Below are 64386 nucleotides of genomic sequence, written 5' to 3'. Positions count from 1 at the left end.
GAGTGCAACAGCAAAGCACACACTTCTCTGCAAGACTTAATGAATCAGGGGAGAAATGTCAACTCTTGTGACGCCCCGTGGCAAAGCGTTGACCTCTTATTTCAAAAGAGAGCTCGGAGTATTTTGCCATTGATTTTACCCTTGTAGAGGGGTTTGTTCCTGATTAGGGCTGTGTCACCTTTTGTCCCAGAGAAGCATTTTGGCACATAACATTGGGTATGTTCATCTTTTCACTGATCCCTGAAACCTTTTGGTATAATGTCGTATTTTTGGTGAAAATCATCTTTTTGTTTTAATCACAGGAAAAAGACAGAGCCTCCCCCTGCACCTCCCTCCCTCCAGAAGCCATCTCCCATGAATCTGTATTTATTGATTATGTTTTCTCTCTTGTTCTGGACACACACACACACACAAATTGCTGATGTGGAGCTTTCCGGTGCCGTGGAGATGTTTGAATATATTATGTGTACACTCAGATGGGCCATGCATATTTGATGACTATACAAAGGTAAGGCTCGGGGAGTGTTACGATGGCTCTCCTGCACTTTCAGCTTGTACAACATTGTTTCTGTAATACTATTCATATTAGCACATGGATTTTACTTGGAAAAACAACACAGTGAGCATATTTATATTGCACTGACTGGAAAACAGGATGCAGTCAGTATCAGTCCTCTTTCATCTTTCAAGTTTCCTTTAATATCTCCCTCTAATATTGGGGGTATAAGAATTGTTGAATTAGCGATGCAGATATTCAGTGAACATGCAGCTCCCGCATTTTCCACCCCCCTTCGAGTTCTGTGTTTGCTTCAGCCGAAAACACCCATGCAAGCCTCTCCCTGTTTTACATGTGACTTTGCAGATATGATGTTTGCCCTTGAAAGAAACCTTGGCTTGCATTGCAGTCACGATGATGGCGAAGAGAGCAGCACTCCGGCTACGCTGCTGCCCCCCTGTGGAAAATATGCAGACGTGTATGTGATCGCAGCAGATTTCTGCAGGGTGAGCTGGAAGTAGTTTGGTCATATGGACAGAGGGAATTCCCCAAAATGACTTTAAATAGCAGTCTGAGTCGTACATTTATTTGTTTTAGTGTGGTGCCATAACAGTTCCTCTTTTAACTGTACTCTGAATGGTTGGAAACAGTTGTTTTATAACAGAAATGGTGTAAAAACAGTGATTGAAAAAAAAAATAGACACAGCTCTAAAGTGCGTGAGTTGTGACTCATCAGAGAATGGACATGGGCCTTCTGAGGGTGTCCTGTGGTGTCTGGAAACAGAATGTTGTTAGTGGGGGGCCTTTGGGTGTTATGGGTTGAGGGGAGGGGCCTCTGTAGATCATCCCACAGATATTTGATCAGTTTGGGGTGAATTTAGAGGCCAAGTCAACACCTTGTGATGTTCTTCATGTTTTTTTAGTTGTTCCTAAACCGTTTTTGTGTGTGTGTCTGTGTCAGGCTGCATCCTGCTGGGGATGGCTGCTGTCATCAAGGAGTGTCATTGCTATGGGGTGGGGGTGACTGGTCTGGTCATATGGCCATAGGATTCCATTGTTATGTGTCCAGTTGTACGTGTCTTGGAACTCTGGGCTGAAAGCTTAAGGATTAAGATGGAGCAATTACATACTTGTCCTTTGACTGACTCGTGACAAGACTCTGGAGACACTCTGATGTGGAACTGGTGGTTGGAAGTGACAGGTTACCATATTTTGATCTGCATATCATGAACAAATAATGCCGCCAAAGTTGTGAAGAACGTGTATTTTACTTAAAGTCATATTTGTTGTAAAATACCGAATCTGAGTCGAGTCTAAATCAAACTGCAGCAATCTCATTCCAGCAAAGTGACATGTGATGTTCACACCCAAATACTCCGGACGCTCCAAATCTGTCGGCAGCTTGAAAGAAAAGAAGAAGTTATCCTTTTCTTATGCGTAATAAGTGCTGCTTTTATTAGTGTTGTCCACCTTTAAAAGGTTTCCCCTGGAGGAATATATTAAAGTGTCACCGCTAATGAGATTGGATCAAATGTGCTCTGCCGGTGTGGAGCAGGGCCTTCTACCCATTCTCCTTTGAAAGAAAAAGAAGACGACAGCGTTTCCTGTATTGACAACTCCTGAACAGTGTATTGACCAAAGAAAGCTGATAGTGTGACACTGAGCAGCAACAACCTCTAATGTGTGGATGTGGTTGGGATTTGTTTATCGGCTTGCTGTGTTTGCTTGCCGTTGTTGTGTAGTTGTTCAGTTTCATCCAAGGATGTCCTGCACTGTTATCTCACACAGCTTCAGTGATAAGCTGATCTCACACCGCCTGCACTAGTTAGTTCTAAAGTGGTAGCCCGCTTCACTTTTAAGCAGTCTTTTATTTATTGTACTGAAATGTTAATTGTTGCTTTTGTATATAGTGTTACATATGCTGCTATGTCTGTATGTTTCTTTAATTTTTATTTTATTTTATTTATTTGAGAAGGAAGGATTAGAAGTGAGAGAGAGATGCTCTGAGGATGTCTTGCTTTACATGGGCACTAACAGAAAGCAGGGAGGGATGCTGTTAATCATTTGTCACTCAGCCCTCGATGCAGTTCCTTTGTTCCCAGAAATTGAGTTTGTTGGATTTGCTGACGATTGTTGCTCCTGTAATTATTCCGGTAACCAGAAAAGGAGCTAAAACATCTTCAAAACAACAAGCTGAATTATCCTTCCTGTTGTGCTGTATCCACATGACACAGTCACAAGCTCTGTGCGTGACATGTTAGGTGTCACACCTACCCTTTCTATCACCGCCAGTCAGTGTTGAACACAGTTACGTTAAAGAAAGTGAAAATAGATTTTAAAATGTATTACCACTCTAACTCTAACATTACACTTCACCACAGCTCGATAAATCATTTTCTCATTTTCCGGATACCTTCTGCACCATGTCAGCTCATCAGTTGCCAAACAGTGTCGGTTAATCAGACACAATGGTTGCACTGAAGTGTCTCATCTTTCCTGTTTTCATGCATCAACATGGTTCCGTTCCTTCCCCATCCTTCCACGAGTGCTGTCAAACCAATTCCTCAGATGTTAGAGCTTTTTTCATTTCAACTTTGTCATACAGTTTACAGATTGGAGGACAGAATAAAAGAAGGAATAAGCTAGGAAAGCGCAATAGACGCTGTAATCAGCAAATTAAATAAGTACACTGACTTCAGTGTACACTGAGTGAAATAAAGGAAAATGGATTTGTCAATTATGACAGTAAGATGAGGACCATGTGAGTACAGTTGACAAAGCAAGCTGAAGAAAACAGTACAGAGCAGAATAGTGAAAGAATAAATCAGGTAATGATGCACTTGTCCTCACGTATAGAGGTCATCCCAGGTTCTGGGTGACCTCAGGAGAAGTGTGTTCCTCAGGGTTGTGCCTTCGTGGGTTTACGGGGGTTCATGGTTGTCATTTGCTAAAATGCCAAAAGGTAGCTATCTAAGGGCCCCATTCTCTTTTCTCCTTTTCTTTTTTTTTTTTTATCATGGGGCTGCAGATAATTGCTTGGTTTGCCCCCTGACAGTGACCCTGCTCACATAACAGTGCTTTCACTGTAATACGATCTTTCTGTCTTTGTGACTTAGAACTGTTTCAGTGACTAATGTAAGATGCAAGGTGCTCTATGGATAAGCCTTTCTGTTAATGTATTATTGCTGCTGTATGCTTATGAAACACCACCCCATACATGTAACCACGAGGAAGGGACATAAAAACAGTCTCAATACTTTATAGTAAATCTTTATATTAAAATGCATCTTTGAAATTTTGAAAAAACAGGTATATCCAGTTTATTCAGACATAGACAAACGTTGTGGAATAAAAACAACTGAGAATTTACAGGCAACAGAGTTCATGTCAGTTTGCAGGAAAATAAACCATTATAATTTGGTTGAATAATAGTGTCCTGCTGGCTTACAGTCATTGAATTTATCTGCAGAGACAGCAGACAGTCCTGCAGTGCAATGCTGCTTATTAAAGCTTAGACACTGCACTGCTGAGACCAAGAGGATCCCCCCAGATGTATGCACACACACACACTGAGTTGGAGGAGGGGGATGAGCAGGAAGCAGAGCGGGAGATAAAGTAAGTGCATTTCTGTCTCTGTGCACGTCCTAATGCGTCACACACTCAGACACGCGCTCTCCTTCGCTCATGCCCCAGGTCACCCCCCCTTTACCCCATCCCTGCTCAACCCCCGCACACACCCAACTATTGATCTATTTGAACTGGTCCACTCCCTATCTTCACCACGGCACTCAATCTTTTCCCTTTCTTTCCTAACTTTCTCTTCCCTAATCCCTCCCAGGCCTCCTCCACCCATCTCCAGACCACAAATGATGCCATCAGTTCTTATGCAACCACAGCCTAGATTGTGAAGGGAAATAGCCCTGCAATGCAGCAGTCATAAAAAAGCAGCAGCCTTTATGGGGGCTGCATCTGAGACAAAACGCTGCAACTTCCACCTCGGCTGTGTGGTTACGCTGCTCTGCACTTGTGCACATTTTAATAAAACCACCGTAATATGTTTTTCTCTCCGTGTCTGGTTGGGTTCATGCCACAGGACGAGAAGAAGAATGGGTTGCTCTTGAAGGTCATATTAATGTGACCTACTGGCAGGTCTGTTTGCACACATCCAGCAGGCATGCTGCAGACTGTACTTGTATAACACTAACTAAAATATAGTCAAGCCTTACATTTTAGATTTCACTTAAATAATATCTTTCTGTATATCTGGAAGAGACAGACTACAACCACATCTGCTGGTGTTCATTTAACACGCAGCTAAATACTCTCAATATATTATACACGTGCGTATTTCCGTAGTTTTCTACGTTGTTGCCAGGCTTCCTGGCGTAGCTGAGCAGTGGCCTGCAGCGACGGTAAAGTTTGGAAAAATAAACCAAGAACACTTCCGTGTAGTGGTTAAGAAAATAAAAGTTTCCAAACTGTCTCAAAATTCAGTACACAATTACCAACCGGTTTTGGACCTACACAATTATGCCTGATCATATATATTAACTATAGTACAGTCCTACACTAAGTCTTCATTTCATGAAGTCATGGTATTAAGCATCAACTGAGAGATCTGTGGTTTGTAGTACTGTTGATTTGTATTATGTTGTACCAAAACATTCATTCATTCATCTTCTGTAACCGCTTGTCCTGTGAAGGGTGTCGGGGTCTGCTGGAGCCTATCCCAGCTGTCAACGGGCTAGAGGCGGGGTACACCCTGGATAGGTCGCCAGTCTATCGCAGGGATAACACAGAAAGACAGACAACCATTCACACTCACATTCACACCTACGGCCAGTTTAGAATCACTAATTAACCTAACTAGCATGTCTTTAGACGGTGGGAGAAAGCCTGAGTACCCGGAGAGAACCCACACAGACACAGGGAGAACATGCAAACTCCACACAGAAAGGCCCAGTCGGCCCATGGATTCGAACCCGGGAGTGCTAACCACCTCGCCACAGTGTCACCCCGTACACAGACATGTTTCTGTTTCCGTTATTTTGACAACCTCATTTTAGTCTAGGCTAAATAACAAAAACATTTCTGTGTTTTTTTTTAATCCAGTTTAACCACACCACAAGCTAGATCCTCCAAAATGTTCATACAGATGAATGACTTCCTTTCTAGTGCTATTTCATCATAACCTGCACATTAGAACAGTCATGGAGGAGAATTTATTGCAGAACATTAGAATGCACTCATTAGTGTACCTAATGTTTTGGCAAATGAGTAGGTACTTCTGTGTATTCTGTGCCATAATAAACATATATTGTGATAGAAGTGGTGATAATAATAAAACTAGTGTGGTAGGAGTGGTTATTGTCTGTGTCATGTCTGCACACTGGGACTAGGAGAAAGTATTTCACACATCAGCATATTTTTATTAATCAACTGTGGAAATAAACACGACTTTTACTCTGAATCTTGACATTTACTTTCTGATGAAGTCATGGTTGCGGCTTTTATTGTGAAGGTCCAAACAATGCATATCCGGTCTTGTCCATACCGTTCTCGCGTAGTCCGCCCCCTCGTGTTTGTATCCAGATGTCTTGTAACGTTCGCTGGAAACCATTGAAAACATATAGCTGAGGGGAAATTAACGATTGTAACCATCGCTTGTTTCGGCATGAGATGAAACCAGCGTCTCTGGATTATTGAAGGTAAGTGTTATTACGTAGAATCCCGTCTGAGCATGGTAACGGCCAAACACTGATAACTTCAGTGAACTTACCCTGGGTTTTCATCACTAGCTAACATTAGCCAACTTTGAACGTTAGGCCACTGCGAAGCGTTCATTCAGTATTTGAGGGGGTTTTCGGCTACGTGTCCCAAACATTAACCGTAAATCACCTCACTGACATTAAGATGACGGTGATGACATCGCACTAACAAAAACTAGCGTCTTGCTTACTTGTCAACGAGCTAGCTAATGCTAGCGTAACTTTGTAGCTAAAGACCTGAGACTGACTTTTTATCTTGGGGACTTAACGAGACCTAACGAGACAAAAGTAACTTGTCCTGTTGACGTGCTTATCATAAACTGCTTCAACGTAACTTCACGTTCAAGTGAGCGAATTGTTCCCAGGGACGTAAATCTTTAGTTTAGCTAACAAACTTTTCTAAAAGCGACTGAATGAAAAGGTGCGTACTGGCATATTAAATCCATTGAGGTAACGTTGAAATAGAAAGATAGTCACACTCTCGGAAAACCAATGATTATGTTAGGTTATCACTGGTTGATACCGTTGTGTTGATTGTGAAGATGTGCCTCAAACGCATCACTACTTTCTGTTAGCCCAGGTAATAGATCCATTGATCTTATGGGAGCTAGTAGCTTCGGATGAGGACATTAGATGGCAGTACGGTATTAAGACGGTGGGAGCAATCACTTGCCAGTTCATTAGGTACACTAATAAAAACAAATGTATTGTTATGTAGCAGTCCGACACTTAATCTTAGCTTCATCGACGTTATGGTATTCAACATTTGTTTCAAATAACTGAGAGGGCTGTTGATTCAACTGTGTCTTGAATTGTGTTTTTTTTTTACCAACATTTATTTCTGTTATTTTGTCAAAACTATTTTAGCCAGTGCAGGAGGCTAAATAACAGACTGTTTAACACACACTGTTTCAACAAAAACTCAACATTATCATATGGGATTTAGTGCAGGACTGTTGCATTTGTTGCCACTAGTGTACCTAATTAATTGGCAAGTGTGTATATCTTTGATGTTTGATAGTTAGATGATTAAATCTTGTTTGTAAATGTCAGAAACAAATTGTGTCAAATTAAAAAGAGACAGAAACGATCCACTGCTTTGTTTGCTCTTGCACCCTAAGAGTTTGAAACAACCCTTTGGTGTGTAGTGATGTGGCATTACCTCTGTCCTTTGTGAACCAGGATGTCACTGCCGCTTGGTTCCTGATCGTTTTTGCTGAACGTTTGTAGAGCTGATGCCGTTCCCACAGTTCAAATACAGAGCTTTTTATTTGTGTGATACAGTGCAGCACGTTTGGCAGGAATATTATTCACTTGACCGAGCTGTCATTAATCCGGATTAAGACTGCAACTAATTATTAGTTCCATTTTCTTATCTGTTAATCTGCTCATTATTTCCTTGTTTTCAGGAAACATGCAAATTCCAAAAGCCTTAATTTCTCTGACCATTGCTGTAAAATCCAAACATGTATTGACATTTACTAGCATATTAGGTGACTACAATGTGGAACAGTTAGTACTTGATATTTTTTATTGGAGATCTACTAAATAGTTAATCAACTAATTTATTATTACAAATTGTAAAGTAATGAAGATTATTTACAGATAAATGCTCTTGCGAACATATGGTATCGTTAGAAGAGGACAGTGGGGCTCATGTGAAAGTCACATTGAAATTAGCATATTCAGGGCACTTCTTTTCCTCCCAGGAAACCTATTGCCTAGGGCCTTCCATCAAGGTTGTTTAACACCACTGGAGGAATTTCCCTCCAGACATACAAACAGGGTCTTCTTTGTGGCTTCTCTATTTAAGTTGAAGAGTTTGTTGTGTAAAATGCATGTCATTCTACTCTGTGTGTTGTTGCAGTTTGTTTATTTAATTTAATTTTATATATATTTCCTAAATAAATTTACCCTGATAAAATGCTGATTGCTGAAAGTTACCTTGATCTTTTTAGGTAAACTGAAGAAAGCAGAATCCTCTAGGTCCATGAACTTCTTAAATAAACAGAGGGCCCCTGGCCCCTGGTGAACCGATGAACATGCCTGAATCAGATGAAGCTGCGTCGTAGTTATAGCTTAGTTTATCACACATTTACGATCATGCAAAACCAAAGTGCCTCTGACCAGTAAGATACAGGCATTCAGATGTTGTAGAGATAAGACCAGAGTCCAACAGTGACTCATCAAGCACTCACTAATTGTACTATTCCCATAAGCTATTGTGGTAAGCTATTATGGGAATAGTATTTTTGGAATGATTAACAAAACCTAAGAGGTGGCTGCACACTCAACAAGTCAGCAGTCATATATTACAGTGGGCATGAGCTCAGTGCTTTATTCATACATATATAAATAGTTAATGGTGTGTTTCCACTGTAGCACCAAAGGCTTGTGAAGTTTAAGCAAATTTGTCCTTTTGCAAATTTAAAGTGTGCCATCTCGAATCCGCCCTACAAATGAACATCAGAGTTTGGACTTCTTCGTCTAGGTTTTCTTACTAAAAATCTCTTGTTGGTTACAAATGATTAAATCATAAGCAAATAGAGCCCGACCGATAAAGGATTTTGAAGCCCGATACCGATACAAATATTTGTTGGTTTTAAAATCCGATATTCCGATATGTCGGCCGATATTTTTTTTTCAGAAACGCGCAACAAAGCATTAACAGATTTCCCTAACATTAGTTATTTGTAGTTATTTATGAGTTTTAACTAAAATAATATGATAATGCATCCCTTTACCTGCACTTTTTAAATTCTTTCCATCAAGCTACATCAAACCATTTTCAATCAGTTGCTGCCTGCCTTCTAAAACCTACTATTTAGCGATCTAAATCCATTATGTGACTCGTTAATGCTGCGGCTGAACGACAGTCTGCAACGCACACTTGGCGTCATTGGATTTCACACACGTGTAGAAGAAAAGCTAACTTTTATGCACAAGCTACGTTTGATACTTTTTCTCTATGTCTAAATGTTCACTCCTCGCAAGTCTAACTTACATTTTACAATGCAGGGACTGTAACTAGAGATATGCTAGTTATAAATACAGTAATCATTACAGTACTTTATTTAGGCAGAATAAGTTCGTTGTGGTTTCCAAGCTCATTAATGTTAACGTTAGCGGTCTTCCACTGATAGTGGCATTAGCTAGCTTTGTGGTTAGCTCGTCTATGATGAGCCATAATTTAGCAATGGATAACGTCATACTGCAAATTGTAAAACATACATTTTCAATATAACAGGCCAAGGAGAGATGATACGTCTCATTGCTATAACTGTCACGCTATTAAAGAAATACTGCAGTCACATTGTCAAAAGTTAAAAGGACAGTCAGTCAACTACACTGTAACAACGTAACGTAATTAGCTAATTCCGCTTCACTCTAGGCTTATTTAACAGCAGCAAAACTGGACATGATAGTCACGAATTTTGTCATGCTTATTTGAGTTAAGAGAACTGATGGGGATGTTCTTTTAATTGTTATTCAAGCAATGTATGTCTCGTGACCAACTCACCATGAACACACTTCACCGATGATCTTACTCGCGGATAACTGGTTCTCTCTGCCGACTCTGGCTGGAGTGTTGCCAACAGGGACGGTGTAGAGTGCCCTCTGGTGGACAAACTAAACTATACAACGCCAACACTCATGTCATGGTTGAAGTGTGTTTCGTTTTTATTTTATTTTTGAAATATTCATTTATCGGCCATTATAAATGCCGATACCGATAGTTTTGAAAATGCCTAATATCGGCCGATAATATTGGCCGGCCGATATATCGGTCGGGCTCTATAAGCAACAATAGCAGCGTTGTCCTCAAAGCCTAGCAATGCTGCAGAACAGGATTGCAGACTTGGCCATTTAGCAATCGTTGGCACTACATGTCCCAATGATTCTCCAGTGAAAAACCTGGTAGGTCATTTTGTTTTCCCCATAAAGAAGCCACAGTTAATCAAAGGTTGTACTCATTATGGCAAGTGACAGTTGTTTTGGCAACGATAATCTAAGATTAGGGGGTTGCTAAACAGGTACGCTGACTTTCGTGTTTGCCATGTTTGAATGATCTTATTATTCCATTTATCTTTGTTGATGTTCTAGTCAAGCAGTCAGGTATTACTATGTAAGGGCACCTCGTGTTCAGGCTGAATACTAAACCAGCAGGGCAAATTGCTTGCGTGCAATGCATCCTGGTAAATGTAGGCAGTGCAATTATAGTTTTTCCAGCAGGGCAACTCAGACCCCTCTTTCTCTGTCATTAGGAGAAAGAAATCTCTCAGTGAACGCTACACTCAGGAATTTGTTTCTCCTGACTGTGATTACTATCAACACTGATTGGATATCCAGAAAAAAATACCCCTACTTTGTAGGAAAGCAAACGCTCCCTCTAAGCAGGGGTATTTTAGGGGCGTGAATCACAAAAGCTACACCATTCAAAGCTTCACAGAAGCACTATTATACTATAAAGGTTATTTGTGTGGAGAGTGAGTTTCATCAGAAGTAGGGCTGAACTCCTCTTCTGCCTTTACTGTGTGTGCCAAAGCAACCAAAGGCACTCATCCCTTTCTGTGGTCTAGACTTTCATGGGAAAAGTCATTCTCACAAAGCCATACAAGAAACCCAGATTAAAAAAGGAATTTTAATCTGAAGCACGCAACTGATAATTCTCCAAATTGTTTTCTGATTACCTACACCTTTATTGCAGATATATTGTTAGTCAGAGATTATATGGAAGCAGTGTGTATTTGATTATGTGGCAGCCCTCCCCTTTGCTGCAAGTCTGGAACGATGGCGCATGGTCTGTCTTCAGTCCGCTCAGCCAATCGTGGGCTTTCATCCAAACCAGCCCAACCCTAGTCTCACACAGCCCCTCCCCCATCTCTATGCCTGTGTCACCCTAGCTCCCTCTCCTCTTTTCTCCTACCGCTATTTGCAGTCTTGTGCTTGCCCTCTGTCTATTGTTTAATGTAGCCGGGATTTAATTGAAAAATAAAAAGGATTTGGAAAAGATAAGAGCGGAATACTTGCCAGGAATTCACAGAGGTGTGGGATGGAAAAGCATCAAGGCTCTTTGTGCATAAACCCTCATGTGAGTCAGACGGCCTTTCTTCTCTTTCATCACTGTCCCGTTTTTAGTCATTATTTTCCGATCCTTCCTTTATTTCTCACTTTATGTCATTACCTCCCTCTGTTTCTGTATTTCTGGCATCTCAGTATGCCTCTGTTGCTGTGTCATCTCTGCTTTTGCTTTTGTGCATGTGTTCCCGCCCCCATACCATAATGCCCGCTGCTGATGCTGTCTTGTGATGCTTGAGTAAAAGTCACAGTTGAGTTAATGAAATCCAGAGTAAGTCACAGGATTTACCCCCAGGCTTAAAGTTGATTTGACCACATCACATAGTTATGACAGAGAAGTTGAGTGACTGCTGGGGTGCTTCACTTAATTTGAAACGCCTAGCTGTCTTCTTCTTCTTCCTAAATAGTTAGGCTTTAGTTAGGCCCTAACTAAAGCCACAAATCGCATTCCTCTTTGCAGTCGCACTTTTTGAAATTTATTGTCTTCATCAGTTGAGGGAAAAAAGCAGTTGTAAATCACCAAACTGTCCATCCTATTATTATTTAGTTTCCCTTTATTTTATTCCTGTTAAATAATCAAGTTTGAGAGCAGCATGCTGGTAACACACTGACCAATAGAACCAGAATGTCTGGCTGTGCCACTGTTTGTTCACTGGCAGGGCTGGGTACATTCTCTGCATGCATGGCTGTAAAAAGGTGTTAAAATATCTCATGTCTCATCATCATCTCTGACGCCAGAAAAGAAAGTGACATCATACGCTGGGTGGAATTTCCTAGGTTTAGTAGCTTTTGTTAGCACGGATACCCAATTGAACTTTTGTTTAAGGATCTTTCCGCGCGACTGGGACTGCAAGCTCTGCACCATCAGGGTAGGGCTTTTGTATGTTTGCATACCAGTCATATCATGATTCATTGTAACTGATCATCAACGGACTCAGCCGTTGAAAGTGGTCATAGGTGGGTGTCAACAGCATTTGATCAATTTTGTAGTTCGTTGTTTATAAAAGGTATTGGCTAGTTATTGTTTATTAGTTATTGAAGTTATTGATTGCTATAGCTAAAGATTTAACTGAAGATATGATACTTTTACACCAGATTTACACAAACTACTTTCAAATAATAGTAGTCCAGTCCCCTATACTACTGTACTCTTAAAGGCCTATGCATTTAGCCTATGCTGGTGTGTGCCATTTATACTAGTGTGCTCGTCAGTCTGGCTCCACTCAAACACTAGTCGGAACTGTGTCTGCTTTGCCAGTCGGGTTAATTTTTGTTTCTGCTTCCTGCTCCACTGTGACTGAAACTTTCGATGAAATTTTGCCGAAATTTCGTCGAAGACAAGTCCCACAAATGTTTGTATCTCCAAACTGCCCCGATGTGTTCCATCTTTACTGATGCAAAACAATCAGTTCAAAAATTGTGGAGATGGATAAGCAGATGGAAATACTAAAGCAGAAACACGCTACTACCAAGAGTGGACCATTTACACAGTTACATTTCTGGGGAGGTGTACGTCATCTACAGCATTAGGGTCTAAAGCCTAAACTCTTTGCCAGAGTTTGATTGGTAGTGAAAAGACACAGAGTGGTATCCATGGCTTAGAGAGAGCACCTTTACCAACTGACTAAAGTTTCAGTGAAGCTGTTACAGTCAGCTCATTTTCACCTGCAAAAGCAGCGGCCTGAGCAGACTATACATGACTATCTTGACAAAAAAGTTAAAGAAAAGTTAGTAAGTTGAACAAATCTGTTCAATTTAGAATCCATCAATCCGTATCTGATCTTATTTTGCTAGTACTTTTCATCTATTCTTCTAGAATTTCAATTCTTGTGCTTGTTAGGAACTGTTTCATCTCAGAATACATACTCTATACCCTACGAACAGAGCAATATTTGTAAGTGGATCTTAAAAAGAATAAGCACACGAAAAATGAATGATAGCAGGAAGAGACACTGTTAATTTTACTCAGGCCCTATTACAACCTTGCAATAAAATCCGTCCTGGGCAGTCCGATCGCAAGTGGCCAGCTTTTATTGCCTGTGTTTACACTGGTAGTAAAATGCGTCTCCAGCCAGCTTTCCAAATCCGATCCAAGTTTTGCGTTCTGCGTGTGAATAAACACTGGCGTCATTTGCAGCGTAGTACAGTATTTTATTTTAGTTTTAGCTGCTGTTTAGTGTGTATGTGTCGCGATTTAGCCCACATGTAATGTTAAATGTATTCATCTCTGCCCTGACGTTACGATCTGGTCAATCATTAACCACTTGCCAACACGTTAATTAATGACAGAATCTGATTGCTCATATTCAGTCGTTTCGTTTGTTAATTCTTGTTTAGATTTATTTATTATTTAGTTTGTCAGCAAGGACTGAATACTTTTTATATAATAGTATAGAATAAAATTTCTTTAGTAGTAACAATTACTAATGAACAGACATCACTTGCGGTGCTTTTTCCTTTTCTGGCATATATTTATAATAGTGGTTGAAGCAAAAATCAGCTGACGCAAGAGTACCCCTATTAAGTTCGAGGTCTTCAATATTACTCAATATTCTTTGTGTATTCACACTACCAAAGCAATGAGGTAAAATGTGACCCAGACCACCTCCAAGTGTGGTCAGAGTTGATCGGATCGCTCAAATGCAGCTTCATTGCGCCCTGGGTGTGTTCACACCTGTACTTTACACTGGTCACTTGTCAGCTTCCCCAGGACAGAGCGTGTTGAGCGAATATGAGCCGTTCCAAAATGTCAGACAGAGACACCAAACGTTGGTAAAGTATGTGGGAGAGTTCTTCTGAAGCTGTTAGAATACATGAAAAGTTCAAAGTGTTATGATATTATAATATTACAGGCATTGTGGAATGTGATAAGAAATGGCTCCGACAACAGAAACATTTGTGCCACAGTGGGAGCCCTGTCTTTGTGCTGCTGCTTTTTTGTCTTTATTTTTTTTGTTCTGATGTCAATGACCCCTTGTTCCCAGAAATCCAGAGGAGTAAAATGCAGCTCAGCCAGTGTTTAAACGTTACCTTGGAAGTTTCTAAATTCCCAACACTTAATCTGCTCTGGAATTTGAAGTCCCTGTGCTTTACCTCTTTAGTTAGCTCTGTTTGTTTTCTGGAAAGGACATCAGAAAAAAATGTACAGACCTTTTTTATTTAAGAGCTAAGCTGTGAATGCTTAATAGGCAGAAATTCAAATGCCATGATGCCTATATGGCAGCAGATGGCAGCAGATGGCAGCAAAAACAGAAAAAAGAGGATTCTCTGTTGGACTCATTGAACCACCATGACTGAAAAAAATCAGCACAGTTGAAGACAGTAGAAGGTTAAAAAAAAAAAAGACGGACAACCGATATTTTCACAATGGATGTTTTGGCATGTCAGTGTATAACTTGAGCTAGTCATGTATTTCAACAGTTGAAGTTATATAGTTATAGGTTTGTGTAGGTGTAGAACATTATCAGCTAAAATTAGTATAAGACACATGCATGCTGTGAATATATCCAGGCTATTGTAGGAGATTCACTTATGTGTGATTCACTCTGTTAAGCCCCTCTTCCCTTCCTTCTCTTACTTTTCTCATACTGTCCATCTGAGATTTTGGGGTTTAAACAGACTTCCTCAACCTGGCTATTGGGAAACCGCTGCAAAAAATACCCATGTGACGACAAAAGTCAAATACCTGAATTAGGACAATTGGACAACATACACTTTATGGTTTTGTTTTGTTTTTGTTTTGTTTTTTATGTAAGTTGGTTTGTTTGATCTGTTTGCTAACACTGGAAGTGTCACCTGCGGTTTTTCTTATTCTCCACTGCATCATTTACGCACCCGGCTTATTTGGTTACAGCTCTCTGGAACCGCCAAACCCTGGCTGGCTCATTTGTAGCGATGTTCAGCATCAAAGCACATACTACAAGAAATGAAAAGTAATGCTTCCTCCTTGTCGCTGACCAGTTTCCTCCCGTGACCAGGTGTGCGTGTGACCCTTGTTTTGCTTTGCAAAGCAGTTCCCTACAGCATGTTTTCCATTTTCGGAAAAATGTGTTGGCATGTCTTCTTTATGTAAAATATAGTATTTTTAGTGTAGTCTTGTTGTGTTTCATGCTTCAGCTACTGAGTATTTGGAAGGCCCAAGTGAGTATGACCTGTGGGTAGATTTGGATAATGACAATAATGGTAATATTCTGCTTTACAAAGTCGTTATGGGCTCTCACCTACTCTTGCCTTTGTTTTCTAGGAACTGTACTCCCAGAAAATGCAAAGAGGCAGAGAAAAGATGGAGAGGGAAAAGATGGATGAACAAAAGGTGGGACTTTGTATTTGGCTCCATAGAAAAATGAGTTTACTGAGAACATTTTTAGTCTTTAATTGTTAAAATCAAACACATATGGACTAGGGATGGCTCGATACAACTTTTTCATGTCCGATACCGATACCGATACTGCAACTTAGAGTATCTGCCGATACCGATATCAATCCGATACCTTCTTTTCTCCTCTGTTAAGTTGTTAATAATACATATAGTTTGTATAGATGTACTTTGCTCAGTATGGACATCTAAAAACACCATGGTCAAACTGTGCAACAAATATTCTGCTCCCCTAAGGGAAGAAATAAAATAGCCCACGATGTGCCTCACGCCATAAGCTCTTTATTTAAACTTCAAATCAGTGCAAACTGCAAACTTGAATGTTTCTTCTTTCACATGTAACCTCTGGGGTTGAACTGTATGTAAAACACCCATATCAAACTAGATATAGAATGGACTCAGTTCCAATGTTCCATTGAAGACTATAGGACAGGGGTGTCCACACTTCTTTGGCTTGCGAGCTACTTTTGACCAAGTCAAAGTGATCTACCTATCCTAAGTCATATTGATTGGTGCTACAGTGTTAAAAGCTCTATCCATCTTTGTTTTTTTATTTTTATCAAGAAAAATGGTGCACTTCACCTTTATAAAAATAGCGCTGTCTCTTTAAGAAAGACGGTAGTCTTGAGTTGTGGTTGAAGTGGTGCGTGGCTGTGGATGTGTGCCGCTGAACTGAGGGTATGTTGCAAATATAAAGTAAAAATAAAGATGAACGTTTGTCTTGCTGTTTGTTTTGGAGCTGCAACAGATAACTGTTAAGCCAGACTAACATCTAAAACATTATTTTTTTTTTTTTCCTCCCAATGGCACGCGATCTACCCGCACCGGTCGATCGCGATCACGTAATGGGCACCCCTGCTATAGGACACATAGCTGCTTTAAGTGACTGCTAACTTTAAATAACTGTCACCAACACTTGCGTCCAGTGCTGCTGCCACCCCTTGAGACACTCACGTTGCACAAGTTGCATTCGGCTGTTTTACCTTTCTCTTCCTTGTGTGCAAAGTAACTCCACACAGCTGACATGATAAGAGCGCTAGGCAAATTCACTGTCACGACGTTCTGTTTACACACGCTTGCAGCAGCTGCTCTCTGTTTACGCCACGTCGCGTTAAGTTAAGTTGAGCATTTGGGCTTAGGTATCGGATCGGACGGGCTATAGTTATTTTTTTTGATGTTCGATCCTGAAATTTTGACCAATATCGGACCGATACCGATCCTAAGTATCGGATCGAGCCATCCCTAATATGGACCTTTATTCTGTAGTTAAAGTGGTGACAGTAATTCAGACCTCAATGAAATAGCTGTTTCTTGTTGTAAGTCTTAACAAATCAGGCGCCAAGTGGACAGAAAGGCAGTTTTTGTGCTTTGCAGACTACATGAACTAATGCTCTCTGTGTGTGTCTTTGTGTGCATGTGGTGGTTACACCTTCATTCGTTGTAGTGTAAGAAGAAGTTGAGAGTTTGTGTAGCGACATGCAACAGAGCAGACTACTCCAAGCTGGCCCCGATCATGTTTGGGATTAAATCCCACCCTGACGAGTTTGAACTGGAAGTTGTGGTGCTTGGTTCACATCTCATTGATGACTACGGGTAAGACCAACTGACTCTCTTCTAAAATAGTGAAGTACTCTTTAAATTGGAGCACACCTGCTAACGCAACAACATTATGTATAAACTGTCACATGTTTAGATTTGAAATGAAATTGATATGAAATTGCTCACACTCATTAATGCTGCAGGAACACCTTTCGCATGATTGAGCAGGATGATTTTGACATCGGCTCTAAGCTCCACACTATTGTTAGAGGTGAGGACGAGGCAGCCATGGTGGAGAGTGTAGGGTTGGCACTGGTGAAACTCCCTGACGTCCTACAGAGACTGCACCCCGACATCCTGGTTGTACATGGTGACCGCTTTGATGCTCTGGCTCTGGCCACTGCTGCAGCACTGATGAATATTAGAATACTACACTTGGAGGGAGGAGAGGTCAGGAAGCTAATTTTATCATGATTTTTATTATGTTCTTTTGTTTCACTCTCTGTTTCTTTTATCTTCTTTTCTAATGCCATCTCTTGCTCCTTTTTCCAGGTTAGCGGTACAATCGATGACTCAATCCGCCACGCCATAAGTAAACTGGCACATTATCACGCCTGCTGCACGCGCATGGCAGAGCAGCACCTCATCGCCATGTGTGAGGACCACTCACGCATTCTCCTGGCTGGCTGCCCATCGTATGATAAGCTGCTGTCGACTCATCACAGAGATGACCACATGGATATCATCAAGAGCTGGCTGGGTATGCAGGGAAACGGTCATGGCACAGAAGTAGAGCGCCAAACAGTAGCGGTTTTAAGCACGGGCGAACCGGGCAGTCGCCCGGGGCGGCATTTTTTCATGACACAAGGGGGGCGGCACGAGCACTTGGAAAAAAATACATGGTTTTCTATTATCTGTCATATCTGTGTAGGGAATTGGCAAATTGTCGCCCCCTGCAGCTTCAGGCGCCCCTGCTTGCTGAGAAGGCGCCGTGCACAGAAGGTGTGTGAGAAAGGGAAAGAGGAGGGGGGCGCAGGGTGGTAAATGGTAAATGGCCTTGCTTTTATATAGCGCTTTTCTACCTATTGGTACTCAAAGCGCTTTACAGTCAGAGACACAGCCACCCATTCGCTCACACAAGCACTCACACATTCACACACCAGTGCCACACACTGGGAGCAACTGGGGGTTCAGTGTCTTGCTCAAGGACACTTCGGCATGTGGCACATTCCGGGGATCGAACCGCTAACCCTCTGGTTCGTGGACAACCCGCTCTACCTACTGAGCCACAGCCGCCCCACAAATTGAACAGACGGGGGGGGCACTTTATAAAAGGGCTAAAGTCAGTCACACTTTGACTTTCTTCCATATAACGCACATTTCATTAATAATATTATAAATACAGGCCTATAACTTCTGCGCGTTTTTGTATTTATGAATTGTGTGAAATGGCCAAATAAAAATAGGTAATACAAAACGATTATGTGGTCACCAAGGTGAATTGGTTTAGTCTTGACTTCTGGTTGTGAGTGACAGCACTGGGGGAGATGGAAATCTTTGATTGTCGAGTGTCAAATAAATGCAGAGAAGGACAGAAAAAGGTCAAAGCCATCAGGTGACCAGTTTAGGAAAAAAAGAAGAGATAAAAGTATGCTATGTTCTCTCTGTATGATTACAGTATCCATGTCATGAATGAAGGGCTAATGTTAATTGTTGGTATACGTTTGTTAGCCTTTTTGCTATGATGCTTGCAATGCTTATGTAACAGTAATTCGTCTTAACAAACACCAGATCTAATTTCACCGTAAGATTGTGCTTTGCAACAAAACTGTTCCAAGTTCACTCCAGGGCATAATTCAGTGTAGAACCGCCACTGGTGCCAAACAAAAGTTAAGTTTGTATGTTTGATTTTTTTTCCTGTTGCAGGTGACCATGTGCAGGATCATGACTATATTGTGGCGTTACAGCACCCAGTTACTACAGACATCCAGCACTCCATTAAGATCTATGGGCTGATGCTGGATGCTTTGATTTCCTTCAACAAGAAGACCCTCATCCTCTTCCCTAATATTGATGCAGGTTAGCTACACCTTTATACTTTATATTTTCGGGCAGGATTTTTATTTCTTGTTTCATATTTTGTCAGAGCAGACGTAGGAAAAATTAGATTAGTTGATTAATATGATGTCACTTGAACTTCCCCTTCTCATGTAAACAGGAAGTAAGGAGATGGTACGTGTCATGCGAAAGAAGGGCATTGAACAGCACCCCAACTTCCGGGCTGTAAAGCACATTCCTTTTGAGCAGTTCATCCAGCTTGTGTGCCATGCTGGCTGCATGATTGGAAACAGCAGCTGTGGCGTGCGAGAGGCCGGGGCCTTCGGAACGCCTGTCATTAACTTGGGAACCAGGCAGACGGGCAGAGAAACCGGTAGGTATGACGAAAGATGAGACAGATCACACATGCTGAAAAAAGGCACACCTCTGCAAAAGCTGTTTATGCGTTTGGTTCCACAGAGTTTCACACTGTTCAACAGATTGTTTGTTTGAACATTTGTAAATATTAGTAGACATACTATCATTTGGACTTAGCACTGGGAATTAACAGCAAAGAGCTTCAATTCATCATTCAGTCTGGAAGAACTGAAGAGATTGAAACGATCCCACGACAAGACCACACAAGTATTTTATTTAACTTCTACTTTGCATTTGGTACTTTATTTCAATCAAGTCATTTTTGATTCAGCTTTCAAAGCTCCTACTACAGCTCCAATCATAACTACTCAGATGGATCTGTGGAACCAAGCACTGTGTAACCAGCTGTGTATCAAGATCACATTGTTTTTCCTTCTACCTGCTTTGATGACACTTCTCTGCCTACCAGGTGAAAATGTTCTTCATGTCAGAGATGCCGACACTCAGAATAAGATCTACCACGCTCTGGAGCTGCAGTTTGGGAAGAGATACCCCTGGTAAAACTTTCATTACGATACAATTTTGAATAAATGGAGTTGGGAGTAGGAGTCTCATAAATATCTGTGAAACAACAGTGTTTTGCTGCTAGACAATTTAGAATTTTTTCAAAAGCATTGAATTTATTCTGAGGATTTATTTGTCCATATAGACACTAAATAGTTTATTAGCATTATGATGCAAAAAAAAAAGACTTGTGGCTGTTGAAGAAGAGTAATAATGTAATCACCAAAATATTTCTGTTTCTAACCAGTTCTAAGATTTATGGTGATGGCAACGCAGTGATTCGTATTCTCAAGTTTCTGCGTACCATTGACCTGGATGAACCCCTCCAGAAGACCTTCTGTTTCCCCCCTGTGAAAGACACTATATCCCAGGACATCGATCACATCCTGGAGACACAGAGTGCTCTGGCAATTGACTTGGGAGGCACCAACCTCAGAGTTGCTATTATCTGCATGAGGGTGGGCTGCATAGACTCTTTCACAACTTCATCTTAACATAAGCAGATGTTTTCTTTTAAGAGGCTTTCAATGATTCAAAGAAAAACTAACCATGCTAATTGTATTTTCTCCTCCACCACTCTGTTCCTCTCCCTCCATCATTCCCTATCTCTCTGTCCAGGGCAAGATTCTAAAGAAATACACACAGCCCAATCCACAGACTTTCGAGGCCAGGATGAATCTCATATTAAAAATGTGTAATGATGCCATTCGGGACGCTGTGGGCCTTAACTGTAGAATACTTGGCGTCGGTAGGGACACACTCTCCTTAATGAAAAACTGTGATCGTGCCAAAACATATATTTTATAATTTACGGAAATATTTAAAAATATTCTGCTTCTCAGGAGTGTCCACAGGTGGACGTGTAAACCCACAAGAAGGTATAGTCCTACACTCCACCAAGCTGATCCAGGAGTGGTCATCTGTGGACCTGAGGACGCCCATCTCAGACGCCCTACACTTACCCGTCTGGGTCGACAATGATGGAAACTGCGCTGCGTTGGCTGAGAGGAAATTTGGTCATGGGATAGGAGTGGAAAACTTTGTGACAGTCATTACAGGAACGGGTGAGACTTCAGGATGACACTTAAAGCAGATCTTTTTTTAATACTGTTTTATAAATGTTAAATGTATTATGAATTGAAACAACTTGTGATCCTAATTATTGCCTTATTGAAAAGTAATTGACTATTAAACTAAGTAATTTGGCACTGTGTGCAGGTATTGGAGGAGGGATTATCCATCACAATGAGCTGATCCATGGCAGCACGTTCTGTGCTGCCGAGTTGGGTCACATCATGGTTTCATTAGAAGGCCCGGAATGTTCATGTGGCAGCCATGGCTGCATAGAGGCCTATGCATCTGGCATGGCTTTGCAGAGGGAGGCCAAAAGGCTGCATGATGGTGAGTGATAGATTGTTTCTTTGTTTTTGTTTTGTTTTAATTTTTTTGCCGTGTGAAATTCTCAAGCAGACCCCCGTATGCCACTGTGAAAATATATGTGCATTTGAATATTCAGATGAGACTAATTGTAAAGCCTTCTGTGGGTGCACTTTAAAGTTTTGCTTCACTTGTTTGCAAAGCTTATCAGCCAATAAGAGAGATCTCTTTCACTGACGCACTCATTTCCATGTTCGGCTCCACTCAACATTCTGAATTGGCTGAACAGCTAACAACAGGGTCTGACTAGTGACAGCAGTACAGGACACAGACACAGACTGTCACAAATGATGGACGGTTGACCCGAAAAGGCTCACTTTGGCTTCTTCTTGTTTTCTCAATGAAAACTACACTGCCTGGCCAAAAAAGAAGCCGCCACTAAAATGACACACTCTAATATTTCATTGGACCGCCTTTAGCTTTGATTACCACACGCATTCTCTGTGGCATTGTTTGGATAAGCTTCTGCAATGTCACAAGATTTATTTCCATCCAGAGTTGCATTAATTTTTCACCAAGATCTTGTATTGATGATGGGAGAGTCTGACCACTGCACAAAGCCTTCTCCAGCACGTCCCAAAGATCCTCAATGGGGTTAAGGTCTGGACTCTGTGGTGGCCAATCCATGTGTGAAAATGATGTCTCATGCTCCCTGAACCACTCTTTTCTGACCTCATTCTTTGGGCACATAATGTTGCTGAACCTAGACCTGACCAACTGCAGCAACCCCAGGTCATAGCACTGCCCCCACAGGCTTGTACAGTAGGCACTAGGCATAACGGGTGCATCACTTCATCTGACTCTCTTCTTACCCTGATGCGTTCCCCACTGTCCTTCCAGTTTTTAATAATGCGTTGGACAGTTCTTAACCCAATTTCAGTAGTTTCTATAATCTCCTTAGATGTTTTCTCTGCTTGATGCATGCCAATGATTTGATCCTTCTCAAACAGACTAACATCTTTCCCACGACCACAGGATGTGTCTTTAGACGTGGTTGTTTAAGAAATGAGAAGCTACTCATTGCATCAGTTGGGGTTAAATAACTTGTTGCCAGCTGAAAGATAATCACCCATGCAGTAATTATCCAATAGGAGGCTTGTACCTATTTGCTTAGTTATATCCAGGTGGCGACTTTTTTTTTTTTTTGGTAAGGCAGTGTATTTTTTGAAAAGTATGATAGGAACTTTGGGAAGAACAATGGCAGTGAGTGTGGGCATGGTAACAAGTATATTGTGTGTATGTAGCTGCTTTATATTAAAAGCCAGTCTCAAAGGTCTGTTGACCATTTTCTGTGGCTGACATTCATAACTCTGACCTGTGTGATGGTGTCTTTTTCAGAGGACCTGCTGAAGGTTGAGGGGATGGATATTAACCTCTCAGAGCCGATCAGTGCTGCTCACCTCATCAGTGCAGCCAGAATGGGGAACTCCAAGGCTGAAGCTGTTCTAAACAAGGGTCAGAGCACAAAGAAAGCATGCACACAAACACAAACACATAAAAAACATCTATTTAGGTAATTCAAATTACACAAGTTTTGTTTTAATGTTAGAGGACAGCCTGGGTTTGACAAACTTCAGCCACATCAGGTTTTTGGATCAGAAAGTGACATGGATGTCGTTTGTCCTCAGACACACAACTTTGACTTAATAGTGTTTTTCATATATCCTGTGATATATCTTGCCTATATACCAGCATCCGAGCCAACAGTGACAAAAAATATTTTGAATGTATTCTTTACAATTATTTTGGGATTGATGCTTGACTCATCCTTCACTCAAAGGAGTATTCTAATCTTGCGTCCAATTAAAGAATTTCTCAAATTATATTGTTCCTAACTCCCCCCTGTGTCTTTCCTGCACGAACAGAGCTCGTGCCTAATGGTGGGCAGTGTCTGGCCAGGCTTTAGCCTCATCACAGTAGGATGGGCTTTTTGGAGTCTCCGAAGCCTCAGTTTTTACATGAAACATATAAATATGTGGAACCAGATACCACTAGTACTATTTTGCGCTTCAGTTGCAAAAAAAAAAAAAAAAAAGAGAGAGAGTTGATATTGCCTTTAACGCAAGACTAAAAAAAAAGTAAAAACTTAAAATAAAATAAAAAATCTAACTCCTCTGTGTCTTCTTCCCCTTTGCAGCATCCACAGCACTAGGGGTGGGCATCACCAACATCCTCCACATTGTCAACCCCTCACTAGTGGTTCTGTCTGGAGTCCTGGCCTCTTACTACCAGGCCCCAGTGCAGCACGTCATCTCTCAGAGAGCTCTCATCTCCACCCAAAGCGTCAAAGTTGTCACATCGGAATTAGAAGAACCTGCCTTACTTGGAGCTGCCAGCATGGTGTTAGACTATGCAACTAGAAGGATATATTAAATTGATAATTTAGTCAGAGTTGCTACTAACCAGGGGACTGCAAAAGTGGCAGTAATTCTCATACTTCACAAATGGATACGTAAGCATAACTAGAAGACATTTCTAAACCATTGTGTCAGTGTTACGCCTGGGTAATACATTATATTTAATGTATTTTTTCTGCTTGTTAGTGACTGTTGTCTAGATTGCAACCTGGATAAATGAGTGAAGTTTGTTCATTACACATACCCGAAATCCCACCTCTTATTTTGAACAATACCTACAGTATGAAGAATGTGTAATGAAGCCAGAATAGTCCATACAGGGCAGCAACCACCTTTACCTTTGCGTGTGTGGACAAGTCTGTCAATTATGAAAGCATGTTTCAGATGTGACCAAAATATTGCTGAAACTTGCTCCTGTACCTTTATTTATGAGTTAAGCTTATGTTCTAGCTAACTGACAGATTTTCTATACATCTTGAATGGAAATTGCCTGATCATTATGTTAATTTTCTGTGGTTTTTTTTTTTCTAAGTTAAACAATTTAAGGTTATCTTAAATCAGTGGGAATAGCAACAACTGCTTTAGTGTAAAGTCTGCTATAGTATATTTGAAGGGCTTGGATGGGAATCTTTTTTGTTTTTTTACATTTCTTAGCCATGGACCTTATGAAGATGATCACATTATTTGTATGTAATGACACATACTGCATTGTACATTATTTGCTATTTGATTTAAGATGTTCCAAATAAATTTTTTAGATTACAACAATTAGAGTTTAAGTCAAATGAGGAATGTAAAGATTTCATTATGTACTACTCACAGACATTCGAGTGAAGATGCTTTGAAATGCAGCATTCACATTGAAACAACTAGTGACTCAGTTTTCCAACACCTGCGAACAGCAGCTGCTATGACAACTAGAGATTGACGAGGTACAACCGAAATGCTACGGCAAGGAAGAGTCAGAACAATGGGTTGGGGGGGGGGGGGGTTTATCATCATCATCATCCCCATCCAAGATTGGGTACCAAGACCCAGTGACAAGTTCTTCCCAGATTAGCACAGGGGCGGCTAACCTGAGATTGAAGATCATGCGTAAGATGTACACTTGGAACCTCAGAGGCCGGTTACCAAGACTAAGTGAAGGACCTTCTGAAAGTCTACTTGAAGACGTGAATGCAGCATTACGAACATCACTGAGACCAACAAGCTGATATACGCCACAGCAACAGTGATCCTCAAGACACTTCGCTATAAGATGAACACAGGTAACAAGGAGCAGCATCCTCCATGGAGAAAGAGGTTAGAGGCCGAGATCAGTGCAACATGGAAAGAGGTTAGCCAGCTATCGGAACAGCAGAACGGTATGATGAGAAATTGGTTTCCTAAGTACAACAAACTCCACAGCTTTAGCTTTAGAGACAGCCAAGCAAAGACTCACAACCCTGCCTAACCAACTGAAGAGGTGTAGCACAGAAGTAGGATCCAGGTGAATAAACGGGATGTTTTCCACCCAATCATCAAAAAAAATTAGAAAATATATGAGAACAGACCCACCAAGACTGGAGACTTAACAATGCTGGAAAAACATGCCTAAGCAACATAACATCCTCTAACTCTGAGATTAATTGAAGTAGTCAATTAAAGTGTCATAGTTATCACCTGGACCTTTTCCAACAGCTTTGAAGGAGTTTCCACATAACATTGTACTTGTTGGCAGCATTTTCACAGCTCTGCGGTCCAACTCCTCCCTAACAATCTTCACTGGGCTTGGTTCAGATGATAGTCACGCTCCTTGGCAAAATAACCCCTGCAGAGACTGGTGAGTTGTGTCACTGGAATGTTGAAAAGCACTGAATCAGATAGGATGACATTGTCACTGCAGAATGTAGTTGTAGCATTGCTGGTTAAGATTTTATTTACTTTATCTCCAACAGTGTTGCTAGCTTTAAGACACTGTAGCGCAGAGCTTTGAGTGTTCAGTGAGAAATTGTTCCCATGTTTTAAAACCAATATAGGCCGATATCAGTGCAACATGGAAAGAGGTTAGCCAGCTATCGGAACAGCAGAACGGTATGATGAGAAATTGGTTTCCTAAGAAGTACAACAAACTCCATAGCTTTGGCTTTAGAGCAAGCAAAACAACATTCTCTAACTCTGAGATTAACTGAAGTAGTCGCCTCTTGCTTTGACAACAACTTTGCACCCTCTCACCATGCCTCATAGTTATCACCTGGACATTTTCCAACAGCTTTGAAGGAGTTTCCACATAACACTGTAGCCTACGTGTTGGCAGCGTTTTCACAGCTCTGCGGTCCAACTCCTCCCTAACGATCTTCACTGGGGCTTGGTTCAGATGATAGTCACGCTCCTTGGCAAAATAACCCCTGCAGAGACTGGTGAGTTGTGTCACGGGAATGTTGAAAAGCACTGAATCAGATAGGATGACATTGTCACTGCAGAATGTAGCATTGCTGGTTAAGATTTTATTTAGTTTATATCCAACAGTGTTGCTAGCTTTAAAACAGTGAGAAATCGTTCCCATGTTTTAAAACCAATATGATCCCAACTATACGACTTGAGTCAGGTGAGTGTTTGCATGTCACTTGAGCCCTTTGAGACAGTCAGAGCCGTTAATAATTAACCAGAGTGACATTCTACTTGGGCTGGACACTCCTGCTGCCAGGGTGGCAAAGAGAAAACCAAACCCCCAGCTAGTGTTGGACAGGAGGCCTGCAGGAGTCTGAAGGAAAATGGGCGGTTTTATGATGTGATCGACTACGATTGAGCTGTTTTGATGACCACAATAAAAGATACATGGTGCATGATATTCGCAGCAAGAGGTTTGAGGGGATGTTTGTCTACAACACGGCCTGGTAGATTTGTAGAGAATAAAACTGCAAACCCTTCAGTCGTCTAAAACAGTGAAACTTTTTTAGATTTGCACACGAACAAAAACAATGTTCTTAATAAATATTGGGTGTATTAATGTTTCAGTAATTGATTGTGTACTTTTCTGACTGCCTACGTACCGAAATAAAACGGATGAATGACAATGGAAACACATTAAACGCACAGCAGATATTACGCTTTATATTGCAGATTTTTCTCATTGCTTTGACAGCTCAGCAGTACGTAGCAGGTCATGGGACCCGTATGCAAGAGTTCAACGATATGATTGGTCCAATTTTGAGGCAGCTGTTGTTTGATTGGATATCAGTACAATCAGTTACCGATCCAGCTTCGTGATTGGTCATTCTTCTGTTTCCGCTCTGCTAGCTCCAACAGTGTGCCCCCCCCCCCCCCACTCCCCCCTTCGTCCTTCTTCCCGTTGAACTGTTCAGTTTCGGTGAACTCCTACACCTGCTCTCCCTTTCTCATATTTATCCTCACACAACTACACTCAACATGGATGATTTTGACATGCTGAACGCGCCAGCCGCTGGAAACGGCGTGGGTTCAGAAGAGGACCCTGCTGCCGCTTTTTTGGCCCAGCAGGAGAGCGAAATCGCGGGGATTGAAAACGACGAAGGCTTCAGCATCCTGGACAGTGGAGAGGTCCCCTCGTCGCTGACAGACTCTAACGGTGTGTGGCTGCTATGGTCAAGCGGAGAAACTTTGTTCAACCATATACTGGTTGTCTAATTATTCATAATATAACCGTATAGTGTGCTGTGAATGATGATAACGAATTATAGCCTGGTTTACATAAACGTTATTTTCCTCCTATTAGACCGTTAAGTTGATGCTCTTTTAGCCACCTTGCTAACGTTAGCTGTGCTAGCAAATTAGCCAAGTGGGTTTAGCTAGCATTAACGGTTGTCAGCGTATTCTGACAATTACAAATGATTACTTGAAGAAAATAAACTGATATATTTGTTCATATGTACTGTGAAGTGGCCTTCTAGCTTCCCTTAAATGAATGAAGCTTTCTGATAACACCAGTTTTACCGTTACTAGCCGTCATTCATTGCCTCTCACTCAGCTCGACTAGTGCTACATATTCAGGTAGCTGCTGTTGTTTCTGCCAGCTAATCTTACAGCCTCTACAGGAAATTGGTACAGGTTAATAACCTTTGACCGTGACTGCCTTATTTCCTCAGAGCTGTAGTATCGATGTGGTTTAGCAGTTGTAGTTAGTGGGAAATGCTGACATGTCTTATTACGAAATTTCATCAGCAGTAAAGGATTTCCCGTTAGCTAGGGAGCAGACATTATAACGCTGTAGTTGTTCTACTCCAAGAAAGAATTATTTATTAAAAATATGTGTTGTGTTTAATCTGTTGTCTGCTTGTATGCTAACTACCATTTTATCTTTTTCAGATGGTGCTGTAAATGGGGATCTTCATGGGGTAATGTTTTCTTTCCTCTTTTATTGTGTTATGTGTGCAAAAGGTGAAGATATTCACTATCATCATTGATCTTTGGGTTGCTAAATATAGTCTTGTGTTTTTATCTACTGAATATGCAGAAGCTTTTCCGGTCACTGTTGTTATTATTTTAGTATTTACCAAACCTTACTAATAGGTGACATACTTGTTTTCATAATGTTACAGTAAAATACAAAATAAACACTGAAATTGTAGGTATGCAAAAGCAATGTCTTCTACATCCTTCATGAAAGATCAGATCTGTGAACATGACCATTATATTACAAGAATGTCCACTGAACATGTTGTAAACAAGCCAACCAGTACGACAGATTATTTAAATCAGTCGTAGTTGGTAAAACTAAACATGAGTGCACCAAAAATATCAGTGGTTAAACTTCATTGTACAGTAAAACTGCAGCTCAGAGGCGGGAAGCACAGTGGTTGACTGTTATCTGTATGACTGCCTGTGTTTGTAGGCATGTCTGACTCAATGTTAGTGATGTTCCCTGGTGTCCCGGATAATTACTGTTTAAGATGCAATAAACAACAATTTTCCTTCAAGCGATTTAAATGGGAAACTGAGATGTGCTCAGTTCTCCTGCTTGTTATGCTAAGAGATATGTGTGTAGTATTTAAAGTGTTTAGGAGGAAAATACTTATTTTATTTTTTTCAGTGTAGCGGAGGTGTTTCAATACTAACTTAAGATTTGAGCATCTGGCTGTTCTAGTCACTCCAGCTTCCTTTTCCTGTGCTGTCATTGCAACATTTCTTCCTGTTGCAATGTAAGGGCTTTTTTTCTGGCAGTGAGACAAACTCCCTTTTTTTTTTTTTTTGAACAAATGTTCTGCAAGGATATTGGAATCACGACTGATATAAGTGTTTCCGATTTTTACTATCAGTCGATAGTCTGAAAAATTGGAACTGAACATTTCTTTTTCATAACTAGTTTAAGTAAATGTCCGTGATAAAATGGTTTTCTTTTTGAATTAATACATTTAGCTCTAACCTGTTGTGTCCATTGTTTTTCAGGAAAGCAACGGTCCATCAGATGCCTATGCAGCTATTTCCAGTGCAGACCGACTGCAGGCCGAACCTGAAAGTCTCCGCAAGTGGAGGGAGGAACAAAGCGAGAGACTCGAGTTGCTGGGTAAACACAGAGTTTTTATTATGAAATAGATGAGGCAATTTCTGAGATGTGGAAATCTGTTTCAAGTGCTGGATATTCAAAGCTAGCAGGTCTTTTTTTAATACCCACATACGGTATTTAAGAATTCTCCCTCCTCCATTTTCTGATTTTCTGTCAGTTCAGATCACTCACTTGTTTTATTCCTGTACTTTGTTATTGCCACAGATGCTAACTCTCGCAAGCAGGAGTCAGAGTGGAAAGAGAAGGCCAAGGTGGAACTGGAGGAGTGGCATGCCAGGCAGAATGAGCAGCTGGAGAAAACCAAAACCAACAACAGGTACTGGCTTCTCAGAGGGATAAAAACAAGACAGAACATTAATGTGAATGAGGGATTTCTGTTATTACAATAAAAAGTGCACATCTATGGGTTGTGGCTGGTCCAAACAAACGAGTAGGTTTTACATTTTCACAAACTGTCTTAGAATGTTGTCACCAGTGTATAGGATTTAGGAGGGATCTATTAGCAGAAATTTCACATAGTTGTCATAATAATGTATTCATTAATGTATAGTCATCTTTAAATGCAAATGGGGGTGTTATTGTTAACTTAAAATGAGACTTTCATATCTACATAGTGAGGGGATTGTCTTCCAAAGACTCCAGCACTAGATAGGAGCCTTAAACTTTTTTTTTCTGTGAAACCTTCACCTATGTGTTTTGAAGAGGAGAGGTCAGGGAGGTCAAACTGACCTACTCACCAGTCCTTTAAGTAATAGCCCCTGTCTTGCACACTTGAAGGGTGAACGTACAGCGAGGACTAAGGTTTAGTCCAATGTGTCGGCTCTCCTTGGGGAGTAGAAATCGATCTGCCTTATCTGTCCAAAAGCACAGTGCTCTGGTGTCCTTTTCTGTTATTAGCTCAGACTCTAACTCTGTTAGAATTTCTTTTGTTCACTTGTTCATAATGTGAAAACAAGCCCCTTCCCTCAGGTGTCAGCCTTAAGTGTGCCATGAATGTAATAATGCTGTGACTGACACACAAACACTTTTCTAATTATGTATTTAAATTCGTCTTGGAACCACTCATGATCTCTCTGTGATCAACTGCGGTCTAAAACAGTGGCCCAGCAACATATTCTACTGTGTTAAGGTGTGTGTCCCCTCATATACAAACACTGTTTTGTCGGTTCCAGCACACATCATTCTGTTTTTAACCAACTATTCAGCTGAAATATCTTTTGAGCTCCACTTCAACTTAAGCCTAATATTATCAGTCAGCAAAAGTTACTGCTGTACTGTACACTGGATTACGACCCAGACAATAAAAGCAACTGTTGTATTGTGCTTATATTGTTATTTTAGACTGAATCCAGTTCTGTTTTCATTAATTGCCAGTAGGAGGTGACTAAAAACTATCTAACGGAATTAGTCCCCTGATATAGCATAGTGATGCCATTGTTTGAAGGAAGAGGTGCAGGTCTGACTTTGTCTTTTATTTTTAAAATGAAATGACTCAGATGTCATTCTAACAATATTTACAAACCACAGTCTTCTTTTCTTATTTGGTTTAATTAATTGACATACTACTAATTATGTTCTGTGTGCAGCTATTATTAAATGATGATAACTAGTGCTCACAGTCATTGTTTGTGTTGCTGTCACATAATACTATGTAAAGAAGTACTTCAAAATACATGGTAACTTAACATTTAACATTTAATTTGTAATGTAGCCCTGCTGCCCTATTATTAATAAACCACCACCAGCCATAACTTCCTTCTCATCTTGCAACACCATGCGTCTATTTGTGATCGACAGTCTTATATTGACAGGTGTACTCTCTTATAAATCAATAAGTTTCATGGCTCCTCTTACAACTGTGAGTGAGTGGCACACATTCTGTTAGTAGCCGGGGCTGCAACTGACTGTTGTTTTCATTATTAATTGTTATTTATTAATAGTAAAATATGTAGACTCTAGACAGTAGAGACAGGCTCCTATCCCCTACCATAAATCATATCAGTATATCAAAAATCTTCCTAACAAAAGCCCCCCACACTAAATTGTTGATTAGCTGTAGTTATGACTAGGGATGGCTCGATCCGATACTTAGGATCGGTATCGGTCCGATATTGGTCAAAATTTCAGGATCGAACATCGAAAAAAATAACTATAGCCCTTCCGGTCCGATACCTAAGCCCAAATGCTCAACTTAACTTAACGCGACGTGGCGTAAACAGAGAGCAGCTGCTGCAAGCATGTGTAAACAGAACATCGTGACAATGAATTTGCTTAGCGCTCTTATCATGTCAGCTGTGTGGAGTTACTTTGCACACAAGGAAGAGAAAAGTAAAACAGCCGAATGCAACTTGTGCAACGTGAGTGTCTCAAGGGATGGCGGCAGCACTGGACGCAAGTGTTTGTGACAGTTATTTAAAGTTAGCAGTCACTTAAAGCAGCTATGTGTCCTATAGCAGGGGTGCACATTACGTGATCGCGATCGACCGGTGCGGGTAGATCGCGTGCCATTGAGGAAAAAAAAAAAAATAATGTTTTAGATGTTAGTCTGGCTTAACAGTTATCTGTTGCAGCTCCAAAACAAACAGCAAGACAAACCTTCATCTTTATTTTTACTTTATATTTGCAACATGCCCTCAGTTCAGCGGCACACATCCACAGCCACGCACAACTTCAACAACAACAACCCAAGACTACCGTCTTTCTTAAAGAGACAGCGCTATTTTTGTAAAGGTGAAGTTTTTTATCATTTTTCTTGATAAAAATAAAAACAAAGATGGATAGAGCTTTTAACGCTGAAGCAACAATTAATATGACTTAGGATAGGTAGATCACTTTGACATGGTCAAAAGTAGCTCGCAAGCCAAAGAAGTGTGGACACCCCTGTCCTATAGTCTTCAATGGAACATTGGAACTGAGTCCATTCTATATCTAGTTTGATATTGGTGTTTTACATACAGTTCAACCCCAGAGGTTACATGTGAAAGAAGAAACATTCAAGTTTGCAGTTTGCACTGATTTGAAGTTTAAATAAAGAGCTTATGGCGTGAGGCACATCGTGGGCTAGCCTGGCTGACGCGACTGCACATCTCAATGAGATGCTGGTCTGGAAACTACGTGTTTATTTTCTCGTATTTGAGGCGTGGTTTTACAAATGCCTAGAGCCGTTTATTGGGCGCTACGAATGTCTATCAAATGCGCCTGGTAATTCCCATGCTGCCTTGCGCGCGATTCATAGCCAAAGCCTGTTGGTAGCAGAGCAAACACATCCTTCTTGGCAATGAAGTCTTTCAACGCCAAACGTTGCTCTTTTTTTAAAATAAACTTGCGTTCTAAGCTACTTAAAACACTGTCTAAGGCTGCATCGAACGGTAACGTTAGGTCCGCTGCCATGTTGGATTAACACACTACAAGCTTCGGTGTCGGGCATAGACGTCGTCATCGTCTTGCTGCCCCCCCCGTTCTTTGATTGGTTCCCTATCTCAGGAGAAAATATGGGCGATGGTTTCCAGACTGCTTTTGCAGCGAGAATGAAATCGCGCGCAAAGCAGTATGGGAACACCCAGGCTAATCGTGGGCTATTTTATTTCTTCCCTTAGGGGAGCAGAATATTTGTTGCACAGTTTGACCATGGTGTTTTTAGATGTCCATACTGAGCAAAGTACATCTATACAAACTTTATGTATTATTTACAACTTAACAGAGGAGAAAAGAAGGTATCGGATTGATATCGGTATCGGCAGATACTCCAAGTTCTCGGTATCGGTATCGGACATGAAAAAGTTGTATCGAGCCATCCCTAGTTATGACATAGTAGATTTTGATGATGCTGTTAATTAACTGTTTTGTAGTTATTCACCACTGCCATCTCATTAGAGATTTCATGGGACGGACATAATCACCCGAGAAGCCCCCTTGATTTTCTGAAAGCTCCCAGCACCACTTTTAGAAATCCTTCCTTTGATTATACACCTGAGCTGATTATCGTGTGGTAACCTATAATGCTTGTGTTTCTATCCTCTTCTCCCTTTTACCGCTGTCTCTCCTCTCTCCTGCCTTCTTGCTGCTCTGTCGTTTGGGCGGATTTGTATCCAGGGTGCTGGATGAAGACTTCTACAAGCAGCCCTTCTCTGAACTCATTGGTTATGTGTATGTTGCTCCAACTAACATCCTCCTATTAATTCTTTCTTCTTTAGTTTTCCCCATTCTCATCAACCACTTACATCATATTCCATTCATTAGTTAGGGCACTAGTTAGCTTCCTATATTTTATTTCCCCATTTAGTTCCCCATTTTTAACTGCCTGTATTTCTAGTTTTTCCTCTCGTAGTTGTTACATCAAATACAAACTGTGGTAATCATTTTAACCCCATACATCTGCATGTCATTTGCAAGTTGATGCCAGTCAGGATATTTCACAGCATGCAATTAACACACATGCTGCCGAGCTCCTCAGTCAAATCCATGGAAATTAAATTCTTTACTAATGTGCCTGTGTTGGTTCATTTATCGTTCTTTATTCACCTCCTTACTGTTTCCCTTTAAGTCATTTCAGCAATACATTTCATACATTTCCAATTATTAACTTGCTTACAGTAATTGTATGAACTTTAACAGGAAGTGTTTTGTTTCACTTAACTTCTTTGTGCCCGTTTCTCTTGAATTAATCTGCAAAATGTTATTCAGGAGTAGGATGCTTGTTTGAAGCAGTTGTGTGTGTTTATAATGGAGCTAAGCTTTTTTTTTTCTTAAGAGGAGTAGACAATGTGAGATAATGATTTCACTTCACAATATGAAAAGTTAATCAAAAAATGATACTGTTTTTCTGTAGTTTTTCAGAGGCTGCAAAGAGCTCATTTAATATCTTTTTTTAAACATCACGTGTTTTCCAAATTCTGTCAATGATTTTGTAGAACTAGTCTGAATTTAATCTCCAGGTAGAATTATAGAGCTCAGAATTGGTTTTCATGTGATATTACACATACAATAAGCTCCAATACAAGTTGTCCCCAATGGACTCCTCCTATTCTTATTATTATTGGTACTACAGTCAGATATACTGAAAATTTTTATTGCAGGAACCAACCAGTCATGTCATCAATACACAGCTGCTTCAAACTGTGTTCATGCTTTATCAGAATGTTAGCTGCTCTGTAGCTACTGCTGACCTATAGGATGAAATGCTAATGTGCCCAGCTCGCTCTCCATTAGCTCGAGCTGTGCAGCCTTTGGTTTTGCTATCAAAATACTTGGGTTTGACCATTAGCCAGCATTGTGATTCACACTATTTATCTCTGTGTGACAGGCTGTTAACACTTAGTAATAACATTTAATGCTTGGAACATTTTTGGATAAATGTTGATCTGGCCACATTATTTACAAATGTAGTCAAATAAGTTGCAGTAAAGTGACATATTAAGATAATATTGGACCCTTTTCCAACAATGGAGTTAATGATCATTAGGGAGTAATCAACACAGTTTTATAAGTGAGACCATGCAGCATAAAGTCTAAAAATGTGGCATGAGCTAATATATGCAGGAAACTGTTCACATACCAAACCGAAGGCTGCACACTAATCATTTTCTACAACAAGAAATTAAAAAAATGTTGCTTCTGCATGCCAGCTTTCAACATCTGCATTTAGCTCATTTTTGTTGTCTTTTATTTCGTTCTCTCCCTTCTCTATCTCTATCTTCTAAATTCTGACTTGTGAAACTGTTTCTCCCTGTTTTCTTTTCCTCTGCACCTTAAAGCACACACATTAACCATCCTTGCTACCGCCTAGACCAGTTAAGTAAAAACATAAAACCCCAGAACCTCCAAATACTTCATATTTTTGACAGGGGATAGATTTAGTTCTGTGTGTATTTGTGTGTTTATTATGCGTTGCACCGAAACCCAGTTTTTCTGGCTGACGGTTAGATCCACTGCCTAGATAGACGTTTGGTATGTCCCTCCTTTGATGTTGTGGTCCTTTAGTCTTTTGTGTATTTGTAGTTGGTTGTGACGTTCATTAGCTTCTCATCCTCCATTTTACTTTGTGTACTGTGTTGTAGTTAGTTCAGTCTGTGCCTGTGGGTGGGGACTAGAAAAAGAATTGTTGCAAATAATTCTGGCAGTGGAATTGATGCTATGTATGTGGGTGGGGTGTGATGACAGCTTAATTTAGTTGAGACATAATCTGTGGCTTGCATCTCAAAATGTTTTGCGACAGTGGCATTGGTCCATTTTTTTTAAACCTTGTTTTCTTTAGTTTTTATTTTACTTTGGTGTTTTAATTTCAAATATGTGGTAAGTCCTTGAGTGTAAATGTCTCTTTTTTGTTTCACATATGAAAAATACGACCACCTTTACCAAGAAGATCTTAATTTATCTGTTCCACACTAAAGACACATGAAGTCAAAGTAAACGCATTCTTTGCCACACCTCCAAAAAGCCTGCTTTCTGCTGCAGCAAAATGCATGGCTACGGCCCAGTAGTGCTTCCAGTTCTTTTGGGCTTGGTTAAAAAAAAAAAAAATCAACAGAACTTGCCATTATTGTTCCCCATAACCAAGAACAAGTATGCAGATGAGCTCATTATCTCCATACTTACTTCTTGTTGAGGAAAGAGAATTGTAAATATGTAAACACAGGGCAAGTTGAGGTGCATGGGTGTGGGCGAGCTCCCGTCCCCCAGTTCTGACCAGAACTGCATTTTTAACCAACCAAAAAATGCTTCTCAGACCGTACAATTATTAGTAGTATTATTTTGAACTTAAGTTGGTTTTCTCTATGGATTTTTCAGTGTTGTGTATGTCCCTCCCTTTATTGTTATGAAGACTCAAAATACTAGCGACTGTACTGTAATGTGTAAGCAGAGTTTGGGGCATGCCACGAGTAATGAAGCTTTTAAAGCTGGTTTCTCTTAGTGGGTTTAAAGGTTGATGGATGTTTCTGTGTGGTCATCGGACTGTCATGCCCTGAGGTAGACTCTGCTGAAGTCCAGCCCGGCCAAAAATGGTGCAAAGACTCAGATCTGTATGTAAAGCTGAATTTTAAACACCAACTCACAAATATGTTTGATATCAGAATCTGAACAGTTAGATTCCAGGCTGTGCTGTTGGCACTACACTTTGAACTTGAGTTTTTCATCTGAACAGGTGTGTGTTGGTGGTCAGCAGAGTACGTTCTCAGGGCTGCACGTATATCAGTGTTTATGTTACCTCTTCCCCCCCCCCGCTGACTGTTCTCTATTCCATGTCCTTTCCTCCTCTCTGTGGCTTGCAGGGCGGCTGAGGAAGCCATGGTTTCAGATCTGGATGAAAACAACCCCGGCACTGAGTGGGAGCGGGTGGCTCGGCTCTGCGACTTCAACCCCAAGTCCAGCAAGCAGGCCAAAGACGTGTCTCGCCTGCGCTCCGTCCTCATCTCCCTGAAGCAGTCTCCGCTTGTCCGCTAGGCACCCAGCGCTGCTCAGGGCGTCATTCCATATCATCCTCTTTCCACCACACACCAACAACACAACTCCTCCTGATCTTCAATCATTTGTATTCCAATGACAGTGGGTCTTACTTCCCTTGTGTCACATCCATCCTCCATGCACAGACATGTCTTGTCCCCCAGTGGAAGGAAATATCCAGTGGTCCTATCCTCATTTAACTTTCCTTCTCCTGGCAGGACTGTAGAGATTAGCCTTCATGTACCTGTACATCATTCTCTGCCCTCTGAAATGTTTTCACCTGTGTGCACCACCTCCACAGACCAGTCAAGACTGTATAATGTATTGCTCTTTTAGTTTTACTGTCATCAAGGCCTGTTAGATCTATGCCAGGTCTCGTGGTCTGTGGTCTTGCGCAACATTTGTGTAAAGGTGTTGAGTTGGGACACTAAAAGGGAAGGGTTGATGTTTGTTTGGGCCTACAGCTACACTACAACCTGCTTTACATGGCCCCCAAACAATATCATTCCCACAATGTTATGCTGTAACTCTTAACTTGCCAATCCCATGTATCTTCCTCTGACATTTGAGGGTTGATATTAAGTGGTTTTATTCAACTTTAGCCCTCCAATACATCAGCTTATGTTTCCCCACCCTTACGAAAAACGTATCTACACATTTTTCTTTAATGTTTTTTTTAAGGACCAAACTCTAAGACAAAACTCCAGATTCAGTGTGTGTACTTTGAACTGTGTGTGTAGAGCCTGCTTGTGGCGTATTGTGTTGAATTTTCCAATCTATGCATTTTCTTTTGAAAGCCTCCCCCTTCCCCAGTCAGGAACTGAACAAAGTCCAGTCATTACAATAAATGTGACCTGTTTGTATGTGTGTTAAAACCTCAACAAGTGTGTGTATGTACTCTATGCGTGTACCTATGTACATATACAGAAGGCAATATATATACAGTATATAAAACATTTATGTCACTGAAATTAGACGTTGTGGTTTTAAACAGAACTAGATACTAGCCATCTGTTGCTTGACCATGTGTGTTCATTGTCCATTTGATTTCAGTATCAGTAAAAAGTAAATCGGATTCTTTTGTTGTGTCATTCTTCAACTGGGTATCCAATAGAAGTGTGCTGTTTAGCCATGTGGTGTTATGTGTGCTGATGATGAGTTAAAAGGGAAGAACAAGCATGTATCTATTAAAAACAGATATGGATACATATAAATAGATACGTCATCAGGAAGGAAGTCCTGATCTGTGACGCTATTATTAATTGCTTTTGTCTAGCTACACTCCTCATGCTAGTAAACACTAATACCATAGCAACGCAGAGTTTTGTGTATGTGTTTTAAAAGTGTTGTTAAAAGAGTTAAATCAAGTAAATGCTCTAACTGAGGAAATGCACACAATCACTTCTGTGATTTTTCCTTCCCGTAACAATTCATAGCCTTCAGGATGGCACAGTGAGTTTTCTCAAAGCTGACACTGATGAGTGGCATGCAAGGGCTTGGACTGACCTGTTTTTCTGTAACCAGTTTTTCAGTAGTCAGTTGAGTAAAGGATTAATTGTTCTTCTGAAAAGTTAACACAGAAAATAGTTTTTCAGCCTGAATTAAGGGGACTTTTTGAAGAATCTCTTGTCGTACAAGTTATATTGGGCATTTGTTCCCTGCATTTAACCCATTCATTCACAAACATAGTTAACATAGTTGCAGTGGGCAGCACTTAGTTCTGGTTTGAGGATTAGGTACAGTGGTGTGGTGGTTAGCACTGATGCCTCACAGCAAGAAGGTTCTGGGTTCAATAGGGTTGGGGTTAGGGTCTGGGGCCTTTCTGTGTGGAGTTTGCATGTTCTCCCTGTGTCTGCGTGGGTTCTCTCCGGGTACTCTGGCTTCCTCCCACCGTCCAAAGACATGCTTGTTAGGTTAATTGGTGATTCTAAATTGGCCGTAGGTGTGAATGTGAGTGTGAATGGTTGTCTGTCTCTCTGTGTTAGCCCTGTAATAGACTGGAGACCTGTCCAGGGTGTACCCCGCCTCTCGCCTGATGACAGCTGGGATAGGCTCCAGCAGACCCGCAACCCTTCACAGGAACAAGCGGTTACAGAAGATGAATGGTATTTTGAAAAACATCATGAAATATGGAGATGCTTCCTAAATGTGGGCGTTGGCATACTGCAGTTTATTTATCTTGGCCATGTTTCCCCTGTGATATGTTCACATGATGTTCTTCTTTGAAGTCTGTAATTAATTTCAGAAAGAACATGAAACAGGTTGATCTAGATGTTTGAGGGTAACTGACAAACTGAAATTGTTGGTTGTTCAGGTTATCTATTACCTAATGAACTTCTATCAGTTGATTTTCGTAGATAATCTCAACATTCAGTGTAAAAGGTCACTGGCAACAATAGTCTGGTTGAACAGATGCAGCAGTTTCAGGCAGCCAGCTACAATTCATGCGAAACTGCAAACATAAAACGAGTTTGGTTTTGACCAATAATAAATACTTTACAATATATTCTTTTATGGGGCGACACAGGGACGTGGTGGTTAGCACTGATGCCTCACAGCAGCTTGTTGTCTGGGGCCTTTGTGTGTGGAGTTACTCCAGCTTCCTCCCACTGCCCAAAGACATGCTAGTTAGGTTAACTGGTGATTCTAAATTGGCCGTAGGTGTGAATGTGAGTGTGAATGGTTGTCTGTCTCTCTGTGTTAGCCCTGTGATAGACTGGAGACCTGTCCAGGGTGTACCCCGCCTCTCTCCTGATGACAGCTGGATAGGCTCCAAGCCCCCTGCAAACCTTCACAGGACAAGCAGTTACAGAAGATGAATAAATGATATTCTTTTATTGTTTTTTTTTCTGCAGATATAAGGAGAAAAAGAGAAGATTGTCAGCAGCGACTCTAATCCTTGCAGTGGATGTTAAAAAAAAAAACAATAATACCAAAATGAATTTTAATTTTTGGCCTAGTTTGTCATTAGAGTTAAAGTTCAAAGCACTACACAGCTCTGTCTATTCACTTGCTGATCAGCCTACATTATTTGGCCTTGTTCACATCTGTTCAATTCCTACATCACCAGCATGCCTCTGCAGTTTGAACTGTGTCCCGGTCGAATGATTGGGGGAAACCATCCGTGCTGCTTGCTGGTCTGGTCACAGATGTTTGTTGATCGCAGCCCTGCTTACGGTCCCGAAGTCCCGTCTTGTCACTAAAGGTGACCGGGCCTTTGCTGTCCATGCTCCACAGCTGTGGAACTCCCTGCCCGGCGACCTCAGGCAGGCGAGCTCAGTGGCTTCTTTTAAATCTCTTCTTAAAACTCACCTTTATCGATTGGCCTTTTCTTAATTTTGTTTTATAATTTTGTTTTATCATTGTTGTATGATTACTTTGTTGTGGGTGGGTGATTTTCAATTTTCAATTTTAATTCCAATTTTATTTCTCTTGATGGTTTTATTATGATTGTTGCTAGGCATCCTGTTTTATTTCTGCTGTTGTTGTACAGCACCTTGTAACTTGTTTTGCAAAGGTGCTATATAAATAAAGTTATTATTATTATTATTATTATCTCTAGGGTTGGGGTGCCGTGGGGACCATGGCATATCTGTTGAGCTTGTGCATTTGACGGTAGTGGGCTGTAGATTTTCGAGACGTGTTTAGTGTCATTAACCAAACCATCTTGTTTTCATCATCTCATCATCATTTCATGCAACTGAATACGTCATTCAATCTGACAGTTTCCCCTGTGCTGCTGGTTGAAAGACAGGTTTTCATAACATGAAACTTGTGATCCAGCCTATTCTTAACAGTATCTATGGATGGATGAGGCGAAGCAGGCTGCTCTACATTTTTGAGAGTGACTGATGAACTGAAATTGTTGACTGTTAAGGTTATCTAAGGTTACTAATGAACTTCTATCAGTTGATTTTCATATATAATCTCAACAGTCAGTGTAAAAGGTCACTGTGTGGAGTGCAATAAGTGACGAGACAAGAGACGGAGATGTGTCGAGTCAACTTTACTCTCCACTTTCTGTAAACTTCAGAATACTGGCAGCGAGTCAGGTAAGAACTGCCACACCAAACTTAAATACGGAACTAGTACTCGAAAACCCTCACACCCTTAAAGGTACAGTCTCTGGGTGAATGTCTCTCTCATTGGTCATTGTAGGTCACCACAACTGGCAACAATAGTCTGGTTGAACAGATGCAGCAGCTTCAGGCAGCCAGCTACAATTCATTCGAAACTGCAAACATAAAACGAGTTTGGTTTTGACCAATAATAAATACTTTACAATTTATTCTTTTATGTGGCGGCACAGGGGCGTGGTGCTTAGCTCTGATGCCTCACAGCAGCTTGTTGGCTGGGCCTTTGTGTGTGGAGTTTGCATGTTCTCCCTGTGTCCGGGTACTCCGGCTTCCTCCCACTGTCCAAAGACAAGCTGGTGTGAATGGTTGTCTCTGTGTTGGCCCCGCGATAGATAGGCGACCTGTCCAGAGTGTACCCAGCCTCTCACCCAGTGACAGCTGGGCTCCAGTCGTTTATCTTGGCCATGTTTCCCCTATGATATGCTCACGTGGCATTCTTCTTTAGAGCCTGTAATTCATTCCAGGACGAACGTGAAACAGGTTTCTCTAGATGTTTGAGGGTACCTGACAAACTGAAATTGTTGACTGTTCAGGTTATCTACTGTATTATCAAATGAACTTCTATCAGTTGATAATCTCAACAGTCAGTGTAAAAGGGCACTGGCAACAATAGTCTGGTTGAACAGATGCAGCAGTTTCAGGCAGCCAGCTACAATTTAGTCGAAACTGCAAACATAAAACGAGTTTGGTTTTGACCAATAATAAATACTGGGCGAGAGGATATAGTTAGTATAAAGAAAGAAGAATAAAACTCCCATGTAACATAAGTGAAGTTACTCTTTTATTTATCCCACAGTGGGGAAATTAGCAGTGTTGCAGCAAGGACAATTTAAAGGACAGAGGTAAAATAGTAAACATTAAATAAATGCAAAAAATAGAAAATGTGTGGTCTACTGGGAGCAGGCTTGGTTGTATGGCCTGACTGCAGCAGGAAGGAAGGACCTGTGGTAACGCTCCTTCACACAGTGTGGGTGAGGAATTAATCTAGACAAACTTGTTGTGTGACCATGCTGTAAACCACATTTTCTAACAGGGTATCTATCTGTGTATAAAATATAGAACACATATATATATGTTCATACTGATCTGAACGACACGTTTGATATTTTGAGAGACATCACTAAGTATGGAGATGCTTCCTGCATGTGCGCACCGGCATCCTGTAGTTTATTTATCTTGGCCATGTTTCACACTGTTTAAATAAGGAGCAACAACAAATACTAGGATATGGAGTGCGTATGACCTGTTTGGTGCTTTATTTATGTAAATTCTCAGAAGAGACTGACATCACTCGTGATGGTTACTTGATCAAAATACTCCTGCTGGCAGGCAAGAGAGCCATCATGAGGAACTGGGGAAAGGAAACACCAACAATTGTGGATGAAATCTTTTTAATGGAAAAACTGACACAAACAATGATCAATGGCCTTGCTTTTATATAGCGCTTTTCTACTCAAAGCACTTTACAGTCACAGACACATTTACCCATTTGTTCACACAAGCACAGACACATTCACACACTGGGAGCAACCGGGGTATCAAGGACACTTCAGCATGTGGCACATTCCGGGGATTCGAATCATTAACCCTCTGATTCGTGGACAACCTGCTGTGATACTGGACTGAAGTAATAATGGATGGATATACCAGTCTGCAAGACTGTAAAAAATATTATGTACTCCCCAGGCAGCTTCTGTTTAGTTTGTTTGTATTCGAGCTGTTGTTGCAATAATCTGTTAATAAAGAAGAACTAAGTGATAAAAAATTAATTTCTATCAGTTGATTTTCGTAGATAATCTCAACAGTCAGTGTAAAAGGGCACTGGCAACAATAGTCTGGTTGAACAGATGCAGCAGCCTCAGGCAGCCAGCTACAATCCAGTTGAAACTGCAAACATAAAATGGCTTTACAATATATTCTTTTGGGCGGAACAGTGGTGAGGTGGTTAGCACTGATGCCTCGCAGCGAGAAGGTCCCGGGTTCAAATACATAGGCCGACTGGGCCTTTCTGTGGGGAGTTTGCATGTTCTCCCTGTGTCTGCGTGGGTTCTCTCTGGGTACCCCAGCTTCCTCGCTCGATGACAGTTGGGATAGGCTCCAGCAGACCCCACGACCCTTAACAGGAATAAGCGGGTATAGAAGATGAATGAATGAATGTATATATTCTTTTATGTGGCGCCACAGAGGAGTGGTGGTTAGCACTGATGCCTCACAGCGGCTTGTTGACTGGGGCCTTTGTGTGTGGAATTTGCATGTTCTCCCTGTGTCTGCGTATTATTTCCGGATACTCCTCCCACCTTGCTGGTTGCAGCACAGGTTTTCCAGCATCTGATTCAGCCTGTTCTCAACAGTATCAATGAATAGGTAAGGTGAAGGCAGGCGTTGCCAGGTGAAACAGGGGAGATATAAAATAGCAGCGCCGTAATCACACTTTCTCACAAATTCTCACGAGTGATCGTGTGCACAAGTCAAAGAAGAGCTGGAAGTGGAAGCCCGTGATCAGGTAATCACTTCATCACTTCATCACTTCATCACTTTTTTTTGTTTTTTTTACAATAGCTCCTTATTAAAGTTGAGCAGTATCAATTGAGCAGTATTTGCTTTATGGATCATTTTTACCTTAATTAAACAGCTTTAGATGGTTATGATTAGATGAATGACTTATAACTTGTTACAGGGACAGTGGGGGCTCTCCACGTACGCTGTAAACCCGGATGAGTTGATTGTACTTAAACCATTTGTGTCAAGTGATTACTTCAAATGGTTTAAGTAATTTACAGTGGACAAAATTAATTTGTATAGTCAACTTAAATGTACCAAAGTCAGAATTTAACATTTTTAAGTTATATACACTTAAACGGTTTAAATAATAACAGAAAAAAATTGTGGAGTCTACTTAAAAGTAGTTCCGTCAGAACTTAATATTATAAGTCAAATACACTTAAAATTCTAGTTTTATTATAAATGTGACTATTTTAAAATATTATATTTGGGACAAGAAATTTCCAATTAAAATGTTCTTTTATTAATGACCACACAATACAGTACATTTTATTTATTTTATTTAGACACACGACAAAGCAACAAATATGTTTTAACAGTGATGCTGTGTGAAATACCAGATGCAAATCCAAAATAACAAGACCTTGTTTTCATAAAATTATCAGTGGATCTTTACCAACAATTACAGCAGCATATTCTTACTTTTTGCTGCACATATTACCTTTCAGTACCGTTCTATGATGCAGCAAACAGAAAATGTGTATTGAATTATGAAACGATTTCCTTTCAAATACAATCACAGCACAGTTTTTGCTCTGTGAACAATTTTCAAGTATGACAGAACAAAGAAGGCATTAGGACAACTATGCAGTGAAGACAAGAGTTGTTTTTTTTTTTTTAAAAACACAACTTTGAAAAATATAAGGCTAATGTTAAAAGTGGGCGTTGAAATTCTTTCAAAACTAAATCGAATAATTTGAATTTTACACTACTGTTGCAAAACTGTATCTACAAAACACACAAATAGAGAGCCACTCAAAAATGACAGTGCTGCAGTTGTCCAACGTCCAAGTCCACCTCAAATTTACATACATTCAAATGAACACGTTTCAAAACGTTCCCGCAGTTTCTGATACTGGAATAGAGAAAACAACTCACCTCTTTCAGGCCGAAACTGGTACCCTCTCTACCACAGGAAAATGGCAATTGAAAGTGTCCAAACTTTCTAAAAACAGGACAATGCATGCAGAAATTTTATTTTTTCTCTGTAGCCTACTCTCCAACGGACAAGCACAGACTTGTCCGTTGGAGAGTACACAACAGAGCAGCACTGTGACCTGAAGTAAAACTTGATAGTTTGTTAGCCTTACAAAAATGAGTACACCAAATGACTGTGGCATTTACTCAAACTGTTTGCGTAGAATGAACTTTCGGATTAACAGTGCAACGTGCTTCCGTTCCTCCAATTTGGTAGCCGTTAGTGGTGGGCTGATCGAATCGAAATATAATACCAGTGTAATGAGATAGATACTTAAGTTTCGGTTTCTCGTACGACTGCAGCGGTTTCATTCAAGAGTTGACCTGACTGTGTTTATCTAAATGCTGCTGCTGTCACAGGAAGGGAAAAATGTTGTCTTATTTTTGTATTGTATTGCACTTCCTAAACATACATGCTGCTTTACATTTTTTATAATATTTGTTGTGGAGTGACAATTCTGTACACTTTTATTTTAGAGAAAAATCCAGAAAAAAAGAGCAATGAAGGGAGAGATTTAGTTTTATAATTACATTGTAGTTTCTGAACACGCTGCCTGGAAACTAATTTGTGTTCTCAGGTGATAATTTTGTGTTGTTTCTGAACAAAAACTTTTATTGTGATAATAAAGTATTTTCTATTTACTTATAAACTTTGCCCAAATTCTGGACTGGATTTTAACTGATTAGTAATCCAAAAAAAATCACAAATCACAGAAACACTTAATGGTCATGCAAATTCATTCAGATTTAAATCCACCATTATTATTAAAAAGCATCTTTATCGATATTGGTATCGGCGATACTGGCCCTGTATTTACTTGGTATCGGATTGATAATAAATCTAGCGGTATCGCGCACCACTAGTAGCCGATAGCCGTAGTGTTGTGTCGTTCGCAATGAATCACTTCATGAACTTGGTTCTGTCTCAGTTCAGTTGAGCTCAGCCGCGAGCGTGCCATCCGGGAGTGGAGCTGCCCGTTCTGTGACTCGCTCGTGAATCTTAGGCGAAGATTTTGTAATAGTTTTAGTTTGTCATTTTGTTTTTTATTTATTATTTCCCACTTTCATTATTTCTTGTTTTCATTTCAGTACAATAAAACATATTTAACAACCAGACCGTAGTCACATACACTTTATTTGTTTACTTGACAGGCTGGAAAAATGCACGCACATAGAATTCGGTCTTCAGTCTATATTATTACAGCAGACGGAGCGTCATCTTTGCATTAGGCCAACAAGGGAATGCATAATATAAAACAGTGCATATAATACCCTCACATTAATACACGCCTGATTTAAATATTTTATGTTTTTAAAGGTAACAGAATCTTTGCTGCAGCTGCGTTGTTTCTTCTTCTTCTTCTTCTTCTTTTTTTTTTTTAGTTTTCTATTTTCCAATATTTGTTAAACTACGCAATATAAAAGAAAGAGGACTCGCGTTCACATTTAGTGAACGTGCTGCCGCTTGTGTCGCTCGCTACACACAGCGTCTGTCTGGCGATTCACGTTCGCACTGCCACTCACGACTTGCGAACCTAGCGAGCCAGTTTACAGCGGACTGAATCGGTTAGCCTACTGCTCCACTGTAGCACATACAGCGAACAGAAAACTTACTGAAATATAAATGACAACACCACTGTTGTGGTGGTCACGATTCGCGAATCTGCTTTCCGCACAGCACGTTCACGTACTGTGCTGAATGTGGCGCCGTGTCACTCACTCGTAGGCTACTGCACACACCTGGACCTGATTCACTTTTAGTAACTGTACTGCTGCCTCGTTAATATCCGTGTAGCATGTTCAGTGAATGTACTGCGCAGAAGACTCGCGTTCACCGTGTAGTAATTTTACTGCATGTATAACACTTAAAGTAGCTCTGCGTCTGCCGCGAACGACTGTGTACTATGGTCCATGAACGCACCGTCCTTCAGTATGTCAACATGAGTGAATGCGAACCTCAGACCTGAATCATGAATGTGCACTATGAGTGAAGTTAGTTTGTCATTAGGGTTGAAGATCAGAGTCAGGGTCAAGTTGTCAGTCACTGTCCTCACAAAGAGAAAGATCTGCATTTACACCTGAAACTGAACTGATATCTGCATACGGATATGCATCATATAGAGGTGGGACTCCTGTGTTTCATTATAAAGTTCAACACACCACACAGCTCTTTCTATTCAGTTGCTGATCAGAAAGGAGCCTACATTATTTGGCCTCGTTCACCTGTCAAGTTGTGATTAGCTGTCAATAATTCACACATCTGTTCAATTCCTACATCACCAGCATGCCTCTGCAGTTTGAACTCAGTCCCGGTCGAATGATTGGAGGAAACCATCCGTGCTTCATCATTGCTGAAATTGGGCAAAACCACCAGGGAGACCTTGAGATTGCCAAGAAAATGATCAAGATGGCAAAGGTAACTTGAGGGGTTGAAACGTTTAAAAAAGTTTTAGAGAAGATGTTGCTTTGTGCTGTAAACAGTACCTTCTTTTCTCTTAATCTCAGGATTGTGGTGCCGACTGTGCAAAATTCCAGAAAAGTGAACTGGAATGCAAATTCAGCAAGCGAGCCTTGGAGCGCCCTTACAATTCAAAGCACTCCTGGGGGAAGACCTATGGAGATCACAAGCGTCACTTGGAGTTCAGCCATGATCAGTACAGGGAGCTGAAAAAGTATGCAGCAGACATTGGCATCTTACTCACTGCCTCTGGCATGGATGAGGTAAAAGAAATAGATACATGAATGTATTCCTAAATCTCAGCATATTACATTGTCTGTCACCTAATGACCTTCATTCCTATAGATGGCTGTGGAGTTCCTTCATGAACTGGATGTGCCTTTCTTCAAAGTGGCCTCCTGTGATGCTAACAACTTTCCGTATTTGGAGGAAACTGCTAAAAAAGGTACAAGTGTGAATAGAATATTAGCACCCAAACATAGGTGTGGAATAAAGACAAAACATGTGAAGAGGTGTGAGAGTAGCTGCTCCTTTGAACGTTTGATGTTTGGATGACAGGGTCCTGAAAATGATTTTTTAATTTCTTCATGTCTTAGTTTGAAATTTAAAATTGAAAGTTAAATTTGCCACATCTATCTCAGGACGTCCCATGGTGGTGTCCACTGGGATGCAGTCCATGGAGACGATTCGTCGGGTCTACGAAACAGTAAAGAAGCACAACCAGAATTTCACTCTCCTGCAGTGCACCAGTGCCTACCCTCTGGACCCCAAAGACGTCAACCTCAGTGTGATCAAGGTAAGAAGAATAGTGTAAAAGCTGTTAAGTCCAAGTCAATCATCATGATAAATGATGTTTCGACCCAGGTCACTTTTGTACTGTGAAATGTACTTTGGATTACTACATTTACTACTAAATTATTTTCTGCTTACGTTATACAAATGTTGCAGTGTATCATACTTATACAGGACAGATAGACAGATAGATAGATACCTCACTCACAATTAAGTTACTCAGCTCAGATATGAACATGGATTACAGGCATTACACACAACACACTGTACATGCATCAATGACAAAACATTTTTTCCTATACACCTTCTCCTTTTCCAAAGGAATACCAGAAGGAATTCCCAGACATTCCAATTGGATATTCTGGACATGAGCAAGGGATCTACATCACTGTGGCCGCTGTGGCAATGGGAGCAAAGGTGGTGGAACGTCATGTGACCCTCGATAAGACCTGGAAGGGGAATGACCATGAGGCATCCCTGGAGCCCTCTGAGCTGGCAGAGCTGGTCCGAGCAATCCGACTGGTGGAGACGGCGATGGGTTCACCTGTCAAGAAGATGCTACCATGCGAGAAAAACTGCCACGATAAGGTTAGTTTGTTGAACATGAGATTTGCGGTTGACATTGTCAACTGTAGCTTAATCTTTCCTTCAGTTTAATAAAACATCACCTGTAGTAAGTGAATTAAAGGGCCACTCCACACTTTGCGGTGTGTTCTTGTTGTTTTGTGGCATGTTTCCTAATATCTTTGTGTCATTTTGTTTGTCTCTTGTTCCTCCAGTTGGGCAAATCAGTCGTGGCTAAAGTGGCCATCTCGAAAGGGACGGTGCTAAGCCTGGATATGTTTGCAGTGAAGGTTGGAGAGCCTAAGGGTATATCCCCAGAGGATATGCAGCAGCTGCTGGGCAAGACGATCAACGTGGATGTTGAGGAAGATGACAGCATCTTGGTGAACATGATAAGTTAAGGGATCCTTAACAAAGGCTCGGAGAGAGAGAGCGAGAACGAGATGGAGTGGAGGGGCTGTTACCATCTGAATATGAGACACAAAAGAAGAGGCCAGAAGAGAGGATTGTGTTTGTGCGTCTCTCAGTAGGTTGTTGTAGGATATAGTTGACAGTCAGACAATGGTAATATTCCCTCACTCAGGTCATACAAACATTATCTGTCCCTGTCTCATTTTCTCGGCAGTTAAGAAGTGGTGAGGTGTCGGTTCACTGGTGAATGTAATAGGCTTTGTATAGCCTTGCGGGCACCACCTACAGTATATGATGCATTTGTGGGGGATCTTTGTGTCTTGGGGTTTTTGGGATTGCACCAACAACCTCTGGTAACTCCACAGGTGATACATGCACCCCTTTTACTGTAACCAGTGTTTCCGAAATGGTAATCTTGCAGATTAAACATTTATCAAAAATGCTCTGGGCTTTATTTGTATTTTGTTTCCCCTGTGTTGTTTTACTTATTTGGAAATAATTATCGTTTGTTTATTCATTTATATTTTCAAGAAGCAGCCTCTGTTCTTACTTCAGCTATGGTTTTGTAAATGAGTGGCTTTATAAATCTTGCCTACTACTAAATACACCGATGTTCACAAAGCAACCACTGGACATCAAACATTCAGGAGTATGTTTGGGAGGACAGGAACTAGAAACTGTCTCTGAATTCAAGTACCTTGGTGTGACACTTGTTTCCACACTATCTTTCAAGAGCCACATTAAAAGGATATCTAATACAGTGAAATTCACTTTGAACAATTTGAAACAAATACAACATTTCATAACATTTGGTGCTGCTAGAATGTTTTTACGCTCAATGATTCTGTCACACATTAAATATTGTATTACATGTTGGTTGCTGGCAGGTGTAAATACATGCAAAACCATTGAATCACTCTAAACTCATTAGTCCAATTTATTGAGGTATTGAGAATTTAAAAAAAAATAAAAATAAAATAAAATATGCTTGTTTGATGTACAAGGTGTTACATGAACTTGCCCTACCTCTCATGTCTGAGGTTCTCAAAAAAAAAAAAAAAAAAAAAAAAATGCTCACAGCGGTCCTTTCATGTTTTTGCGTTAGGACTTTGGATACAAATTAGCATTGTTGCTATAATAAGACTGAATAGATGTTCATTAATGTGCACTGTCCCCATCAAATAAAAAAGTAGATCAAAAATTAGCTAGGTTTTCCGCAAGTCTTAATCTTAAAAAAATATTTGCTTTCTTTTTTTTTCCTCAAATAAATGCATAAATTCATGCTTTTATTTTGTTAAAAGGAAACCCGGCTGCTACGTAGGACCACAGATGCGGAAGTGTTTGCACATCCTGAATGAGCAGCACAGTAAAGCTTCCGGTCGGCTCTTCCAAGCTGCAACTCACTGCTTTTTCCTTCTCCGCTTCCTTCTCTGCTTAAACTATTACTTGAATTTCTTAATTGATTTAATTTCCCCTCATCGAAATGCCTGTAAAGTTTGAGCTGTGTCCCGGTCGAATGATCGGAGGAAACCACCCGTGCTTCATCATTGCTGAAATTGGACAGAACCACCAGGGAGACATTGAGATTGCCAAGAAAATGATCAAAATGGCAAAGGTAATAAAAATGTATTAGTTTATCTTAGGGGACTTCTAGCATGTTTTGCCTTAAACAGCTGACACACACAGGAGATGAAACATGTTTCGTGAAATATATTTAAAAATAAACGTGTTATTGTACTCGAGACAGATTCCTCTGCAAAAGCATTTATATAAGAAAAATACGTGTTTTTTAAAAAAAACAAAAAAAATAATCTTTAATGTTTATGACTTATTGTTTAATACCATATCTCGTGAACATTTGCACAGCAGTGGCTCTGAGGTAACTTCATAGAGAGATGTTGTTCTGAACTGTTAAATTGCCAGATTTTTCAATGGAGTTTGGCTTGTCCATTCATTCCTTTGCTATTTTATCTGATCTGAAGCCCCGTAGAGCGCACAGGTGCACACTTTATGCCATTATGGAAAGATATATTGAAAAGATATATTATCTCAAATATACATGCAACAGAGTATCAATAGAATGAGAGATTCACTGATACTAAAAATTGTTGCAGCTACAATATGTTGTAATCATTGACTACACAGGTCACAATTTAATTTGCCCTTTGTGCCATCTGTCAGAAGTTAGGCTCCTCCTTCATTCTTTCAGTTCTTTCACAGGCATTTCTTCAGTTAAGTTCACTTAAGTGCCTTGTAATATGATGAGCTTCATAATTAGGGGTTGCTCTGACTTCTGGAGAAATTGAAACTGACTGAAATAGTTGCTCAGTTAAATGATATTGTATGTATGTATTATTCCTCATCCTGTTGTTCAGGTCATGCATAACTGGAGCCTATCCCAGCGGAGACAGGGTGCGCCCTGGACAGGATGCCAGTCTTGTCACGTAGCTCAAACAAAGAGACAACCGTCCACACTCACGCCTCCACTCAGTTTATAATCGTTCGGTGTTTAGTTAGACTTATCTGTGGTATGGTGATTTATATCCTTCTATATGGTAAAAGAAACAGACTTTTTGTGTGTTTTTAGCCATCCAGTGGGAAAAAAAAACCCTTAGGCTACAAACTGTTAAAATAATGACATGGTCAAAGTTTTATAGTAAATGGAAACTGTTCAGAGTTTCAAGTTTTTCCCCCTTGGTACACTCATTGGGGGGAAAAAAAAGGATTAAAACAAATTCCTCCTATTAAAGGTCAGTATCATCTGCAATCAGACCCTGGTGATGTGTGTTTCAGGTGGGCCCCACTGACTTACATTCTTAATAAAAACCTTAACTCTGCACCAGTTGCCTTTGTTTTAGCTTTGTTTTCAGGATAAACTTTATTAGGCCGACACTTTTCGGCTCAAGGTCTTTCACAGAATGAATGACCCTGATAAAGATGAAAAGCTGACATGTGTCTGTATAGTTTTGACCACTTCATATTTTTGTCTCTCCTCCTTGCACCTTGGAAGTAATGGCGCCAGGAAGAGTAAAGCTTGATTATACCTTATGTATATTTTCTTTTATCCGCCTTCACAGGACTGTGGCGCAGATTGTGCCAAATTCCAGAAAAGCGAACTTGAGTACAAATTCAACAAGCGAGCCTTGGAGCGCCCGTACACCTCCAAACACTCCTGGGGGAAAACATACGGTGAACACAAACGGCATCTGGAGTTCAGCCACGAGCAGTACAGGGAGCTGCAGAAATATGCAGAGGAAGTGGGGATCTTCTTCACTGCCTCAGGGATGGATGAGGTAAGAGAGAGACTTTTTTATTCGTGGTGCTTTGGCGAGACGTTTAGCTCTAACCTTTTTCTGTGTTTAGATGGCGGTGGAGTTCCTCCATGAGCTCAACGTGCCTTTCTTCAAAGTGGGTTCTGGAGACACAAACAACTTCCCCTATCTGGAGAAAACTGCCAAGAAAGGTGAGACTGAACTAGTCCGACCTGTCAGTTAGCTCAAGAATGAGACTTAATTATAAGTTGTATTTTCAGCTGCCCCCATAAACAAATGACATCATTGTTAGGTGTGTGCAGAGATTATTAAGTGACCTTGGTGACGGGAATCAAGGAACAAAAAGGTTCCTTGATTCCCGTATGTATGGGCGTCAGCTGAAAATACAGCAAAGTGCAAAGCTACACATCTAACTTATATATATATATATAGAAAATATAAAAATGGAGCATTTATTACAAACTGTAAAACTGTAAATAAACCAACACCCAAAGAATGCAGGTGAAATACGTCTCCAACATTGTTCTCCTTTCCATTACATGCTCCTACACAAAAAGGAGAGTGCTCGGAAATCTAACATATTTTTGGAAATTCCTAAAAACAACATAATTTCTCTCTATTCATGGTCTTCATCTGGCCTGTCAAAGAACACAGTGGGGTATTGTAGCATTATATCTTCTGCCGATGACAGGACGTCCCATGGTGGTGTCCAGTGGGATGCAGTCCATGGAGACAATGCGTCGCGTCTACAAGACGGTGAAGGCGCACAACTCAAACTTTGCCATCCTACAGTGTACCAGCGCCTACCCTCTGGAGGCTGAAGATGTCAACCTGAGAGTGATCATGGTGAATACTTAACAAAAGCCTTCATCCTCTTGACATGACACGATAATTGAATGTGCAAATTTCTAAAAATGTCCAGCTGTCCCTTTAAGAGCAACACTTATATCACCCAATAAATGACTGCAGGAATACCAGAAAGAATTCCCAGATATTCCCATTGGGTATTCCGGCCACGAGTCTGGAATCAGTATTTCGGTGGCGGCTGTAGCTCTGGGGGCAAAGGTCATTGAGCGCCACGTAACCTTGGACAAGACATGGAAAGGAAGTGACCACGAGGCATCACTGCTGCCCTCCGAACTGTCTGAGCTGGTTCGTTCCATCCGACTTGTGGAGAGGGCTCTGGGCAGTGGCATCAAGCAGATGTTACCCTGCGAGAAGCCGTGCCATGACAAGGTGAGTAAACTCCACTCTACATGAAAACCTTTACTGCTCAGCAAGATGAAGAACTTTCAAGCAAATTATTGAGCTGTTACTTCACTTTTTCCCCCCCAACTTTGTGCTACAATTTGTGAACCTTTTCCTCCAGCTGGGCAAGTCAGTGGTGGCCAAAGTGAAGATCCCCAAAGGAACAGTCCTGTCTCTGGACATGTTGACAGTAAAGGTAGCCGAGCCCATGGGTGTTGCAGCCGAAGACATCTTCCAGCTGGTCGGTAAAACTGTGTCGGAGGACGTGGAGGAGGACGAGAGCGTTGCACCTGAAGTGGTGGAGAGCTACGGAAAAAAGGCCAAGTGCTGAGAATGGACGTTTAAATTAGGAGAAAAAAGCACTTGAGTTGTTTCCTCTGAGAATAATTAAGAGTGATCAAGACAACACATGGAGGAGCGTCAGGGTAGCTTTGCTTGGTGCAGCTGAGGTTTTGGATGTTTAAAATCGTGGATGACCAATCATTTGTTAGACTGATTAATCACTGCTGTGCTCTGATGACTCACTTTCGCTCTTCTTAAATAAAGCATTTAGTTTAATTTTATAAAAGTGGCCTTAATAGAATACACTCAAAAAGCCTGTTTGTCAGTGAGTGACAAACAGGCTTTCTGAATAATCTGTGTTCAGTGCCAGTGCATTGCTTTCAAACGTGGCACAAACTCCAGATGCTACTGAACATTTTTCTGGATTTCTGGCCCGCACTGAAGAGAAGACATTAATATTAAATAACTGGAAGTGAAGCTGCTCATACTGTAGAGAGGTCACAAAGCCTGTTTGTCTACCAGTCACTGAGTCAGTGTATTTGTCTTGTACCAGTTCACCGACCTGTCACGATTTCAACTCTGAGAGCAAATATGTAAACACTGTCTGCATCAGATTTAAAAAAAAACCTTAAGCGATGTGTGTATTTTTCCATCTTTTTCCTGACACAGCCCGATGCCCACTTTTTTTTCCATTTAAATGTGAACACGTTGATATCTGTTCAGATTTGTTATGTTATGAGAAGATGACGCCTCCAAATAAAATGTTACCCACATTGGTTGATGATGTGTATGCTGCATGTGTAAAAGATTGTTATTTATAGCTGTAGTTATAGTATGCTGCACTAATGCCTTCCATGTTGAGGTGACGATGCATCATTTTTGAAGTACTGTATCTGATGGGAGGTTTTCACACTCTGAGGTTTAGTAGATTCGTAGACGTGTGGGTTCCTACATGTCAGGGAGACATTGAGATTGCCAAGAAAATGATCAAAATGGCAAAGGTAATAAAAATGTATTAGTTTATCTTAGGGGACTTCTAGCATGTTTTGCCTTAAACAGCTGACACACACAGGAGATGAAACATGTTTCGTGAAATATATTCAAAATAAACGTGTTATTGTACTCGAGACAGATTCCTCTGCAAAAGCATTTATAAGAAAAATATGTGTTGTCTTTAAAAAAATAATAATTAAATGTTTATGACTTATTGTTTAATACCATATCTCGTGAACATTTGCACAGCAGTGGCTCTGAACTAACTTCATAGAGAGATGTTGTTCTGAACTGTTAAATTGCCAGATTTTTCAATGGAGTTTGGCTTGTCCATTCATTCCTTTGCTATTTTATCTGATCTGAAGCCCCGTAGAGCACACAGGTGCACACTTTATGCCATTATGGAAAGATATATTGAAAAGATATATTATCTCAAATATACATGCTGCTACATGATACTAAAAATTGTTGCAGCTACAATATGTTGTAATCATTGACTACACAGGTCACAATTTAATTTGCCCTTTGTGCCATCTGTCAGAAGTTAGGCTCCTCCTTCATTCTTTCAGTTCTTTCACAGGCATTTCTTCAGTTAAGTTCACTTAAGTTGCCTTGTAATATGATGAGCTTCATAATTAGGGGTTGCTCTGACATCTGGAGAAATTGAAACTGACTGAAATAGTTGCTCAGTTAAATGTTATTGTATGTATGTTTCATTACTCATCCTGTTGTTCAGGTCATGCATAACTGGAGCCTATCCCAGCGGAGACAGGGTGCGCCCTGGACAGGATGCCAGTCTTGTCACATAGCTCAAACAAAGAGACAACCATCCACACTCACACCTCCACTCAGTTTATAATCGTTCGGTGTTTAGTTAGACTTATCTGTGGTATGGTGATTTTTATCCTTCTATATGGTAAAAGAAACAGACTTTTTGTGTGTTTTTAGCCATCCAGTGGAAAAAAAAACCCTTAGGCTACAAACTGTTAAAATAATGACATGGTCACAGTTTCATAGTAAATGGAGACTGTTCAGAGTTTCCGCCCAAGTTTTTCCCCCTTGGTACACTCATTGGGGGAAAAAAAAAGGATTAAAACAAATTCCTCCTATTAAAGGTCAGTATCGTCTGCAATCAGACCCTGGTGATGTGTGTTTCAGGTGGGCACCACTGACTTACATTCTTAATAAAAACCTTAACTCTGCACCAGTTGCCTTTGTTTTAGCTTTGTTTTCAGGATAAACTTTATTAGGCCGACACTTTTCGGCTCAAGGTCTTTCACAGAATGAATGACCCTGATAAAGATGAAAAGCTGACATGTGTCTGTATAGTTTTGACCACTTCATATTTTTGTCTCTCCTCCTTGCATCTTGGAAGTAATGGCGCCAGGAAGAGTAAAGCTTGATTATACCTTATGTATATTTTCTTTTATCCGCCTTCACAGGACTGTGGCGCAGATTGTGCCAAATTCCAGAAAAGTTCAACAAGCGAACCTTGGAGCGCCCGTACACCTCCAAACACTCCTGGGGGAAAACATACAGTGAACACAAACGGCATCTGGAGTTCAGCCACGAGCAGTACAAGGAGCTGCAGAAATACGCAGAGGAAGTGGATCTTCTTCACTGCCTCAGGGATGGATGAGGTAAGAGAGAGACTTTTTTATAAAGAAAGGTGAGACTGAACTACTCCGACCTGTCAGTTAGCTCAAGAATGAGACTTAATTATAAGTTGTATTTTCAGCTGCCCCCATAAACAAATAACATCATTGTTAGGTGTGTGCAGAGATTATCAACCTTGGTGACGGGAATCAAGGAACAAAAAGGTTCCTTGATTCCCGTATGTATGGGCGTCAGCTGAAAATACAGCAAAGTGCAAAACTTGCTTCCTTGGCAAGTATGCAAACACATATCTAACTTATATATATATATATACTGTGTATATATATATATATATATATATATATATATATATATATATATATATATAATATATAAAAATGGAGCATTTATTGTGTGGTTTCCTACATGTCTACGAATCTTTATATATCAGAAAAATACTCTCTTTCTACCTCAGACTGAGTGTGCTTATATGTTTTACAGTTTTTTTACAATCACTTTGCTACCCTCTAATATTGGCCTGTATTCCATTACCGGCCGGATCTCCAACATTGGCCGGTCTCGCTGTCAGCGGAGGTAATAATGGCCGGGTCTCTAATAGTGGCCGGGGCTATTATTAGAACCATCTCGGCGGGTCAGGGTTTCGGCGGCACGGTGTGCGGGACCTCTCCCCGGCGTCAGCCGGCCCCTGCCGGGCGCATTTCCTCCGTGGCGGTGCGCCGCGACCGGCTCTTGGTCGGCCTGGAAGTGCTCGGGGCGAAGGTGGCTCGCCGGTTCCGGCCGCGAGCTTTACAGCGACCCCCCGCATCTCACCTCGCCGCTTCCCTTGGGTCGTGGAATCAGTGCTCACTGCGCCCTCTCTCATATTTTATAGGTTCAAATAGACACAAAATCTTGTTTTTATTCATTCTACTGGTAGTTCGTTTTGCTCAAATAGAAATTGAGGCCTGCCTCTAATTCTGGCCTCCTTCCAATAAAGGCCTGGGCCGCGATGCGCTTGAGTAAATAAAGGCCCGGGCCTGTATTAGAGGATTTACGGTATTTTCAGAATCTTGATGTCATTTTTCAAAACTCTAACCCTTTTCTCAATTGCTTGGATACAATACACATAAAACTTAGATCATTTGTTCATTCAAAAAAAATCACCTGTTCAATATGATACAACTTAACATCAAAGTACTACTTCAAAAGGCAATTCACACATTACATTTCAAATGAGTGTCTATTCATTTCCTTACAATGATCTAACTATCAATTGATACAACTGCTCAAAATGATAAGTAACTGTTGCATTACTCTAAATGCATAGTTGTATGGAAACAGACAAACAATCTTCCATGTCCAATCATGAAAGCTTCAAGATACTTTACGTAACGAGATTCATTGTCACCAATTAGCGTGGAGCATGAACCAATTAGACTACAATATCCGTGGATGACGCCTGCAATGACATCACAGTGATGACAATGTAGAAGTACAGTAATCACTCCTGTTTTGTTTCTTACATGTACAGTACAAGCAAGCAAGTTGAGGAACACTGCATTTGATGTTTTACAGTACTGTCTTTTATTTTCTACTGTATTTCATAGCTAATTACAGTATTTTTGCTTTGATTCAAATACTGTAAACCTATGTTGTGATTGTACTGTCTTGAATTTCCCCTTGGGGATCAATAAAGTATCTATCTATCTATCTATCTATCTATCTATCTATCTATCTATCTCTATCTAGTGTTTTGCATCAATATACTGTATTACAAACTTTGTTCAATGATTCCACTGTGTCTGTAGTATTCTCTCTACTACTGCAGTACTTTTACAGAGATGTTTTTACTGTACTGTACTGTACATGTAGTACCATAATGAAACCTGTATCACCTATTTTGTTCTACAATATTTAATGATTGTACGAACAATGACACTGTGAACATATCGGTTGCTTGTGTGTGGGTGATCTATAGTTCTGTTTCAATGGTATTTCACAGTAAATTTGTTTTTTGAACCAATGATTGTGCAAGTGCAAGATTTATTTAAAGATGTGAATGCACAATGCAATGTTTTGAACATTAGACAGCCTGTGTTACAAGTGATAACCGTTTTGAGTTTTGTGTCTAGTTGTGAAAAATGACATCAAGGTTCTGAAAATAGTAGCAAAGTGATTGTAAAAAACTGTATTTAAAAGTGACAGTTGTCATCCCATAGTGGAATCTCTGCCTGCTTTCAGATGCTTTAGAAACACAATAATCGAATCGCAAAAATATCTGAATATATTGTAAGAAGTAAAATGTAGTTCTCAAAACATTTTCAGAAGTGGGTTAATGGTCTCCAGATTAACGGAATGTCTCTTGCTTCTGTAGAACACAGTAAAGATAAATCTTTAGCTTTTGTTACTTTTGTTCTAATAAGGTTTATTATCCAAGCTACAACGAACAGCCTACCAGTTATAAACTACATCATAACATCATCACAGTAAATGGCAAGAAACAGAATAACTTTTCAACTTAAAACCACAATGTACGAAATTTAGAAACATCATTGGCGCCCTCCAGTGGTGGCATTAGAGAAGACAAGCATTTTCTGCTGCCAGTGCCTGTGAACGTATTTAGGGCAGTTATCTTGTCTAGGTCGTCATTTCCATTTGTGCTTCTGACTACACAAAAGTATGAATGCTTCAATAAAAGGAAATCTGACATATGTTTTATATAATTTTATATCATATCATCATTTTTATATGGATTGCAAGGATCATTTGACTGTTTGATCCCACAGAGCACTGAGTGCATTTAGTTGCAGCCAGGCATTGAAACAAATCCAAGCATCAAATTAGGAGAGAAACATTGCCAGAGCCTCGAAATTGACTGACAAAACCCACAATGGCTCATTTTATTTTGTAACTGCCAGCAGCAGAGAGACATTTTGATGTTCTGTAATGAAGGTTTCTGACACTAACTTTGAATTTGAACCGCTTCATTATGTTCTTAAATTATGGATATACACAAGCACAATGTCCTCTTGTCCTCTTTGTATGGAGTAATCCTCCTCTCTCACTACTACTGCCATCAGGCCGGCGTTTCCGATGCCTGAGGACAAAGACTGAGAGGCTGAAGAAGAGTTTTTATCCCCATGCCATCCGCCTGCTCAACTCTGAGCCTTAACCGGACTTAAATATCACTGCACTTTACTCATGTAGCTGCTAAATACTGTAAATTTATGTACATATACAACTACCCCCCCTCTAAGTTTACCAGTCTATATTTTTATTCAGTCTATATTTTTATTTTTATTTTTTATTTTTTATTTTATATTTTATTTCTCTATCGGTGTACATTACACTTATATTGCTTACCTTGTGTGCAAACTACTGTTTACTGTAATACTTATATTTTTTTTACTACTGGCTGCAGGTACAACAATACATTTCACTGAGCATTGGACTATGTATAACTGCACATGTGACAAATAAAACCTATCTATCTATCATTTCAGTGTATCTGACTTATTTGTTAAGTAAAATAGATCGGCTGTGGTTCACAAGAGGAAACAGGTGCTGAGCTTCGGTTGCGCCTTGAAAAACAGCTGTGGTGTGCCTCTGTCTCATTTAACTCGGGTGTGCATTTATTTAACACAATATACATTGGAATTTGTTATGACAAATAGATATACACCGATCAGGCACACCATTATGACCACCTTCCTAATATTGTGTAGGTCTCCCTTGTGCCTCCAAAACAGTTGTGACTCATCAGAGAATGGACATGGTCCTTCTGAGGGTGTCCTGTGGTGTCTGGCAACAGAATGCTGTTAGTGGGGGCCTTTGGGTCCTATGGGTTGAGGGGAGGGGCCTCTGTGGATCATCCCACAGATACTGGATCAGTTTGGGATCTAGTGAATTTGGAGGCCAGGTCAACACCTTGTGCTGTTCTTCATGTTTTTTTTTTAGTTGTTCCTGAAGCGTTCTTGTGTGTGTGTCTGTGTCAGGCTGCATCTTGCTGGGGATGGCTGCTGCCATCAAGGACTGTCATTGCTATGGGGTGGGGGTGCCTGGTGTGATCTAGGTGGGTGGTACATGTCTAAGTTACAGCCACATGAATGCCAGGTCCAAACGCTTCCCAGCAGAACACTGAATTGTTACAAGATGGTCATTGTTATTTACTTCTCCTGTCAGTGGTTTTAATGTTGTGGCTGATCGGTGTATATTTTCCTCCTTGCATTTCAAGCAGTAGGACAAATGAAAAGTGTATCAACAGAGACTGAAATATAAAATATATTCCTACAACCTCCATGCTGGGATTCAAACGTGGTACAGTTTCCAGATTATTTATTTCAACTTATTTCATGTTCACAGACTTAAAATGAAAAACAATTCAAACTAATCTGGTTCTCTAGAAATTAGGCAAATTCCTGCATGCTGTCTTATTCTTAGACTCATTATATAGATCCCACTGCTTTACCTGGACTGTCCTTGTTACAGAAAGAAAAAAGTCCCTCCCTATCTTAGCAGCTATTTCAGGCAGGAGCTTTAGCCAATAAGCTGCTGCTGATCCCAGCTATACTGGAGAACATCCTTTTCTCTGACTTTTCATTGCCTGGCCAATTAAAGAAACCAACTTCATAAGTAACATTTAAAAATATATAAATGAATCATTTGGTTGTGAGGCTACAGTCAATCTACGATTTGATCTCTATGCAGAGGTCCGTGTTCTGTAGTCATTTGAAAGATTCCTGCTATTTCAAAGTCAACCCATAACAGATCTTATTTATTATTGTAAAACATGTATGTTATAAAATGAACCTGAAACAGCAACTGGTGAAGTCTCTTCCGCATGCCTAGAGACTTATTTATATCTAAAGTTCTTCATGCCATGTACTTCAGCCAACCTACAAGGAGGGTTAGGCAAGCTCAGTTGGTTATGTAACCAGTTTAGTCCTTTTCATTTACTGTACATAGGCCTTAATATAGCAGTTACTGCCCAATCACAGACTGAGTGTAGGCTTCAAAGCTATCTGCACCAAACTAAGAGTCTCCTCAGTTCATAGCAGTGCCTCTTTGTTGACAGTGTATAAACAGTCCGGACTAAATATAGAAATATATATATATATATATATATATATATATATGTTTTTTTTCTCGTTTTCTACATGCAAGATGAGTAGATGTTAGACTGGTGGTGACCCAAGCCAAGTGTTGACCATCAAGAGCAACATTTAGCTTACAAGGGAATGTCAGCAGTCGTATCTATTAACTATGCTCTGGTTTAATTGGATGAGGGCAGGAGGTGAGAAACCATAGTTACGTTTAGTTAGATTTAATCCCAGCATGCAAATGTGGTTTGTGGAGGCGCTGAAATAGAAGACAACATTTTATGAATCATTTTACTACAAGTTTTTGAATTAGGTGAATTGAATTTTTAATTCCTGAAAATAGTTTTATTTCTTTATTGACTAATTTTTTCCTTCCCGCTGTCCTACTCTCATTGTCCCTCACATACCTGCACACTATATGCTATCACTATACGCTATATTACAGACTAGGGCAGGCTGTTTGGACTTACCTTCAGGTGACTACTGAAGCTTACAGTTCTCACGTGTAAACCCTGACCTGACTTTAAATGCACTCATGCACTCACACACACGTTTGTATGGCTCTTAATGAGGACATTCATTGGCATAATGCATTCCCTAGCCCCTTACCCTAACCCTAACTATCTCAACTAAGTGCCTAACCCTAACCCTAACCTATTTGTAACCTTTTCAATAAAAAAGGAGTCTTAACCCTCAAACAGCCTTGTAAAGAAGTGAGGACCAGGCAAAATGTCCTCACTCTAATGGTGAAAAACTCAAACACACACACACACAATAAATCATCACAAAGCTTTGCTATCCAAATGTCTTTTCATACATTGCACATTCAGTTTGGTAATTTTAGACCCCATCTAAAATAATTAATAAAATGAAATAAAAATAATGTAGTTAAAGTACCTGTTGTTAATGTGCAGACCCAAAGCCAATTACAGATATGCATGAAATTAAAGACAAAAGGCAAGTTAAAGTAATCTCCTACAACTCACAATTTACTGTCTATGCAGTATATAAAACATGAAATGCAAACAGTAACTGGAAAAAAAAAAAAGAAAAAGACATAATATGAAGCATTCAGGCCAGAAGTACACATTTAGCAATGCAAGTGATGAGCGAAAACACGCAAAAAGTTTCAAGAAATGCAAACTAAACTTGACCATGTGTGGCTAATTAAATAACTCTGGTGATTGTTTCTATTTCAACTGTTTGACACCAAACCTAAAAGTTGTAAAGCTTAAATATGTGTAAAAATGATACGACATTTATTCTGAACATCGCTGTGGTGCATAACAGAATAATTGGGCTGTCAAGGGCTTTGGCGGAAGTCTATGATCTAATAGCACATTAGGCTTCAGCACTATCAAGCTCTAAGCTCATTGTATAAGACCCACTTGCTTGGGTGTGGAGATGGGAGGAAACCATGAAAGGAGACACATGGGGAGGTGGGAACTGAAGAGAGAGAGGAAGGATGATCTTGCAGCACTGATCTTTGGAGACACAGAGAGAGAGGACATGGGGGGAGGAGAGAGGTAAAAGGAGGAAGGCAGTGTCAACTGGGAGGGGAACACTGACACGAAGGGAGGGAGGGAGGAGCCCCCTCTCACCTTGTGTCTAGGAGCTCCACCTCTGCTCAGAGAGAAAAATCTCGCCTGAGGATTTACTGTTTGGACCTTCAGACTGAACACTGACCACTCGGGAATCGTCTTGGAGTCAATTTACTGGAATATTCCCTCAGATACTCTGGACCTGACTAGCTGCTGCCTGCTGGAGTCATTCCTGCTGAACAGGAGATTTCCAAGAGTGGTATGAGAACCAAAAAGTTACTTGTGGGCAGTTTGTGTGTAGGTGTAGTCTTCATGTCCTAATGTCCTCAAAGAGTTCAGATTGGCTCTTAAAGTGTTCACACTGTGCACAGCAGAGGTTTGAGCTTTGAAAACCTTTTAAGTTGTGTTCGCAAAACCTTGCACTGTTTCATAAATTAAGACACAATGCAAAACTTGTAATGTTTAATGATTTAAGACAATTCTAGGGACCCGGAGGTTAAGTTTGTGGTTTGTAGTGTAGTGTATTTTCTTTAGTGCTTGATACTTCTGATGTCCACATTTATAGCTTTCATTTGCTAGTTGATTTTGGTGTCTACTCTTTGACTTTATGCAGTGGTGCGGGTGTGCAGGACCTGAGGTTAATCTAAGTATATCTTCTCAGAGATTAAATAGCTTCCTAATGAGCTTTCACTAATGACCAAGCTGCAGTCAAAGGAGAGTTCTCACAGTATGTTCTCAGTACAATGTCAAGGAAGCAGCGATTTCATCTGAACCACTAGTAATACTTTAACCATCGTATGTTAAGTCCAATTCACAACGTGCTGTCGTTCCAGCTACACAATTGTGAAAATGTTTTCAGTTCCCCTAAAAATCTTATATTTGAATGTATAATATAGTTAAATGATCTGGGCTGATTGGCTGAAACACATCAGGCTTTTTTAAAATCATCAGTAACAGTCTACGCATAATAACTTACACAGCTGTTATTATTCAGAGTTAAAAAAAATAACCTCAATGAATTTAAAATAAAATTCAGTCAGAAGCAGGAGCAGATTCGCATGAACTTGAAGGAGAAGCTGAATCATAGGCTGTTATTTTGCATGTATACTGTTGTCTTGGATTTTGTGAATAGAAAAAGAATGAAATATTTACCAGTATTAAATGTTGGGAATAAGAAATGTTGTAAGAAGCATTTGATGAATTATATTGCGATTGCTTTTACTTTCATAAAAATAATCTACACT

The 64386-nt window shown here is 40.4% G+C and overlaps 4 protein-coding genes across 4 annotated transcripts; all 4 read left to right on the top strand.

Moving 5' to 3' along the window:
• The first annotated feature begins 5832 nt into the window (after positions 1–5832).
• Positions 5833–24792, top strand: gne (glucosamine (UDP-N-acetyl)-2-epimerase/N-acetylmannosamine kinase). Its single transcript, XM_084559746.1, has 14 exons — positions 5833–6204; positions 15587–15655; positions 17163–17311; positions 17461–17707; positions 17810–18017; positions 19184–19336; positions 19476–19688; positions 20142–20229; positions 20484–20694; positions 20855–20984; positions 21079–21300; positions 21455–21637; positions 23012–23128; positions 23811–24792. The coding sequence occupies exons 2-14, from the start codon at positions 15605–15607 to the stop codon at positions 24044–24046; spliced, it is 2208 nt and encodes a 735-aa protein (XP_084415872.1). The 5' UTR covers positions 5833–6204; positions 15587–15604; the 3' UTR covers positions 24047–24792.
• A 2561-nt stretch (positions 24793–27353) lies between these two features.
• clta (clathrin, light chain A) lies at positions 27354–38066 on the top strand. Its single transcript, XM_084555935.1, has 5 exons — positions 27354–27616; positions 28354–28382; positions 29434–29551; positions 29756–29867; positions 36820–38066. The coding sequence occupies exons 1-5, from the start codon at positions 27439–27441 to the stop codon at positions 36989–36991; spliced, it is 609 nt and encodes a 202-aa protein (XP_084412061.1). The 5' UTR covers positions 27354–27438; the 3' UTR covers positions 36992–38066.
• A 5412-nt stretch (positions 38067–43478) lies between these two features.
• On the top strand, positions 43479–49553 carry LOC311500458 (N-acetylneuraminate-9-phosphate synthase-like). The gene is made up of 7 exons (XM_084561876.1): positions 43479–43630; positions 47170–47302; positions 47392–47607; positions 47690–47789; positions 47986–48140; positions 48458–48724; positions 48916–49553. Exons 2-7 carry the CDS (start codon positions 47171–47173, stop codon positions 49099–49101), a joined length of 1056 nt encoding a protein of 351 aa, XP_084418002.1. The 5' UTR covers positions 43479–43630; position 47170; the 3' UTR covers positions 49102–49553.
• Positions 49554–49692: 139 nt separating this feature from the next.
• LOC311500447 (N-acetylneuraminate-9-phosphate synthase-like) lies at positions 49693–54686 on the top strand. Its single transcript, XM_084561860.1, has 6 exons — positions 49693–50726; positions 52189–52404; positions 52475–52574; positions 53075–53229; positions 53353–53619; positions 53753–54686. The coding sequence occupies exons 1-6, from the start codon at positions 50595–50597 to the stop codon at positions 53960–53962; spliced, it is 1080 nt and encodes a 359-aa protein (XP_084417986.1). The 5' UTR covers positions 49693–50594; the 3' UTR covers positions 53963–54686.
• The last annotated feature ends 9700 nt before the right edge of the window (positions 54687–64386 follow it).

The sequence above is a fragment of the Chelon labrosus genome (genome assembly GCF_963514085.1).
Source record: "Chelon labrosus genome assembly, chromosome: 2".
Lineage (NCBI taxonomy): Eukaryota > Metazoa > Chordata > Actinopteri > Mugiliformes > Mugilidae > Chelon > Chelon labrosus.
Note: the sequence above shows the minus strand (reverse complement) of the source record. Positions and strands in the feature narration are given on the sequence as shown.

What these genes read in the sequence shown, in the direction of transcription:
- gne (XM_084559746.1), top strand. Translation starts at nt 15,605, where the DNA reads ATGCAAAGAGGCAGAGAAAAGATGGAGAGGGAAAAGATGGATGAACAA. An exon ending in TTTGGGAAGAGATACCCCTG is followed by an intron (nt 20,230 to 20,483) that starts GTAAAACTTTCA and finishes GTTTCTAACCAG; the next exon opens with TTCTAAGATTTATGGTGATG. An exon ending in CTGTAGAATACTTGGCGTCG is followed by an intron (nt 20,985 to 21,078) that starts GTAGGGACACAC and finishes TCTGCTTCTCAG; the next exon opens with GAGTGTCCACAGGTGGACGT.
- clta (XM_084555935.1), top strand. Translation starts at nt 27,439, where the DNA reads ATGGATGATTTTGACATGCTGAACGCGCCAGCCGCTGGAAACGGCGTG. An exon ending in TAAATGGGGATCTTCATGGG is followed by an intron (nt 28,383 to 29,433) that starts GTAATGTTTTCT and finishes ATTGTTTTTCAG; the next exon opens with GAAAGCAACGGTCCATCAGA. An exon ending in AAAACCAAAACCAACAACAG is followed by an intron (nt 29,868 to 36,819) that starts GTACTGGCTTCT and finishes TGTGGCTTGCAG; the next exon opens with GGCGGCTGAGGAAGCCATGG.
- LOC311500458 (XM_084561876.1), top strand. Translation starts at nt 47,171, where the DNA reads ATGCCTCTGCAGTTTGAACTCAGTCCCGGTCGAATGATTGGAGGAAAC. An exon ending in AAATGATCAAGATGGCAAAG is followed by an intron (nt 47,303 to 47,391) that starts GTAACTTGAGGG and finishes TCTTAATCTCAG; the next exon opens with GATTGTGGTGCCGACTGTGC. An exon ending in GGAGGAAACTGCTAAAAAAG is followed by an intron (nt 47,790 to 47,985) that starts GTACAAGTGTGA and finishes CATCTATCTCAG; the next exon opens with GACGTCCCATGGTGGTGTCC.
- LOC311500447 (XM_084561860.1), top strand. Translation starts at nt 50,595, where the DNA reads ATGCCTGTAAAGTTTGAGCTGTGTCCCGGTCGAATGATCGGAGGAAAC. An exon ending in AAATGATCAAAATGGCAAAG is followed by an intron (nt 50,727 to 52,188) that starts GTAATAAAAATG and finishes CCGCCTTCACAG; the next exon opens with GACTGTGGCGCAGATTGTGC. An exon ending in TCAACCTGAGAGTGATCATG is followed by an intron (nt 53,230 to 53,352) that starts GTGAATACTTAA and finishes AAATGACTGCAG; the next exon opens with GAATACCAGAAAGAATTCCC.